Source organism: Urtica dioica, chromosome 4 (genome assembly GCF_054948205.1).
Source record: "Urtica dioica subsp. dioica isolate 48M chromosome 4, U.dioica_male_clone48M_v1_H2, whole genome shotgun sequence".
Lineage (NCBI taxonomy): Eukaryota > Viridiplantae > Streptophyta > Magnoliopsida > Rosales > Urticaceae > Urtica > Urtica dioica.
In genome coordinates this window covers 48,207,819-48,279,907 of record NC_142759.1, presented here as the reverse complement: position 1 = coordinate 48,279,907, position 72,089 = coordinate 48,207,819, and the positions used below count along the sequence as shown (strand labels likewise).

General features: G+C 37.6%; 2 protein-coding genes across 2 annotated transcripts; one reads left to right on the top strand and one right to left on the bottom strand.

The window, feature by feature from the left end:
* The first annotated feature begins 41,744 nt into the window (after window positions 1-41,744).
* Window positions 41,745-46,065, top strand: SK32 (shaggy-like protein kinase 32). Its single transcript, XM_089613659.1, has 13 exons — window positions 41,745-42,262; window positions 42,924-43,196; window positions 43,289-43,381; window positions 43,464-43,523; window positions 43,620-43,892; window positions 43,983-44,057; window positions 44,204-44,260; window positions 44,351-44,491; window positions 44,604-44,654; window positions 44,759-44,854; window positions 44,949-45,032; window positions 45,243-45,345; window positions 45,440-46,065. The coding sequence occupies exons 1-13, from the start codon at window positions 42,200-42,202 to the stop codon at window positions 45,520-45,522; spliced, it is 1,452 nt and encodes a 483-aa protein (XP_089469785.1). The 5' UTR covers window positions 41,745-42,199; the 3' UTR covers window positions 45,523-46,065.
* A 2,575-nt stretch (window positions 46,066-48,640) lies between these two features.
* Window positions 48,641-51,624, bottom strand: LOC149401752 (Tetratricopeptide repeat (TPR)-like superfamily protein). Its single transcript, XM_089610611.1, has 2 exons — window positions 49,446-51,624; window positions 48,641-49,308 (listed from the first exon to the last, which is right to left on the bottom strand). The coding sequence occupies exons 1-2, from the start codon at window positions 51,416-51,418 to the stop codon at window positions 48,843-48,845; spliced, it is 2,439 nt and encodes an 812-aa protein (XP_089466737.1). The 5' UTR covers window positions 51,419-51,624; the 3' UTR covers window positions 48,641-48,842.
* Window positions 51,625-72,089: the final 20,465 nt, after the last annotated feature.

Sequence of the window (72,089 nt, the reverse complement as noted above, 5' to 3'; positions counted from 1 at the left end):
AAAAAAAAAAAAAAAAACTACAGTAATATCTATACATACATGTATGTGTATCAATACACGTACATGTGTACACATTTAAAATTTATATATAAGGAAATAACCTCATATATAACAATATAAAATATAATTACACAATATATCATATATACGTATCACAAGCACATACTATATATATATATATATATGTATATGTATATATTTTTATCACAAGCACACTATCCTTATTTATATATATAAATAAAAGACATATATATTAAATCTACTAAAATACTAAAAAGAAGATTTCAACAATATCTATAAAAAAAATCTGGGGTTTCACAATACCGTATCTTCTCTTCAAGAAGTTAGGATACTCCTTCTGAATATGTCTAAAGCGTTCACATTCATGACATTGAATGCAATTGCCCCTGTTAATATTGTTGGTATTGTATTTGTCTCCCAACTTGCCATTCTTTTGATTAATTGCAGAGGAAAGTTTTCTTTGACATCTTGTGAGACATTCTTCCCAGCTATCTGGTTTAATCTCTTCATGACCTTGTTGTAGTTCTTTGCAAGCATAGCAATGGTTTCATCTATATCATCATCAGATTCAGAATATATCTGCTCTCTTTGATCAAATATGGAGCTTTTAAGAGCCATTCCTTATTCATTTTCTCAGTCTTGGGAAGAGATAGCTCATAGGTCATGAGAGATCACATCAGTTCATCAACCTTCAATTTGGGCAAATCATGAACTTCTTCAATAGGTGTAATCTTCATCTTGAATTTAGGAGTGAGAGCTCTCAGAATCTTTTTGACAAGCTTCTCATCACTCATGGGAGCTCCAAGAAAAAAAAAAGATTCATTGGCAAGATCACGGATGCGAACATTGAATTCAGCGATGGACTCATCTTCTCATCTTCATACATAGTTAACGCTTCAAAATTCGTAATAATAAACTGCAGCTTTTGCGCGAACTTTGGCCGTCCCTTCATGAGCAACATCAAGAATCTCACATGCTTATTTGGCACTCGTACAGGTGTTTATTATCCTGAAATATTTTTGTCAACACCATTGAAAATAGCATTAAGAGCACGAGAGTTACCCAGAGCAGTTTCATCCTCAATGGTATCTCAGGCTTTCTTTGGTTTGATGCCAGTCCAACACTTTTATCATCCTTGATCATGGGTGGTGATCATCCATTTATAACAGCCTTCCAAGTCTTGCCATTCAGAGAATTCAAGAAAGCACACATCCGAGCTTTCCAATATCCATAATTTTTTCCATCAAGCACTAGAGGACGATTGATGGATCCTCCTTCGCTGGAACTATCCATCTCAAACAGAATTAATTAAAAACAGGAAAAATCACCCTTAGATATCAGTGACCGCTCTTATACCAATTCAAATTCTATTTAGACGGAAGAAAGATGTCACACATAATGTAGAACCAGTGAGTTCGACAACTTGTTCTGAAGCAAGCGATAGATAAGAAATAACAGTGCGTAAAAGAAATGACACAAAGAATGGTAACCCAGTTTGGTGCAACGTCACCTACTATGAGGGGCTCTCAGCCCAGTGGAAATGAATTCACTATATAATAAGTAGTCAATAGTACAACCAAGGACTTATATGAACAACACCGGAATCAAACACACAATTTAGAGATTTACACCACACGAATCATACACTCGCTATTCTTGCACATCTAAGAACTCAAAAATTTGATGTGTGCTTCAAAATTACTATGAGAGAGGCGCACAGCTTTTATAGTAGTCAAACAAGGTAGGAGGCCAATCTAGGGTTTCCTTACCCATACACGCGTGAAGATCCATCAAGTAAAGACTCCCGCAAAACATTCTGGAAAACAAGAAACTTTTCAGAAATACAGTCTGCGCTCAGAGGGCAAGATGTCTCAACATATCCTGGAGCATGTTGATCGACATCTTTTCAAAATAACTTGCAGTAAAAAATAAGCCTACACAAACGTAACAACAGATTGTGGTGTATTTGGAATTTGACGTTGATAGTAGATTGAACATTTTGATTGTGTTTGTCATCTCGTGTTCACTCTTTGGATTGAGTATTTTGGATAGAGTAGTGATTTTGAATTAATGCTTATGTGGAATTCCTTGCACTCGAATATGTGGTTTCGAAAGTTGATTGATTTTGATGCTGAGATTAATTGTTGGATTGTTGTTATGCCTTACCTTCATTTGGTCCAGATGTAAGGATTCTTCGTTTAGATTGAGTTTAGAACTTGGTTGATCAGTTATGATCTACTCGATTACGTTTTGGCCAAAATTATATATTATTTTCGAAATGAAAATATTTTTAAAAATGCCACGACACCTATATATTATTTTCTACAGATATACTTACACGTGTATGGTGATTTACACGTATAGGAATATTACTATTGTAAAGTATAGTATTGTTTTTTTTTTAACTTTTTTTTACTCAAGACAATACTATAATATTTACTATGCCTCAGGCTCACCCCTATTTTCTTTAAAAAAAATTATAACCAGGGAACATGAATAAGGGTTATGACGACTTTGGAGTTTTCATGCCGCCAAGTATTTTGTAGACTTGTTTTAGTTTCTCTGGAAGGTATACATAAGTAAGATTTTGCTTGTAAAGTTTGTTTATACTTTGAAATCTGTTTCGTTTATCTTTGGACTTGTAAAATAAATAACTGAGTATGCATTGTGAGATGTTTGTAGTTTTATTAGTGTTTAATTAAGTTTATTAGTGTTTAATTATCGTAAAATTCTCACCCCTTTTTCAATTTTTCGAGGGACCTTGTACTTGAGTCGTCAGTGTCATTCTTTGAGTATGAGAACAAATAAAGCTATAACAATATTTGTACACGGTTATAGACCAAATCATTAATGTGTGTGTGTGTGTGTGTGTGTGAAGTTTATCAATTTTTGTATATGCTATTATTAATTTGTGTAAACTTTCTATGTACATGAACTAAAATTGAAATTTAAGTTATATGTGTATATATAATATAATTGAAAAATAAATGTTATGTATGTATTATGAGATATATAATAGCATAATAAGGTGTGGATATCTAATTATTAAAATGCACATTTAATTTATGACTATTACCCTGAAAATGGCTAATAAATTATAAGTTAAACATATCAGCCATTTTACTTATAACATTCTTTGTTATAGTTTTCTTGTGCTAACATGTTTTATAACTCATTCACTAGAATTTTTCTATATTCATTTCACTTTTTCGATTGAAAGATTTTAGTAAATATATAATTACAATTACTAATAGATAATATTATGTGGAGCATGACACAAAATTAGTATGTTGAAAATCGCGCTTGTTTCATTTTTGTCCATTGATCGCTATCTCTGATTTTATACATCAATTATAAACCACTCCGGGTAGAAATAAGGCTTATTATTATTATTATTATTATTATTATTATTATTATTATTATTATTATTATTATTATCATTTAATAACAAGTTTATCACGAATAGTGCTTCCAATCCTTAGTTATGGGTTATTTTCAAAAGTTAGTGACAAAATAGAAAGAGTAATTTGAACTATAAATGAAATGTTGCATTTCTAATTGAAAATAATCAAATACGACAACAGTAATTAATTGATAATTAACTTAAAAAAATACTAATGCTCTTGCTAAATACTTAGTTTAAAACGACGGGTTCTTATAATTTCTCTTTTTCTATTTATAAACGAAGGAAAATAATGGCATTGAACAAATGCACCGGTGCTTCTAGTAAAAGGAAAAAGACGACCATATATTTTTATAAAGACGTGACATTTAATGCGTTGTTTCCTACAAGTCGATACAAGCAGACTTTTCTTAAACCAATTCTTCTTCCTCAGCTTTCAATGTGAGAAAGAAAAAGAATAAAGTTTTTGTTCCACATTATTTTGCCTTGTTGAAATTCTATGTGGCATTTAATGCCTTGAATGGAATAAGATCATACAAGAAGACACTTTAAACCATTAATTTTTTTCCTCTTATATTTTAGTATCTTACCTTTAGCTTTCATCAATTAGAAAAGAGAGAGGTTGGAAGTTGGAACATTAAATGCGATAGAAGAAGAAATGATATTAGTGCATTTAATGAGAGTGGGGCTAACTCATTGGCAAGCAACTACCTTACCACACTTTGAAAATAAGAATAATAAGGCTGCTTTATATCCCAATATATAAACTACATTTATAGGCATCTAGTTTGTGACTATGTGATTATGGTACATAGTAGTCTATTTTTACATAATAAATATTATAAAAACAAAGCCATAGTTAAAACTAAAAACTGTAAACACTAACAAGCGAAATAAGAGATTTAGAGGGAGAGAGAAATGTGAAGAGTGAATTATAGAATCATGATAATGATTTCATGAAGAGGTGAATTTTCCTTCATGCATCCACGTCTATTTATATTGAAAATTAGGGTACATTAGTCAACAAAGAGATAAGACTAATTAATTATTTATCTCTCTTTTATTGACTTTGATAAGCATACCAATTATATACATCAATTATTTACAACACTCCCCATGTGGGATGCTCATTAAGACATTTACGTGTTCATGCTTACTCGTTAAAAACTTTATTAGGAAAAATCCAATGGGATAAAAACCATAGTAAGAGAAAAAAATAGTACAACCACACAAACTCCCACTCATCCTGACATGGGTGTGTTCTTTTACAAATCTTGTCATTTACGCATTTCAATGTCATGAACATGTTTTCTGAAAGTTGAAGTGGAGAGTGCATCTGTGAGGAGATCGGATGAGTTCTCATAAGAACGAATATATTGATTGTTGATAACATTGCTCTTTTCCAGCTCCTGGGTGAATAAAAATGACTTTGATGGGATATGCTTTGTTATGTCACTCATGATAAATTATTCCTTCATTTGAGCAACGCATGCGGAATTGTCTTCATAAAGTGTGATTGGATCCTCGATTGTTGGAATACCACTGGTAGCTCTAATATGTTACATCATGGATCTCAGCCATACACATTCACGACTTGCTTCATATAGTGCTATAATCTCTATATGATTTGATGGTGTGGCGACGAGCGTTTGTTTTTAAGAACACCAAGAAATCGCAGTTCCTCCGCACGTAAACACATATCCAGTTTGGGATTTTCCTTTGTCTGGATCTGATAAGTAACCTACATCTGCATAGCTAATCAAAAGTGCTTTCGTATAGTTAGGATAAAATAACACTAAATCAATCGTTCCTTGAAGGTAAGAATCACATGTTTGACCCCATTCCAATATCTCTTCGTAGGAGTTGAGATGAATCTTGCTAACAGATTCACTGTAAAAGCTATATCAGGCTGAGTGCAATTAGAAAGGTACATAAGAACTCCAATCGCACTGAAATATGGTACTTCAAGACCAAGAATCTGTTCAGATTTCTCACACGGACAAAATGGGTCTCTTACCACATCTAGGGATCTGACGACAATTGGGGTACTTAAAGGATTTGATTTATCCGCATGGATATGTTTTATCACATTTTTGTGTAATTTGATTGATGCACAAATATTCCGTTTTGCACGTGCTCAATCTGTAAGTCGAGACAATATTTTGTTTTTCCAAGGTCTTTCATTTCAAATTCTTTCTTTAGATAAGAGATTACTTCTTGGATCTCTTCGTCAGTCCTAATGATGTTCAAATCATCAACATAAACAAGAATGATCAACACCCAGATGTTGTTTTCTTAATGAATACGCAAAGACAAACAGAGTATTGACATAGCTATTGCGATATTTTCGTACAGAAGTGCACGTAGTCGTTCAAGAAGTAATTCGTAAGTACGAGTCGATCCCACGATGGCTATGTTTAACCAAGAAAATTTTAGCTAGTAACGAATTGAACTCAAACGAATGACAATGGTGATTATTAACTAAAACAACAGACTAAACTAAATCACAAAAATAAATGCGAGTGAACGGATACATAAAAGGCAAGGGCAACGACTTTGCTAACTTTCCTATGGTCGAGATTTCTAGAATTACGCATAATTTTTTGGTTCTCTCTCTTTACTAATCATGGTCACGTAATAATATCGCTAAATCTCTCTCGAATATCTAACAACCTATGTTAATATCCGAAAAATTATCTCTCGATCTCAATTCCTAAAAATACGACAAGCATTACGTTCGGGAGCGTACGCATGATTTCGTAGCAGCCTAGCTATCTCTAGTCTTAAGAATTTACTACGGTTATCTAATTCTTATGCACGATCAACCTAATCTTTCTCAAGCATCAAGTCAATTCTAGAAAAGATGTATAAGGTCTCAAATCCCAAGCAAGCATTAAGCACATAATTAAATAAAGTAAAAGAGAAGGTGAACACGAAAAATACTTCAATAAAATAAAGATGAATCCATAAACATAATCAAGCAAGCTAAGCCATCACTCTTAAGGGAATTAGTTCACGGCGACGAGAATTATAACAGAAAAATAAAATAATTAAAAAAACTTCATGAAAATCGAACTAAAATACTAAAACGTAAACGGAAGTTCCAAGGAAAAAATAAGAAGGAAAATCGTTGAATTGTGGTGGTGAACAGCGATGAACGTTGGTCTTCATCTCCGATTCATCTTTTCTCCCAACGAGCCAAACAGAAAATCAAAAACTAAAATACAACCTAACTTGTGTTTTTGGGGACTCTAATTCATACCTTGGAGCTATATGGGCCCTTTGATGGGATCCGACGGCTCAAAACAGGCTAAAATCGCGAAATTTAATTTTGATGATCGAGGCATGTTCGCAGCGCGTGAAACTATGCGCAGCGCGCAGTCGTGTTTGAAATGGTCATAACTCCTTGCTCTGAAACTCGATTTTAGAAAATAAATATGCGTTGAAAAGCTAAAAGAAAGCTCTATCCAATGGTGGAAATAATTTATCCATAATCATCAATAGAGAATCTCAAAATCGTTTAAAACTGGATCCCGTGTTTCTTGTTTCGTTCGAAGTTACCCAAAAGTATCTTAAGCGTCTTGAATTTTCCTTGAAGCGTCGCACCATGAATCAATAACATCCTTAACACCATATACTCTCGCAAACCTTTAATTCACTCAAAAATACGCTAAAAGAAATCAAAGGCACTTGAGTACATGTGAAATCCCTGCCCGTGACTAGGTATTTAACACGTATAAATCGTGCTTATTTATAACCCTTTTGTATTAAATATTCAGTTAGGCGATTGAACAACATGCGCCTGGATTGCTTTAGCCCATACAAAGATCTTTCCAATTTGATGGAATATCTTTCTCTAGGCTTTGAACTAGATACTTCAGGCATTTTGAATCCTTCAGAGATTCTCATGAATATTTGAGTATCAAATTATTCGTATAAATGCGTCGTGACAATATCCATGAAATGCATATCTAGTTTCTCATGCACCGCTAGGCTGATCAAGTATTTTAATGCAATCTCTTCCAGTACATGAGAATATGTTTCTTCAAAATCAATCTCGGGCCTTTGAGAAAAACTTTGGGCAGCAAGTTGAATTTTTAATATAGTAATCTTATTTATCTCATTTATCTTTCTAACAAATACTCATTTGTATCCAACAAGTCTCACATCTACATGTGCGAGTAATATAGGCCTAAAACCTTGTGCATGTAAAGCGAGTCAAGTTTGGCTTAAATTGAAATTTTTCATTCATTCCTATCGTGTCTATTTTTACATTCGGTAATAGACCTTGGTTCGAGATTCAATCATTTTCGTCCATTACATTGCATGCCATACTATAAGTTACGTTCAATGCGTGGTAAATGTTGAACGTCTTTTCTAGCATGCTAGTATCTGTCACTTTGTCTCCACAAAACCTCAGATAAGATACTATTTTGAACATTAGAGAAGTATTACATCTCTTTGGTGATCATACTTATCCATCAGCTCTCTCTTTAATACATTTGGATCTCTAATGGTGAGATATACACTTTTGAGCCCTTCTTCAAGATGTCGACGAAGGAAAATTAACAATTTTGCCTTTTTCATTCTTGATGAGGTATTATCCTCCAAAGGTCTATCGAGGAGATTCAAAGATTCTAAATACATTTCTACATCCACTACTCAAGGCATGTAGTTGTGTCCTGTGATATTTAGTGAGTTGAATTCAAGCTTCACAAGGTTCGCCATGATAATAACTATTATTGTTGTCGCTGATTTTTGGACAACTATTTAGGAGCCCAGAATGGTTAGACCCAAGGCCGGACCAAGTGGTCTCACTCCGGCTCGAGCGTGTCGGACTTGGTATCCCAAGTCGTTCCTTAGCTGTGGGTGAAGCTCACCTCGTCTCGATACCTGAAAAGCAAACAAGAGATTGTGAACTACAAAGGGGAAACAGGGGGGGTGCCCCTGTTTGCCTCTCCGACGCTCAACATTAGTGGGATTGAGGTGGAGTATAGAGGTTTTAGGGGTGTTTAGAGGCCGAGACTTGAGAGAAACGAGCGAGGTACGAGTTCGACAGCGTTTCAGTACTCAAGAATGGATTACCTGGACTAGGGGAGCGGCCCCTGTATTTATAGGCAGCCAAGGGGTGGTTTGAAGACCCCTTGGCCGAGTGAGCAAGGTTGGGTCGGCCATTGGCCGGCTGAAGGGTTGGGTCGGCCAATGGCCGAGTGAAGAGTCTTGGTCGGATGAAGGTTCACTCGGCCATTGGCCGAGTGAACTGCTGGAAGGTTCACTCGGCCAATGGCCGAGTGAACTGCCTGGGCGGCTGGAGGGTTCACTCGGCCATTGGCCGAGTGAACTGCTGGAAGGTTCACTCGGCCAATGGCCGAGTGAACTGCATGGGCAGCTGGAAGGTTCACTCGGCCGTTGGCCGAGTGAACTGCTGGAAGGTTCACTCGGCCAATGGCCGAGTGAACTGCCTGGGCGGCTGGAGGGTTCACTCGGCCATTGGCCGAGTGAACTGCTGGAAGGTTCACTCGGCCAATGGCCGAGTGAACTGCATGGCCGGCTGAAGGGTTCACTCGGCCATTGGCCGAGTGAACTGCTGGAAGGTTCACTCGGCCAATGGCCGAGTGAACTGCCTTGGTGGCTGGAGGGTTCACTCGGCCATTGACCGAGTGAACTGCTGGAAGGTTCACTCGGCCAATGGCCGAGTGAACTGCATGGCCGGCTGGAGGGTTCACTCGGCCATTGGCCGAGTGAACTGCTGGAAGGTTCACTCGGCCAATGGCCGAGTGAACTGCCTTGGTGGCTGGAGGGTTCACTCGGCCATTGGCCGAGTGAACTGCCCAATGGCCGAGTGAGCCATTGACCCGGCCAATGGCCGAGTGAGCCATTGACCCGGCCAATGGCCGAGTGAGCCATTTACTCGGCCCATGGCTTGGCCATTGGTTTGGGCCGGCCCCCGGTTGAGTCAGGGTCTCGCCGCTCAAGACCTCGCACCAGCCACGTGGGTCGAAGAGATGTCTTTGTTCTCGTTGGCCCTAGACTGGCCAACAACATTAGCCCCCCGAGTTTCCGGTCGAGCGTAGGTCGAGTGGAAACTCAAAATCTACATTTTCATGCGGACGCGGGATGAATGCTCTCAGGTTTGCGTCATGGGGAACGGCCTTTGCGCGTCGCGAGGGACGGCCTTTGTGCGTCACGAGGGACGACTTATGTGCGTCACGAGGGACGACTTTTGTGCGTCACGAGGGACGGCTTATGTGCATCGCGAGGGAGGGCTCTTGTTGCGCGTGGCTTATTTTCTCGACTTACCAATGAAGGCGTGATCGATTAGCACGACTTTATTGCGCGCGTCTTATTTTCTCGACTTACCATTGAAGGCGTGATCGATCAGCACGACTTTATTGTGCGCGTCTTATTTTCTCGACTTACCATTGAAGGCGTGATCGATTAGCACGACTTTATTGTGCGTGTCTTATTTTCTCGACTTACCATTGAAGGCGTGATCGATTAGCACGACTTTATTGCGCGTGTCTTATTTTCTCGACTTACCATTGAAGGCGTGATCGATTAGCACGATTTCATTGCGCGTGTCTTATTTTCTCGACTTACCATTGAAGGCGTGATCGATTAGCACGACTTTATTGCGCGCGTCTTATTTTCTCGACCCGCCAACGAAGGCGTGATCGATTAGCACGACTTTATTGTGCGCGTCTTATTTTCTCGACTTACCATTGAAGGCGTGATCGATTAGCACGACTTTATTGTGCGTGTCTTATTTTCTCGACTTACCATTGAAGGCGTGATCGATTAGCACGACTTTATTGCGCGTGTCTTATTTTCTCGACTTACCATTGAAGGCGTGATCGATTAGCACGATTTCATTGCGCGTGTCTTATTTTCTCGACTTACCATTGAAGGCGTGATCGATTAGCACGACTTTATTGCGCGCGTCTTATTTTCTCGACCCGCCAACGAAGGCGTGATCGATTAGCACGACTTTATTATGCGTGTCTTATTTTCTCGACCCACCCATGAAGGCGTGATCGATTAGCACGACTTTGTTGTGCGTGTCTTATTTTCTCGACCCACCAATGAAGGCGTGATCGATTAGCACGACTTTATTGTGCGTGTCTTATTTTCTCGACCCGCCAACGAAGGCGTGATCGATTAGCACGACTTTATTGTGCGTGTCTTATTTTCTCGACCCACCAATGAAGGCGTGATTGATTAGCACGACTTTGTTGTGCGTGTCTTATTTTCTCGACCCACCAACGAAGGCGTGATCGATTAGCACGACTTTATTGTGCGTGTCTTATTTTCTCGACCCACCAATGAAGGCGTGATCGATTAGCACGACTTTATTGTGCGTGTCTTATTTTCTCGACCCACCAATGAAGGCGTGATCGATTAGCATGACTTTATTGTACTTTTGTTTTTGTTTTTGAGTTGTTTTTTTTTTGTTGAGCGAGCGAGCTCTAGTTTCGTTGAGCAGCGAGCTCTAGTTTCGTTGAGCATTGTTTCCCATTAGCCCCCCGAGTTTCTCGTGTACTCGTAGAGGAGACTAGAAATTATAATGCAACAAGATAAAGACTTCGAGGTGAAATGTAATATAATTACCATGCAGAAATAGTCAAAAATTACATCCCTGGGCCATTGGCCTTATTGAAATTCGAGATTGTCTTAAAACCGGAAATAAAATGACATAATGAGAAATGGGGACGGGCTTCCGCTGCAGTGCCAGCTTCTGTAGCTTGACCGAGCTAGAGGATGGCGCTCACCATCTTTTCCTTCCATTTCCCGTCCACGCCTTGGATGTAGCACATCCTCGCCATCGACTGGTCTCCCAACATGATGGCAATCCCCTTTTCAGTCGGGAACTTCATCATCAGGTGATAGGTGGACGTTATAGCCTTCAATCGGTTGAGAGTCGGGCGGCCGATGATGATATTGTACGCTGAGGGCTGGTTCACCACTAGGAAGGACACGATGCGGGTGACCTCGAGCCCCCCCGGCGTCCCGAAGGTGACCGGGAGGTCGATAGTGCCCTCCGTCATGACCCTCTCCCCGGAGAAGCCGAAGAGTGAGGTCGAGATTGGGGTCGGTTTCAGTCCGGTCAGCTTCATCATGTCCAACGCTGATTTGAAGATGATGTCGGCCGAGCTGCCGTTATCAATCAGGATTCTTCGGACGAGATTGTTAGCGACCGGGGCCGAGACGACTATTGCGTCATTGTGCGGGTGGAGAACTCGTGTCGCCTCTTGGCCGGTGAAGAACATGGACTCGAACGGGGCCGGAGGGGGAGCCTCGTATGTATGGTTGATGTAGTGCGCAATTTTTCCTCGAGAAACCTCGCGCACGTACTTCTTACTTTGCGTGGACGAGTCCCCAAACTCCGGGCCACCCATGATCGAGCCCACGACATGCAGCTGTGAGCTCTCCGGTTCTTCAATCGCTGCCTGGTCCGTGACAGTCACCGTCGTCGGACCCTTCCTTCCTTGCCGTGGACGGCCTTCGTGCACCGCGGCCGTCCCGACTGTTCTCAGGACATACTCTTTTAATTTCTCGTCTTGAATCAGGGCCTCGATCTGACGCTTGAGATGATAGCACTCGGACGTCAGATGCCCGTGATCCTGGTGGTACTCACATAACTTGTTTCGATCCCTCTTCGCGGGATCCTTCGCAAGAGGAGCCGGACTTCCTAGCTTGTCGCGGTGCAGAGCTAGGATCCGCTCTTGCGGAGTGTTCAGCGGGGTGTACGTTGATAACGCTCGGAAGCTATCAACGTGCGACAATCTTGGACCGAAGAGGGGGCGACCGTTAGGGGCCCGGCCTCCCTTGCTCCTCTTCCTCTGAGGGTCGGGACGATCTTCGTCCTGTTCGTCGCGGTGGCGACTACCTTGTCCTCCTGACTTTCGGCCATCTCGGCCATCGAGATAGTCCTCGATTCCCATATGTGTGCGGGCTCTCGTCATCAGCTCCGCCATGTCTCGCGGGACTTTCCCAACGATGGACTTGAGGAAGTCGCTCGTGCGAACTCCCTCGGTGATCGCCGTGATGGCGTCCTTATCGTCGAACCCTTCGACTTTGTGAGACTCCTCGGTGAAGCGGGCGAGGTATTGTCTCAGTGTCTCGTCTCTCCCTTGCCGGATGGAGAGGAGGTGGGTCTTTGACTTCTTTTGCGCCACGAGGGTGGCGAATCGGGCAAGGAACACCTCTCGTAAGGTCTGGAAAGACGGGATGCTTCCCGGCCTCAAACTTCGGAACCACTCAAACCCCGACCCTGTGAGGGTCAGGCTGAAGGCTTGGCAAAGGGTGGCGTCCGTCTGCCCTTGCATCGTCATCCACGTCTCATAATGTTGGACGTGGAAGTGAGGATCCGTACGCCCATCGTAGGGAGGGATGGACGGCAATTTGAAGTTCTCCACGCACAGCTGCGCGAGGATTTGTGCGGCGAAGGGAGAGTATGATTCCTCGATCCCTCCATATGATCTTTGCCTCCCCGATTCCCTCATCTCGATGATTTGGTTTTGGAGGCTCTGAATCATCGTGACCATATCAAGCCCGTTGGCAGGGCCGATTGTCGGGGCCACGGGGGTCACCGGTTGGCGTTCGTTGGACGCTTGGTCCACGACATTGGCCTGAGGTCGGCCGAGAGTAGCGGCGGGCAGCGCGTCCCGCCGAGAATTGAGCCTTTGGCGGAGATCCTCCCCTCGAGAGTTTCTTTGCGCCGTCAAGTGTTCTCTAAGGTCCGCGCTAGGTGCGTGGCGAGGCGAGGTTGCCCTTGGTCGGGCCGTCCGGCGAGCGCTTCGGCTATCGGCTCCATCGTCAACCAGAGTCGCTCTCTCCTCGGCGAGGGGCCGTGTCCGGCCACCTCTTGAAACCGAGGGAGCGAGTCCCCAGGACTGTGACCGTGCATGTCGTCGCGCCGGGTGCAAAGGATCGGCCAACGCACCATTGGCCCTCTCGGGTCGTGCTTGAGCGAGGCTAGGGGTGGCCTCGTTGGTCCTTGACTCCCCCACGTATTCGGGGTCGGAGTCATCCTGAGCGGATCTATCCTCGACGTCGTAGCCGAGGAGATCGGCGATGAGGGAGCCGTCAACGCCGGGACGGTCAAGGAGCTCCGCGAGCCGCCGGGCCGTGTCCTCTCGGAGCTCGGCCTCGGGGTCGTTCACCGGGTCTTGGGGCTGGCTCTCTCTATCGCGAGGTTGCCCTTCAACACGGTGTGCGAGGAGTCGGAGACCGTACCTCGAGCTCGTCGCTCGTGTACCCGCGGAGGTAGTGGGTAGGTGACTCATCTCTCGAGAGTCGTGAGAACAAGAAGAGAAAACTGGTAGAGGGAATGCGTCGTCAAGGCCGAGGCTCCCCCTCCTTCTAGCGCCAAAATGTTGTCGCTGATTTTTGGACAACTATTTAGGAGCCCAGAATGGTTAGACTCAAGGCCGGACCAAGTGGTCTCACTCCGGCTCGAGCGTGTCGGACTTGGTATCCCAAGTCGTCCCTTAGCTGTGGGTGAAGCTCACCTCGTCTCGATACCTGAAAAGCAAACAAGAGATTGTGAACTACAAAGGGGAAACAGGGGGGGTGCCCCTGTTTACCTCTCCGACGCTCAACATTAGTGGGATTGAGGTGGAGTATAGAGGTTTTAGGGGTGTTTAGAGGCCGAGACTTGAGAGACACGAGCGAGGTACGAGTTCGACAGCGTTTCAATACTCAAGAATGGATTACCTGGACTAGGGGAGCGGCCCCTGTATTTATAGGCAGCCAAGGGGTGGTTTGAAGACCCCTTGGCCGAGTGAGCAAGGTTGGGTCGGCCATTGGCCGGCTGAAGGGTTGGGTCGGCCAATGGCCGAGTGAAGAGTCTTGGTCGGATGAAGGTTCACTCGGCCATTGGCCGAGTGAACTGCTGGAAGGTTCACTCGGCCAATGGCCGAGTGAACTGCATGGGCAGCTGGAAGGTTCACTCGGCCATTGGCCGAGTGAACTGCTGGAAGGTTCACTCGGCCAATGGCCGAGTGAACTGCCTGGGCAGCTGGAGGGTTCACTCGGCCATTGGCCGAGTGAACTGCTGGAAGGTTCACTCGGCCAATGGCCGAGTGAACTGCATGGCCGGCTGAAGGGTTCACTCGGCCATTGGCCGAGTGAACTGCTGGAAGGTTCACTCGGCCAATGGCCGAGTGAACTGCCTTGGTGGCTGGAGGGTTCACTCGGCCATTGGCCGAGTGAACTGCTGGAAGGTTCACTCGGCCAATGGCCGAGTGAACTGCCTTGGTGGCTGGATGGTTCACTCGGCCATTGGTCGAGTGAACTGCCCAATGGCCGAGTGAGCCATTGACCCGGCCAATGGCCGAGTGAGCCATTGACTCGGCCCATGGCTTGGCCATTGGTTTGGGCCGGCCCCCGGTTGAGTCAGGGTCTCGCCGCTCAAGACCTCGCACCAGCCACGTGGGTCGAAGAGATGCCTTTGTTCTCGTTGGCCCTAGACGGGCCAACAACAATTATCAAATATAAAAATTTCTTAGATTAATGATAAATGACATACAAGTCTACAAAGAATATAAGGAATGAAAAGTAGTACATGAATCCAAACATTACTATAACGAAGTAAAATTCTTCTGGTGAAATTTCTCGATAACATAAACATTAAGTGTGAAATCCCAAATTTTAAGATTAATTAAAAAGTTAGAATATTTGTGTTCGAGTGACGTTAGTATTTTTTTTTTTAAGTAGTAGTGAATGATTTATTTATATTTTAGTATTTGAAGTTTTAATAGTTATGTGTGTTTTAGTGTGTCTTAATTTGAATTTAATATATTCTATAGATTACAAAATATATGGATATAATATATGTAAGTGATATATTATAAATAAGTTATGTGTATATATATATATATATATACATGCTTGATATATATTATTATTATTATTATTATATATATATATATATTATAGTTATAAATTAAAGTTAATGTATATGTACGTGTGATATAAGTAATACATATATATATATATATATGACATTATTTTATATAATATGATATAATATTATGTAATACATATATTACTTATATATGGTCAGCGTGTGTATGTGTTCGTATAAATATAATAATAATAATAATTAATATATTAGAAGTAGGAATATGATTAGGTATGGTCTATTAGGGTTTAATCAATCTCTATATATAAATATACAATCCTTTTATTTCCATGCATCATTTATGCTCTCCCTCTCCCTTTTCTCTTATTTTTTGGAAATTCATAGTTCTAGTTAGGCAACTCAATCCTTAAAAAAAAAATAGGTATGTATTTTTTCTATCTGGTTCGGATTCAATAAAAAAAATATTTCTTAAAATGCTTACCGTGGTTTCAAAAATCGTTATTTTGCATCGATTCTTTTTTAAAAAGCTAGATTTAAATGTGTTCTACCTAAATCCTTAATCGGATAATTGTTTTATGAAATACATAATATTTTCCAATTATTCTAAAAATAGTATGCAGATATGTAAAAACAGTTTCTCGTCAATTTTAAAAAGCGTTTTAAAACACTTAGTATGGATTGTTCATTAATCTTTTTAACCTGATTTTTTTAAAGGTTTTTTTTAATATGTCTCCTGTTCAAATCAATTATTTTTATGATTTTAGAATGAATAATTATTTTTAAACAGTCATTTCAAAATTTGGGTGCAGATCTGATTGTTTAGTAAACCCTAAATTTTTATGATTTGTTAATTTGCCTTTGTCTCTCAAATTTTCAAATGGGTTCTGACTTCGTCGATTCAGAACTTTGTGTTCAAAATAAATTTTCCTATTTACTGGAATTTTTGTAGATTTTTCAACACCGATTTATTTTCTGTCTTTTACACGAGGGTTAGGGGTATTATTGTACTTTTTATGCTAGGACCGTTTCTGAAATTTTCCAGCGATCCTTTTCAGTTCTGATAATAATTTCCAGTGGGTATTGAACCAATTCTTTTTTTGTCCGGTTAGGTCCCGAGTCGTCTAGTATTCCCGACCCATCCACGATCAACGATCGTATTCACCAAAACAAAGGTGAGAATAATCTCACTGCAACACGGATTCGTTCGAAAATAAATTGATTATATGATCTGAATTAGATAGAGTGTGTGTTTTATCTATGTGATTGTTTGGATATGTTTGTTTAGATATGTCTAATTGCTTGGACATGTCTGTTAGTCTGGTTACGTGATATGTTATGATATGATACAATATGCGAGTTTAGTATGTGATATGTTGTGTTTGGAATATTTTTAGCATGTTCGTATTTGCAGGTATGTTATTATTACATGTCTTTCATACTTTTAATATAACGAACACGAGTAATAAGATAAGTAAGTAAGGAAGTCGTACTGCCTCGAACTATGAAGGTATTTGGAGGAATTTTTCGAGCCGAATTACGGGATCATATAAGAGTTCCTCATATGTTATGTTATATGAAGGGACGTTCTATGGGAGGTTGCAGCCCCATAGTTCATTTCCACAGTTTACACTGAAATCGGTACGATTATCCAAGGGGACCCCGAATTAAAATGTAGCAGACTTATAATAGGATTTTTTTTATGTCACGGTTAGTAAAACACTAATAATCGGTTCACGCATCTCTTTGCTTATGTTTTGTGAGTTATAGTTATTCTCGCTGAGCGTTAGCTCATTCTATGTATATCCATCCATGTTGTAGGTAAACAACATTTGAACAAATGAGGAGCGTGGATCAGCGGCGACGATAGCGAGAGGGTTGGGTTATGGTTGCCATTCAAAAAGAAAAAAAGACTTCCGATTTACGTTCAGTTTTAAATAAACAAACCCAAAGTTTTACTTTTATGGTTTTAAGTTACGCATTTTAAGATCATTTCCATTTCGTTAAAGGTTGCGATTTTAATTATGATGTTATCTACAATCTTATTTTCGGGTTGTTGTATTTTATCGAATAATGAAATAAATGTTTTATTATTAAGTAAAGAGTTTTCAAATTTGCATTTCAAGTTATGTTTAAAAAAAAAATTATCTCAATTTTTCTAAAGAAAGTTTAAAAGTAAGATAAGTAAGATGGTCCGGAAAGCCGGGTCGTCACATTAAGCGTAACAATAAGTACAAAAATAAAGTATAGTATCAAATGAGATATAGTATCAAATGAGACATTTTGTGTATAAACTAAAAAAAAAGTAATTAGAGAGGAGAAGAATATACGAGGGAGAAGAAAATTTGGAATTTTTTGTATGGTTAAAATGAGTTGAATAGATATGTACTTATAAGGTAAAATATAACCGTTTTATGGCGGTTATAGTACCGTGGGTATTTATTAATTTTGTGGTAAAATTAATTATACTAACTATAACAATGTGTAATAAAAAAATGCAAATGTACAAATATTAAACCGACATACTTAATCAAAGTAAAATATTAATAAAGCAGTTTTAATAAATTTACATTAAATAGCATTTTTCTATAAGGTGGTAGAGTCTCTTATGTGTAAAAAAAAATTGACATTAATTACAAATAAGATTAGATGTAGTTCATATCACTTTACTACAAGGTGGCAGAGCCTTCCTGTACATAGCATTATGATGTTATACGCTAATAAATTTAAAATATTATAAATCACATCATATTACCATAAGGTGGCTGAGCCTTCTGTGTATAGTAATATGGTATTATACGATAACAAATAATAGATGTAAAGGTTTTAGTCTTTAGAGTATTATACATCCGAGTTGATCTTACGGATGAGAGTGATTGTCCTGATAACGTATTTTAAAACCAAAACAGTAATTAAAACTAAGAACTTTAAAGACTAACAATTGAAATAAGAGATTTAGAGAGAGAGAGAGAGAGAGAGAGAGAGAGAGAGAGAGAGAGAGAGAGAGAGAGAGAGAGAGAGATGTGGAGAGTGAATTGTAGACTAATGAAAATGATTTGATGAAAAGGGATGAATTTTCCTTCATGCATCCACACATCTATTTATAGTGAAAATTAGGGTGCATAATTCAACAAAGAGAAAATAATAATTAGTTATTTACCCCTCTTTTTTTACTTTGATGAACATACTAATTATATACACCAATTATTTTACAACAATATATACATTTATCTATATCTTTTATATCATAACATAATCATTTTATAACATTATTGATAAAGTGTTAAATTTTTTTAGCATCAAATCATATAGTGTTGTATGATCAGTATTGGATAATATTTGTCTTAATTGTTAACAAAAAATATATTCTTTTGTATTTTTTGTAACTTTTGTAAGGTACCTAAGTACCCATACATCTACAATAGAAGACACTTAAAAAGTTTAGAATATTTTTACTGATGTTGGTCTCACCTCCTCCTAAGTATCAAACGCATCCCTTGGCCGAACAGGAGTGCAGCTCCAACCTGAGGGGAGTCTTATTGTCCTTATTTTATTTCTCTTTGTCCTCTTTTCTTCCACATCTCATTTCCTAGCCAAATCCATAGTTTTCGTCTTCTATTTTTCGATTGTTTTCATCTCTGAATGCTATCCTTCATGATCATGCTTAATAATAGCTATCGTGGATGTAATTTTTTAAGCCACAAGAGATGCAGAACAACGATGCCCTGTTCTGATGGTCGTCATCGATGTTGTGTGGTCGTCAATGGTGGGGTTTGTACTCACCGATGGGAGGCTCGGTTAGTTTGTTGATCTCGTCGATTTTGGTTTCATGTTCCTCCCCGATAAGGCTGGTATTATGCGGCACCAACTTTGTTGTCCTTCGGGGGTGGGCCATGGGGTAGTGGAGTTATCGGGGTCCATTTGAAGTTAAGATTAGTGTTTGAATAACGAAATATTGACATGTGCGAGAGGTAGATAAGATGCCTCTTCAAGAATTTTGGGAGGTTAATTTATGCGTTTTTTTAACGTTTTTGTATGCTTGTTTTTTATGTTGCTCTGTTTGGATATTTTTTTTGCTACTTTCATATTTCAATTGTTGTGTCATGTTGAACTTTTTTATTTTGAATTGGAGGCGGGTAAGTCGCCTTCCACTATCTCGGTTTGTGTTTCTTGTTAGAATTTTGTCTATGCAAGCGTAAGAATCATCTTATTCATGGTCATCAGACCGTGGTTGTTTGGATCTCTACATCCATCATTATGGATATTTCGAAAGAGTCAAATGAGTGCTCTATTTTTAATATGCTATATATCTTTTTTCCGTGCATGAAGTGTGCACAAGATGAGCAAACAAATATACTTAGTATCAGATCTATTTTAAATTAAGTATGTGTTGTGTCTAATACTAACTATAGTTAAGTATGTGATAGCATTTAATTGTATTGATGGGTATTTTTTAACTTTCTGGAAATGTCATTAGCCCTACGAGTAACATCTACGGAAAAAAAAAAAAAAAAAAAACTTCCATATCCCTAACACGAAAGAAAATAAAAGGCTTACTTAGTTTATATTTTAAATTGAATTTTTTTTTTACGATTCTAGAGAGGCATTTTCCTAAATCTTCTAATAAATTTTTAATACGCTTTTAATTAATTATTAAATGAAGATGTTACACAAATACAAATACCAGTGTATGAAAATGTTAATCTAAATATCTTACAAATACCTCTTTATTTTTAGTTTTCATATAAATTCTTCATTATTTTAAATAAACAAAGAAAGAGTCAAATAAAAAGAATATAAAAAAGTCATATTAAACAATAAAGGACAAAGCAAATTGTTGAAAGAAATATTTATGGAATGAAAACAAAATGGGCTATTTAAGGGACTACGTTTGAGAAGAACAGATTAAGATATGTGAAATCTGCATAGTGATTTTTTTTTAACTACAAACTAAGACACTTGAAACGTTTGAGTTTCATTTTAATCAATGTCTGAACTAAAAAAAACGACATTCATGTTGATGTGGCAACTGAAATCAACTAGATTATACATAGTTTACCTCAATTAATTAAGTACTTATATTAATTTTCAAAGTAAATAAAAATTCAATTCCCTAATTAGTAGGAATTAGTAACTGATTGATATTTTGATTTTCTTTTCTTCTCATCATCTCTCTCTCTCTCTCTCTCTCTCTCTCTCTCTCTCTGATGAAATACTGGAACACAACGTCGGAATTTCACGAATCAACACAGATTTTTGAGTGAAAACGCGCCAACAAAGCAACCATGGGACTATAATGATTTTTAACCAAGTTACGTCGTTCAAGCTCTAAAACGGTGTTTTTTTTTCGTTTCGGCATTTTTTTTTTGTTATTTGCTTTCTATTTCCATATTTTTGTAAGAAAATTTATGAGTATTTATTTTCTCTTTTGGTTGTTCTTCGTCTTTGTTAACACCTAGCATACTACATCACTCTATCTTGGTTGGGTTTATATGACTTTTTTATTTTTTTAAAATGCGGAGTTAATGATATAATAATTGTTAATAATTTACTGGATTTTCCAGGTTTTTGGGTTTATGCACAATTAAAAATCGTAAATTATATTTAATATGCGGTCGTCTTCAGGATTTTTTTTCCTAGGTTTTTAAACAGTTAATAATTGTTAATAAGTGTCTGCTTTTATCATCTTCGACCAAATTTTTTTTATGTATTTTCTCGTTAATAAATTTATGCTTCTAGTGTTATTTCAAAATGAAGTGTTATGATTTTTTATTTATTTTGAGAAATAACTAATCCCGTGTATAGTGAAAGTAGTTACTTAAGTTGTGGGATTCTAATCACTTGGATAAATCGCCAATATGTCATGGCTAACTAAGTAAAACCTTTAAAATGTTGGCCGTATTAAAATTACAACAAAATTGTAGTTCGCTAGAGTGCCTAAATTTAATCATGTGTAGTCATTCTTCTTATTGTTTAAATCTAACAAAAATTCATGTTACTATTTTGAGATTTATTTAACTTTGTTTATCGTATTTTATTTCGTTTGTAAGGAAAATGATTGTTTAACGTTTAAAAAAAAATACTGTATTAGAAAAGATTTAAAATAGCTAATAATGTCTTACATTTAAAACATAATTTTTCCAAAAAGGGAAATTACATATATATACTAGAAATTTGTACCTTATTAGACCATTCTAAAAATCACGTTTGAGATATAGCCAACATTTGAAAATTTATTAAAAAAATAGCCAAACAGATAAAGTGGCACTTAAATAAGCCATTAGAATTTTTTATTTTGTCCTTTGTTTAAAGCTTTTTTTTTTTGCTACAGTGATTCGTCACTCTTTCTTTCTCATATAGTTTTTTTTTTTCATCAAAACTTCAGAAATCCATATCTTCCTCATACGAACTCGAAATTGAGTGATTCCAAATCCTATGGATTCATGGCGAGGAGAGCTTCAAAAATGGACTGGATGAAAAGTCATGTCTACTACTATAGAATTCCACTGGAGTCCACCATTGGTACATTTTCCGTTCACCGGCCGGCGAGAGGTGGTTTTTGATCCGCATTTTCAAGACCAAGGCATAATAAAACTTCAGAGTTGTCATTATCATCGTCCTTTCTTCTCAGTGATACTCCAAGCTTTTTCTATGAAAAACTAGAAATTTATGTAATTTTTCTATGGAAATAACAGGAAATTTTTGTAAATAAATGGAAATTTGGTGAAGATTAGTCTGAGTTTTTGGGTTTAAAGAGAAAAGCTAAGAAACGAATTTTGTTAAAAAATTATTTTTAATCAAGAAAGAAAGTTGAAATTTTTCTAGAAATTCGGAGCCCATAACACTTGTCATTAATTGTCGAATTTTTTAAATTATTTACATTTTTTGTTAATTAGGACATGTTTAATAGGAGAATATTTAAGTCAAATATAATTATAATTAGCTATTTCCCTAAACGTTTGCAAACGTTGGCTACACCCCAATTTCATAGTTTAGTTTTGGCTACAAATTCATAACGCCCTATATACTATGTGTTTAAGTGCTATGTTAAGTTTAACTTTAAGTTTTAAAAAATGTCAAATTTGTACCATTTGTTTAATTATAATGACGAAATTATACCCTAAAATACATGTAAACCCCATTTTATCCTTATTTATTTATCTAAAATATAATATATATATATATATATATATATATATATATATATAATAACCAGAAATCATTAAACGTATACTCTTTGAACCAAAACAACAAAGAAAACTTAACAACCCTCTTTGTGGTTCAAGAATAAGAGAGACTCTTCGTATTCAACAAAAATTTTGACGCCTTCCCCCCTGATTATGAGTTTCAGAAAGAGATTACGCGCTAAAGGTAAGGTTTTAGTTAATCAGTTCATGTTTTGTTTGTGTACTTTTCTCTATATTCACTTTTAGTGTGAACGCAGATATATATATATATATATATATATATATATATATATATATATATATATATATATATATATATGAGAAAGTGCCACATTTATCACCAATTTCATAACATTTTCCCACTTTCCACAAAAAGACTAATTTTTCCCAAAAATGCCACCATCTATGTCAACAATGTCGACATCTATTTTTGCCATTCACTATGAGATGTCAACATTGTTGACATAGATGTCAACAATGTTGACATCTCGGTGGCATTTTGGGCCAAATTAGTCTTTTGGTGGAAAGTGGAAAATGTTATAAAATTGGTGGCAAATGGGGCAATTTCTCTATATATATTTGTGAATGAAAAATAAAAGTAAAATGAGTTTACGTATAAATATCAGAGTTAACATAAATGAAAAGTCAATAAAATAAATATTTGTGGGACAATTATCTATTTTAGCGTATAATTTTGTCATTTTAATTAAACATAAGGTACAAACTTTACATTTTCATAAACCAAAAATTAAACTCGACATTTCACTTAAGCACACAATATATATGTCTCATTTTCCTTTTTACCAAAGGATTTGAATCAACTAGGGATTTGGACACATCTATTAGTGGTTTCAAAGTTTTGGACCAAAATCAACCAAACTATAATCTAGTTAGGACACTTCTATGAGTATGCCCAATGTGAAATGGCCATCTTACCACTTAAATTTATTTTCTTCTCATTTTTTTTTCCTTTTTCTTTCTTTCCCTCTTTTTTTGTTTTTTTTTTCCTGTTCTCTTTCTCTCTCTTCTCACATCTTCGATACCACCTCTGTGAAATCTCAATTTTTTAAGCTTAATTAAAAAGCTAAAATATTTGTGTTCGAGTGACGTTAGTATTTGTTTTTAGTAAAATAATAGTGAATGATTTATTTATGTGGTAGTTTTTGAAGTTTTATTTTTTATGTGTGCTTTGGAGTGTTTTTGAATTTTAATATACTCTTTAGATTACAAAATATGGATATAATATGCAAATTATATATTATAAATAAGTTATGTGTATATATATACATACTTTACATATATTATTATATAAATATATATACATATAATAGTTACAACTTAAAATTAATGTATATGTACGCGTGATATGAGTAATATATATACATATATACACATTACATTATTTTTATATAATATTATCTAATATAATATTACGTAATACTTATATTACATAATATATGGTCTGTATTTATTTATATATAATAAAAATAATAATTAATATATTAAAAGTAGGAGTAGGATTAGTTTTGAGTTTTTAGGGTTTGGACATTTAAGGTTTAATCAAGCTTTATATATAGAATCATTTTCTTTTAACGCTTCTTATCTGCTCTCTCTCCCCCGTTCATCTTTTTCTCTGAAAATTCGTAGCTCTAGTTAGGCAACTCAATCCTTGAAAAAAAATAGGTATGTATTTTTCTATCAGGTTCGGATTCAATGAAAATAGTTTTTTAAAACGTTTACCGTAGTTTCAAAAATCGTTATTTTGAATCGATTCTTTCTGGAAAAGCTAGGCTTAAATGTCGTCTATCTAAATCCTTAATCGAATAATTTTTCTATGAAATAAAAAATATTTTGCAGACTTGATTCGTTGGTCAGGCAAAATTTCGACATTCAGACTTTATAACATTTATTGTGGATTCAAAAATTATTATTTTGCATTGATTCTTTTTGGAAACGCTATTTTTACATGTCTTATTTGTGAAACTGTAATCGAAAAATATTTTCATCTATACATAATATTTTATGATAATATTACGATCTATGCGCAGACCCGTTTTGGCACAAGTTTTTAAATTCGGATTTTTATACTTTTTTATTTTTAAGAAATAGTTAAATGATGTTTTTGGCCGTGATGCCTTTTACAAAAAGTGCTTAAAATTATGTTTTTTAGTTACTCGAATTTTTACAGAAGTTTTTACAAAGTTTTAATTTTCCCCCGGAACCCTAGTAACCAAGGGTATTTTAGTAATTTCACGTTGAATGTCGTTTCTGAAAATTTCCAGAATCTAAAGTATGTCGTCAATCCATTTCTAAGCTGATCCCCGAAAATCTTTCCGTCGATTAGGTTCCGAGCCGCTTAGCTTTCCCGAGTCGTCTATTTTTCCCGAGCCGTCCACGACCAACGGTCGTACTTTCCTAAACAAATGTGAGAATAATCTCACTGCAACACAGTTAGTTCAAAAATATATTAAATATTATGTGATCTAAAGTATTTGTGTGTTATGTGAATTTTTGTGTGTGTGATTGTTCGGAATGTGTTTGATATGATATGATATGACGATATCTGAGTTTATGTTATCATATGCTGTGTATTAGAATATCTACAGCATGTCTTATTTTTCTAGCTATGTTATCATGTATGTTTATATCTTATGTCGCTCATGCATTTAACGTAATAAACACGAGTAATAAGTTAAGTAAGCAAAAGAGTTGTACCGCCTCGAACTACAGAGGTAACTAGAAGAATTTATCGAGCTGAATTACGGGCTTACATAGAGAGTTCCTCATATGTTTATGTTATGTGACAGGGCGTTCTATGGGAGGTCGCAGCCCCATGGTTCGTTTCCAAAGTGTACACTGAAAAATCGGTACGATTACTCTAGGGGACCCCCGAATTAAAACACGATAGACTTTTAATAGGGTATCTCATGTCATGGTTTATTTTAAATACTAATAACCAGTTCATGCATTTTTACTGCTTATGTTTTGTGAGTTATTGTTATTCTCGCTGAGCGTTAGCTCATCTATGTATATTCGTCCGTGTTGAGGTAAACAACATATGAACAAGTGAGGAGGGTGTGGATCAGCGGCGGCGATAGCGAGAGGGTTGGGTTATGGTTTCCGTTTTCGAAAATAAAAGACTTCCGCTTTGCTTTCAATTTTTAAATAATCCAAACCCAAGGTTTTATTTTTTCACGGTTTAAGTTACGCATTTCAATTTCGTTAAAGGTTATGAATTTATTTATGGTATTATCTACAATGGTATTTTTAGTTTTATATTTCGTTTATGCAACTTTGATTTTTGGTTGTTTTCGTTCATCAAGTTTTTAAATGAAAATTTATTTTTAGGTCAGGAGTTTTCAAACTTTATATTCCAAGTTATGTTTTTCTAAAAAAAATTACCTCAAATTTTCTTAAGTTTTAATAAGTAAGATAAGTAAGACGGTCCGAAAAGTCGGGTCGTCACAACCTCCCTAAGCGTTCTCTCCTCTGTTGCCAGCTCCGCCATATTCCACTGAAGCCCCGCAACGTGGATGCTCTCCTTCAGCACCACCATTGTATCATCCGGCCTCCGCCTCCACTTTCGTTGTCGGAATCCGCTCCAACACTAGGAGGTTTCCGGCACCGACAAGGAACGGACTCTATACGTCCAAAATTTTATTCTCATAATTATAGACATACATGTCTACAATTATTAAAATCCAGATAAAATATTTGTAGGCATATATGTCTACACTTATCAAAATTGTTGATGTACATGATATATATGTCTATAATCATCGAAATTATAGACACATGTATCTACAATTATATAAAAATTGTAGATATTCTCTTTTTGTAAGATTTTACTTACTAGAATTCCAACAACTATGAACTGATGATACTAAAAGAGACAAGCTCATAGACATCAAATCTTAAATGAGGTTATTTGAATAAATAAAGTAGCAATTAAGAAGCACGATATTAAAGATGAAACTTTTATCAAGTAACCGAAGATGATGTACAGATTTATTATTACTCTCATAAAAATAAAATAATCAATACATTTTGAATAATAACTGAATATACAAACTCTTTTTCGCTGATGAAGCTCATAAAACCTTATACATGAACACCGATATTATAAAAAGTTACACAAATACAATAAAAATAAAAATTAGAAACTACTATTTCCACTTGTTATGTTTTTGCTTTCGCTTTTGCTTCTAAGTAAGCTGCTCTTCTTTTATCCTCAACTGTAGAATTAAGAACTCGGAAAAATAAAAGAGAATTAGGTTGAGTGAAAAGCAATATTTTTATTTTATTTTTTACTCACGCAATACCTGAATATAATTCATACGATAATCAAATAATTAGCTAATGAACTCGTGTATATTGCACCTGCGGCTTCCTCCGGCGAGACCATGACGGAGCACGGTCTCTGGTGAGTAGTCGTCGGTGAGGGTGTAGCCGTATCGGGAGGTCATCAGAGCTGCGGTTGCGGCAAGAGAATGTCTGAGAAAGTTTTGGTTGGAGCTTTAAATTCAAAGGCTGAAGAGCTTGGAGTCGGAATAAGACTCTGGCCTCCATTGTGGTTAAGAGCTCGCCGGCGTAGTTGAACACGAAGCTCCCCTCGGGGACGGGGTGGGCCTCAATCCCTCTCGCCGCGTCGCATATGTGGGCCACCGTCGTGATGGATGCAGCGACTCGACAAAGGTATTTGCATAAGAGGGAGATCTTGATTTGGGGTTTTTGTTAAGGGCTTTGGTTTTTTTTTTAGGAGAGAAAGATATAAGAAACACGAAATAGAGGACGGAAAGAAAAAAAGCAAAAGAAAAAAAAAATTAAAGGATAAAAGAAATATTTCACATTGGACCAACTAATAAAATTGTCCTAATTATGAAATTTGTTGATTTCGGTCAAAAACATGAAAATTACTCATAGTTTGTCTATTTCGCAATGGTGTTTGGACATGAATAAGAGTAAATAAGTGTCTGATTCCACATGATTACTTTTTATCAAATTAGACGGATCTAAAAGTGTTTAGTTATAAACATGTAACTAATAGTGATTGACACTATTAGTTACATATTTGTAATTAAACACTCTTAAATCTCTCTATTTAAAAAAAAGTAGTAACCTGGAATAATCAACTTATTTTTTCTTATCAGTGTAAGATTCTATTTCCCAATTAACTACGAGCTAATATTAGGGATTATTCCTAAACTATGACTTACACACTAGTTTTAGACCAAAATACAATATATCTAAATTAATCCAAATCTATGACTACCCATTTGATTAAATTATGTTTTTAACCTTTTTCATTATTTTTCCTCTTTTCATTTCTTTTCACTTCTTATCCCCTCTGGTCAGTTTTTTTATTTAAAAAAAAAAATCCACATCCTCTCTCTCTCTCTCTCTCTGCGTCCAGAAAACCCCATTTCTCTCATCCATGAATGTTTTTTTAAGCATTTTGTTCATTCATTATGAACAGCTCTATCCCCAAACCTTCATCTTCTCCCATTTCCCTTGATTCGTACAAAGAACCATAGCTGAATTAATGTTGTCAAAGCCCTTTTGACCACCTTTTGGGCGGATCTCCGAGCCTGTATTTCGAGGGTGATTCTCCGGGAATCAACGACTCTTTTTCCGCCACACTCAAGTTCATCGGCGAGGTTCTTCTGGAGGAAGAAGATAAACCGGATCTAAAGAACCCATTTTATCACAATCACAAGCTCTTGGGAACGACGGTCATGGCCGCCGGAGAGCAGCCCATGGCCATCCCGGCGGCGGCGACCTCGAAGTGTCCGCCGAAACAGCCCGCCATGGATTCCGCATAGAATTTCTGTGGTTTTTAAAGTTAAAAAACAAAGAAAAAACGATTATCGGGATTCTGGATAATTTTGAAAAGTTTCTGAAAATTTCTGGGTTTTCATTGAAGATTTATTGATGTTGGTATCAATAAAAATGCATATTTATTGACATCAATGTCAATAAATCTTCAAAGGAATTTTTCAGAAACGTTGAAGATTTATTGACATTGATGTCGATAAATATGCATTTTTATTGACATCAATGTCAATAAATCTTCAACGAAAACCCAGAAATTTTCAGAAATTTTCAGAATTTTCCAAAATCGCGAGAATCGTTTTTTCTTTGTTTCTTAACTTCAAAAACCACAGAAATTCAACGACTTAAAAAAAGATGAACCCAAACAAAGATGACAAACTGAAAAACGAAAAGAGAGAGTGGAAGAGAGTTGAACCCAAACCTTATTTCCTTGAGTTGAACCCTAACCCGAAGAAGAAATCCCCCGCCAAGAAACCCAAACCCTCGCCTGAGAAATCGCCCCCGGTGGTGCGTAGAAGTCCTCGCGTTTCCCATCCCAGCGCCGATGGGTCAAAGCCGAGCGTGGTTATGTTGTTGAGATGTTAATTATGTTACTAAAAATACATCTCTAACTCTTGGTGCCCAAATGTTTTTTTATACAAAGCTGTTGTTTCCCAATTTTGATAACATGTGTTTGGTGTTGTCGGGGTCGTTGACAATAGCTAGTTTATTGATAACAATGTCAAACCTGCCGGTTTATTGACATTGATGTCAATAAACCAGACAGTTTATTGACATTGCTGTCAATAAACTTGACAGTTTATTGACATCAATGTCAATAAACCGGCAGGTTTGACATTGTTACTTCAACGTTATCATGTTCTAAGTTATTTTTTTGTCATTTAGGGATGGATCAGAGTCTTGGACGATGACCAAATTGTCGGGGTGACGTTCAACTTTTTGGGCGGTATTTAGAATGGTCATTACTGCATAAAAGAGTGTAATCGGGATGTTAATTTCATATTTTAAACGTTTAAAATTCCTTTATAAAGATTTAAAATCATAACAAAAAAAAATTAAAAAACTGTGAAGATTTATTGACATTGATGTCAATAAAAATGCGTTTTTATTGACATTGATGTCAATAAATCTTCAAAGGATTTTCCCAGAATCGTTGAAGATTTATTGACATTAATGTCAATAAAAATGCAACAATGTCAATAAATCTTCAACGATTTGCATAAATTTTCATAATTTTTTTCCAGATTTTCCATGCTTCCAAGAATCGTTCTTTCATTGTTTTTTAACTTCAAAGACCACATGAATTCAACGAGAAACTTTTTTCATGAAAATCTCTAAACCCTAAAGTGAAAATGACAAACTATAACATACTAAAAGTGAACGAAAATGAAGAAAAAAAAAAAAGAGCAAACCTTCTTTCCTTGAGTTGAAACCACTGAAAAACGAGTTGAAGACTAGAGAGAGAGAGAGAGAAACGAAAATGTTAATAAAGTTGAGGGTATTTTTGTACTTAAAGAAAATAGATAGTCATAGTTTAGAATTAAATTGAACTTATTTGATTTTGGTCCAAAATCATTGTGGAGGTCATAGAATATGAATAATCCCCTAATATTAAGCGTGGGTGCAATTTTAGGGCTTATTGCACTGGACAAATTGGGCTTAAGTCCATGGCGGTAGCTTCCATAACTAAATCTTCGGTGCGGGTCAGGCCTTAAAAACAATAGGTCCTGGTACCATCTCAATAACAATAAAAACTAACGAGAAGCTCTACAATCAACTCTTTTGAATATGTTAATCTCTGAATAACACTAGTTTTAAACATTTCATTAATATATCGTTTTTTTTTTTATTATTATTAATTCCAGACAATTTTGCGGTTATTTTAAACGAAACAGTGAACAATTAAAGAAAAGCAAGATAAAAATCCAGTAAAAAAAAATAAAACTTGAAAGCAACAATAAAAAAAATTGTAAATTATGAATTTTCAATAAAAATGAGAAGTGTTTATTCATTTTTTTCCTAGTTTGGATAATTTCGACATAAAATTATTAGAAATTAGGAGCCACTGTAACAATTTTTTCTAGAACATACTTTTTAGCTTCAATCACAAGAATATCATTAGTTAATCAATGGCTAAAACCATTACATATAGATATTAAAAAATTAAGAATAATTATACAAAGTAAAAACGTTGAAATTTCAAAATAATGAACGTTTCAGTTTCTTTTTTTTTTTAATAGCCAATTAATATAAGGTGGCAATTGATAGATTAAAATTTTGCCTATTTTGTCCTTTAAATTTCGAATTTATTTTTAATTTCGTAAATATTTACTAATAATTATTTGATTTTGCATATCTATATTATTGAAACTAAATCACTTATTGATAAAATTATTATTGAAGTTGAGAGAGAGAGAGAGTCGAATCTGGAGAGAAGATGAAGAAAGAGAGAATCGGAGAAGAGAGAGAGTGTTCCGAGACTTTGAATATTTCTTATTATTAATGTGAATTTTGTATCACCTATTTATACATATGGTGGATACAAGAGAGAGTGTAATAAATACATGTAATAACTACTTCTAGGAAATAGAGAATAATAAATATACACAGAGAACAAGTCATAGGAAATAACATGAGAAATAAATGCGACAATTTCCCATGTGGAATGACTTCCAAGGAGTGAGGACTCCCGAGGCATGCTTGTCAGGAGGAAAGCACGCTAGACAGGAGAAAAGACGAGCTGACGAGCTGGCGAGCTGACGCGGGAGGGCGAACTGGCGAACTGACGAGCTGACGCGGGAGGGCGAACTGGCGAACTGACGAGCTGACGCGGAAGGGCGAGCTGTCGAGCTGATGCGGGAGGGCGAACTGACGAGCTCGATTTCAACACTCCCCCTCAAGCTTGACTGTATATGTTGAGGAGGTCAAGCTTGCTACATAGCTCGGAGAAGGTTGCTCGAGGAAGGGCTTTGGTGAGAATGTCGGCGAGCTGATGACCTGATGGAACGTATTCCATATCGATTATTTTTTCTTCAATCTTTTCACTGATGAAGTATCGGTCGATCTCAATATGTTTTGTTCTGTCATGATGGACTGGATTTTTGGCTATGCTGAGAGCAGCTTGATTATCGCAAAAGAGCTTGATTGGACCTTCGATGATGATCTTGAGGTCGTCGAGAACTCTCTTCAGCCAGATGCCTTCACATACTCCGCTTGCTAAAGATCTGAGCTCGGCTTCTGCACTACTTCTTGAGACCACGGACTGCTTCTTGCTTCGCCAGGTAAGAAGATTTCCCCAGACGTATGTGCACATGCCTGATGTTGATCGTCTGTCTGGAACATATCCGGCCCAGTCCGCATCTGTGAACACTTCGACTCCTCGACTTCGTCTTTTCTTGAAGGAGAGACCAGTCCCTGGGGCAGCTTTGAGGTATTGGAGAATCCTCATGACTGCGTCCATGTGAGTTTCCGAGGGATTACTCATGAATCGACTTACCATACTCACTGCGAATCCAATATCTGGTCTCGTGTGAGTTAAGTAGATGAGTTTTCCTACGAGCTGCTGAAATCTTTCTTTGTCAGTGGCGACCTCGGTGGTGCGAGCTAGAAGTTTCACATTGGCATCCATCAGAGTGTCAACTGGTTTACAGCCAAGCATGCCAGTTTCTTTTAGGAGGTCCAACGTGTACTTGCACTGGGAAACAGAGATGCCCTTTTTCTGATCGAGCTACCTCCATGCCGAGGAAGTATCATAGGCTGCCGAGGTCCTTGACTTCGAACTCAGATGACAAAGTTTGCTTCAGTCTCCTGATCTCTTCTCGGTCGTCTCCGGTGATGACTATGTCGTCCACATACACACTCAGGATGGTGTGCTTGCCTTGTGTTGAGATCTTTGAGAAGAGTGTTGGATCGGCTTGACTTTGTTCATAGTTGCAACGCTTGAGTACATTAGTGAATTTACCAAACCATGCTCGTGGGGATTGTTTTAGACCGTATAGAGACTTCTTGAGTTTGCAGACTTTGTTGGTCCCTTGATCATTGTCGAATCCTGGTGGGAGTTGCATGTAGACTTCCTCTTCCAGTTCGCCATTTAAAAAGGCATTCTTGACGTCGAGCTGACTGAGAGGCCAATCTAAGTTGGCTGCTAATGAAAGGAGGATTCTAATGGTATTGAACTTCGCGATTGGAGCAAACGTCTCTTGGTAGTCGATGCCATAAGCCTGAGTGTACCATTTTGCGACAAGACGAGCTTTGTATCTCTCAACTGTGCCGTCTGGATTATGTTTGATGGTGAAGAGCCATCTACATCCAACAGTTCGCTTGCCTGGTGGTAGCTCGACGATATCCCACGTATCATTCTTTTCGAGGGCTTGGATCTCAGCATGACTTGCGTCTCGCCACTTGGGACTTTGAAGGGCTTCCTCGATGGAGTTCGGCACTTTTCCTTCATCTAACTTCGCCACATAGGCTTGGTAGCCCGTAGATAAGTTCCCATAGTACACGTAATCCTCCATCTTGTATTGACCACACGACCGAGCAGGTTTTCTCACTGCCATGGGTAAGTCTGGAGATTCGATGTTACCTTGTTCAATAGTGTCGTAGTTCAGGTTCGGAGAGACATCTTGGTTGCGAGTTTGTACCGGACTCTGGGTGATGTTCAGTTCGCATGGAGAGGGTTCAGAGGCTTGCGAACTGGGGATCCGAGTCGGACTGGGCGAGCTGGGAATTTCTTGCACAGGTGAGGTCGGACTGTGGGGCGAGCTGGGAATTTCTTGAACTGGTGAGGTTGGATTTTGGAGCGAACTAGATGGACTAAGATGCGAGGTGAATTCTGGGTTTATGATGAGCCAATTTGGGAAGTCATCTCCATCATTCTCCCCATGACGAGCTGAATTGGCGAAGTAAGGACTTAACTCATGAAATGATACATCCATGGAGACTATGAATTTACGGGACCGGGGTTCATAGCATTTGTAGCCTTTCTGAGTTGCTGAATAGCCAAGGAAGATGCACTTGAGAGATTTTGGATCAAGTTTACCTTGGTCATAAGAATGGGTGAAGACTGAACAGCCGAATACTTTCGCAGGTAGAGTTGAGATGAGTCGTGAGTGAGGGTATGACTCTAGAAGGACTTGGGATGGGATTTTATAGCCAAGGACACGAGATGGCATTCTGTTTATGAGGTAGGTGGCTGTGAAGACTGCTTCTCCCCAAAAATGAGATGAGACGTTTGAGGAGAACATGATGGCTCGGGCGACCTCGAGAATGTGTCGATTTTTCCGTTCGGCTACCCCATTTTGTTGCGGGGTATGAACGCACGAGCTGGAGTGAATTATGCCATGTGTTTTGAAGAAATCGCCGAGTTCATAATTAAAGTAATCTCGAGCGTTGTCAGTGTGGACAATTTGAATGGATGTGTCGAACTGTGTTTGGACCATTTTGTGAAAGGTTTTGAATAGATTGGATGTTTCAGATTTTTGTTTCATCATGTATATCCAACTAAGTCTAGTGTGGTCGTCAACAAAGAGAAGGAACCATCGAACTCCAGTGATATTGGGAACTTTTGAGGGCCCCCATATATCACTGTGAATCGTGGCAAAAGGTCGAGATAGTTTGTACGAGGTGGGGTGATACGAGCTTCGAGAATGTTTGGCGAACTCACACATGTCACACTAAATAGAATTGATATTTTTATTGATAAACAAAGAAGGAAACATTCTTTTGAGATACATGAAATTTGGATGTCCTAGTCTAAGGTGATTGAGCATGATCTCTTTGTAATGGGGTGAATGTTGGGCGAGCTGACACATGGCGGACTGATTTGGCTTGATGACATAGAGTCCGGTACTCAGCTCGGCATTACCAATCTGTCTCCCCGTGACCTGTTCCTGAAACACTCATGAACGTTCATCAAAAATAGTTCGGCACTTAGAGTCTTGGTTGAACTTATGCACAGATAAGAGATTGCACTGTAGTTGAGGCACAAAGAACACCGAGTCTAGCCTCATGGATTTCGTCAAGACCACGGTGCCAATACCAGTGACTTGAGTCTTGGCTCTGTTGGCGATGGTGACTGATATGCTTTTATTACAAGCGGAGTAAGTTGTGAATAGACTTCGATTACCAGTCATGTGATCAGATGCACCGGAGTCAACAATCCATGCTGTGGGATTCTCTGAGCTTACATGGAGGGCTCTAGGAGAGTTACCTAGAGGACCAATGCCGGAGGTTTCTCCACTGAGTTGGACTTGTTGGACAAGCTTTTGGAGAATAGTGATCTGGTCATTGCTGAAGGGAGAGTCCGAGGTCGAGGTCGAGGTCGAGGCAGCGGACGAAGAGGATACTAAGTTTCCGACTGAGTTCGGATCCTTAGTGTCTCGGGTTGACTTCGAGCTCGGTGGTTTCCCATGCAGCTTCCAGCAGGTTTCTCGTAGGTGTCCAGGTCATCTGCAATGATCGCAGTAGGGGCGAGGTTTGCGAGGTCTCTCTGTTGAGACGCGGGCTGCAAGTACTTCGTCTCCATGCGTGGCGAGGGCGGACGAGTCTGAGGATGAGCCCGGAATTGAGCTCGATTGGATAGCTCCCATCATGAGTTTCCTCCTGCTTTCCTCGTGTCTGACCGCGGAGAAGGCTTCAAGGAGAGATGGTAGTGGTTTTGTACTAAGTATCCGACCTCTGACCTCATCAAGGTCTTGGTTGAGACCGGATAGTAGTTTAAACACACGTTTGGTCTCCACTATCCTGCGGTAGATTTTTGAGTCTTCGGAGCTGGTCCACTGGTGTTGTTCGTAGAGGTCGATCTTCTGCCATAGATGTGTGAGCGAGCTGAAGAACTGATTAACAGACATCTCTCCTTGACGTAGGTCGTGGAGAGTGTTCTCAGTTTCAAACAGCTCGGACATATCTTCTGAGTTGGAGAAGATTTCTCTAGCTGCTTGCCAGATTTCTGCTGCCGTTCGGTAAAGGATGAAGGTTTCCCCGATTTCGGGATGCATAGAGTTTATGAGCCAGGACATTACCATGCTGTTGTCTGCCTTCCAACTCTTAAATTCTGGATCCTCAGTCTTTGGAGATGTAGCCACGCCTGTGAGGTAGTCATCTTTACCACGTCCCGATATGAACATGAGCACGGATTGAGACCACTGTAGGAAGTTGTGGCCATTGAGTTTGTGGCTCGTGATATGTTGGGAGAAGGATTCAGATTGAGACTGAGTGGGCGTGGTGGTGTTCATGGTGATTGATTTTCTCTGCTCTGATACCATGTTGAAGTTGAGAGAGAGAGAGAGAGAGAGAGAGAGAGAGTCGAATCTGGAGAGAAGATGAAGAAAGAGAGAATCGGAGAAGAGAGAGAGTGTTCCGAGACTTTGAATATTTCTTATTATTAATGTGAATTTTGTATCACCTATTTATACATATGGTGGATACAAGAGAGAGTGTAATAAATACATGTAATAACTACTTCTAGGAAATAGAGAATAATAAATATACACAGAGAACAAGTCATAGGAAATAACATGAGAAATAAATGCGACAATTTCCCATGTGGAATGAGTTCCAAGGAGTGAGGACTCCCGAGGCATGCTTGTCAGGAGGAAAGCACGCTAGACAGGAGAAAAGACGAGCTGACGAGCTGGCGAGCTGACGCGGGAGGGCGAACTGGCGAACTGACGAGCTGACGCGGGAGGGCGAACTGGCGAACTGACGAGTTGACGCGGAAGGGCGAGCTGTCGAGCTGACGCGGGAGGGCGAACTGACGAGCTCGATTTCAACAATTATAAATTTTGAATTTCTGCTCTTTAATTGGTTGTTTGTATCTATCAATTGTGGGATTGATAATCATTGTACACTTCTCCTTTCAGAAAGAAAAATTTATATCTCTCTCTCTCTCCGCGCAGATTCTTTGCCGCCGTAAGGACGGTCTCTTGCTTAGTTGCGACCTCCTGGTTGGACTCTTCATGCCCTGCATCCGACAACGACGAGGCTGGCGGCGCGAAACTTCAGGTTTCAAGGGCAACACAGCTCTTCATCATTGTGCATCGAGGACGTACGCTCGGTCAAATATGGACTCCATACGACATCGGGCACTGAGGAGATCATTGGAGGGTATCACGTCGGAGGTATATATATATATACATATATATATATATATGTATATATATACATATATATATGTATGTATATACATATATATATATATATATGTATGTGTGTATATATATATATATATATATATATATATGTATGTATGTACGGATTGTTAATTAATTTGATGCTAGTTTGTATGGTTTCATATATTTCTTTTTTTAACTTTTAATCTTATGTAAATTTCCGTCAAATAATTATATTCTTCATATTTTTTAGGTTGGTTAATTATTGTAAATTTTTGTTAATATTTGTTAATAATTATTAATTAACGTGGATATGCAGTCTTATTTATCTTCTACCCTGCTCTTCACGGAGCCATCGATGTTCTTTTTTTTTAATACACTTTTTTTTTATCTATGGGATTTTGGTTTATTTATGTTTATTTCGTTTATTCGTATTAAGTTTGATTTATTTATGTTTATTCGGTGTTAATTCAGTGTTAATTCAGTGTTAATTCTTGTTATTTATGTTTATTTCGTTTATTCGTATTAACTTCGATTTATTTATGTTTATTTGGTGTTAATTATTGTTAATTCAGTGTTAATTCTTGTTATTTATGTGTTAATTCTTGTTAATTTATTGTTAAATTTTAGTGCTAATCCTTGTTAATTTGTCAGAGGCGAAAGCGAGGGAGATTATGCATTTTCGATCGTAAAAATCGGTGGCTCGAGTAAAAAACGACGAGCGTGGCCCATTTTATGGCGTGTTGAAGGTTGGTGGTGAAGATCGACGTTGAAGATCTCGTAATATTTTTAGAGAATTTTTTAATCTTTTAATAAAACAGTTATATTATTGTAATATTTTTCATTTAGTAATTTTATTTTTGTTAATTAAATTATATTTGGTAAGGTATTTTTATCTGATCAAGTATTAATATAGTTTATTGGCTATTTTGCAAAATAAACTAAACATTGATTATTTTGATAATTATATATTTCTGATAAGTTAATTTACTCAAAATCCGAAAAATTAATCGATATTGGCTCAAAACTTGATTCGTAACTAACTTTCTTCGCAATAAATTTGGTCAATCAACTTAAACATGATATCTGATCACAGAAATACAATACTAATAATAATACTTATCTGATTCCTAACTTATTCAAAACCCTGCTTTTTTTTTTTTTTTTTTTTTTCTGCTTTTTAATTCAAATCCCTGCTTTTATTGAAAAAGCACACCGATTGAAGATTATATTATAATACTTCAACCAATCTTTATTCAACATATTTCTATCTTTATATGGATTCAAATAGGCTCAATGTAGGTGAGAAGAAAGAATATTACAAAGACTTCGTGTAACAATCTCACCAATCTACTTTGTTTTCTTAAAAGGAAAAGACTATTAAAATAGGACTATGTTTTTCTTACCAACTAAATCAGGCGTATAGGAAGAGAGCCTTGACAAATATTACAATATATATCTCTCGTGTAGACTCCTAATTTTAACTTCACCTTACGTAATTCATAAGATTTTAAGCACAACTTTTTCGTGTTGCCATTGGGGATATCTTGAAGTACTCTTAAAAAATGGGATATCTAGTAACGACGTCGTTACTATATATATACACCCGGAACCAGGGCCGGCCCGACATACACTGAGGTCTTAGGCGAAAATAAAAAAATTAGGCTTTTTTTTTTTTTTTTTTTTTTTTTTAATATCACACATAAATTATGGTATTTTAACAGGAAAAAAATAATATAATTTTTAATCATCGTTGATAAAATATTACAACTCAATTAATTAAAAAAAAACAAAAAAAATGTCCAGTTGAATGGCTGCTTCAGAACAAATGGTGGGCTTTTTTATTTTGAGTTTATGACGAAAGGTGAGCATCAATTATAATTATAGAATAGATCTTTATTTTGCTTTGTTCAACGTAAAAAATGGGGCATTTATTTCAAAATACGAGGCCTTTATACAAAAAGAATTGAGCCTTTATTTTATCCGAAAATATGAGGCCTTAGGCCATTGCCTAACTTGCCTAGGGGCCGGGCCGGGCCGGGCCTGCCCGGAACTAGTCGGATGGAATAGACAATTTTTTTGTTCTAAAATTTTAGAATTTTAATAACATTAAAAATCTTCTCCCAAACCGTGCTTGCATTTTTCATTGCACACGACTTTTCCTATGTATAGATCCAGTGACGGAGCCAGTATAGGCCCAGCAGGGGCTTAAGCCCCCCCCCCCCCCCTCAAATTTTTTTTTTGTACTTTTTGCCCATTTTAAAAAAAATTACATTTTTTTCTCTTTAATATTTATACTTTTGGCTCCATTTTTATAAATTTTTTACAATCAAACACCCCCTGAATTTTTTTTTCAATCAAATTAGCCCCCCTGATGGGCTTTTCTGGCTCCGTCAGTGTATAGATCTAAAATTCACTTCTGTTCCTAGACAAGATTTTGAAAACTCTATTGATCAACCCTTACTACATGAGCATTTCAAATATATAAATATATTTTAATTTTTTATTATCGTTATCTCACCTTCATTAAAAAAATCCACTAATCAAATGTAATGACCAGCCTCATTATTTATCCAAAAAACCCAATAAAAACAAATACTCAAAAACTGTTTACTAGTGTCGACAGTTTGATCAAAGAGAGGTCGCAATAGTCGATATAAACATATTATTACGTCTCCTCCTTAATCTCTTAGAACAACCACAAGATTCTATACTTTTATTAGAAAAAATTGTATAAAAGTGTGTGTAAGCGCAAATAAATTATAATGACTTGAAATCAATTTTCTAAGTCACTAAAACTATTTAGAATGTCTCGACCACCTTTAAATAGAAGAATGGTCTAGTCTCTTTTGAGATAAAGAGAAATACGAAGCAAATTATGCTTAAATGAAATTCGTTTAGCTAAGCGGTGTTGAAGGTTATTTATAGCATTTCAAAACCGTGTGAAAGCTTCCTTTAAATCTAGATGTGGACACAACACAAACACTTTTACATAAGCTGAATCAATCCTCTCTCACAAAATCATGCATGGCTAAGTCTCATTTCCTTGAAGCAAGAAAATGTATTTGACTGAATGTTATTGCCACAATACCTTGTACGGCCAAGACTAATCCACGTACAATTAACCCATCACAATTTTCTAATTCATTAATTCTATTTAATTAGTCTATCCTTAATAAGAAAATGACATGTGTGAAATTAAAGATTAATTTTGCCTTAAAGCGTATATAAGTGCCACACATTTTGAACCGTTTATAACTGATGATGTTTATTTTATTCAACATCATATGATAAACCTCAAAATTATATATTCACAATTTGGCAAGTTTAAGGGACACTACCACAAATGTGTCTGACCTAATTTGACCACAAAGAGCTTTATTAGGTCAACAGACAAATCTCTCGCAAATCACACAAAATCGAAAACCAAATATCCGATAATATATACCCAATATATTCTTAACTGAAAAATGAGAAGTTTCAAGTATACTTTTTTTTTGCAGTTTAGCTCGAACAACTTTAATTGTACATTGGAGGATCATAGGAATGCGGTGGAGCTTCGGTGGAATTATATTCGGTGTTTTCAAAAATTGGGAATTGAGACAAACCTAACTAATTTTGGGAGATATTGGATAGCAAAATAGACATGATCTTCTTGTTGATTTTTGGTTGGTGGAGGTGTGTGAGAACGAGTATGACATGAATAATGAGAAGAATTTAGATGAGACAAAAGCATTTTCAAACTATATTATATAAATTAAAATTATATAATATAAATTATAACTATACAATTTAAATTTGAACTATATAATAGAAATTATAAGTACATTACAGAGAGCATGAGTAATGTTATAGAGAATGTATGTTTGGGAATGGGAGAGAGTTGGAATATTTGATGTTGTGAAGAATGAAAGAAAATGGCCACATATATTTATAGAATAAATGTAAAATAAGTAAGGAAGTTTAATTTTTTTTAGTTATTCTCAAACTGCAGCAGGCAAAAAAGACAGATTTTTTTGGCCCTTAATTTATACAACGGTCATCAGATGAATGACTTAGATTTTAAAAATAAAATATAAAATAAAAGAGTACATAATTGTAACATTTCGGAAGCAGAGCTTTAGTGCACTTTCGACTCTTCGATGAAAGGAGAGCTTCTAATACTATCAGTCGCCGAACGATAATTTTTAATAGTTTAAAGTTAAGCATAAGAATCATAAAGTTTCGATGCTCAGGATTAATAATGCTAAAAAAACATTGGATCAAAATTTATAGTAATATATATAAAAGTTATGATTTGCCATAAGAAATAGCGAGATTTGACGGTCATAAATATTCAAATCAAATCATTTTCCTTCCGGGTTTGACTAATAATTATATCACCATTAAAGGACAACCTTAGTCGTCGCGCTCTCTCCCAAAAAATCATGACTTAGGCTTTCAATCTTCGGTGTCGTCGCCTCCCCTAGGATATATAGACTCCGATGATCTCGACCAATGGATGAGTCTCGACCTAGAGGAATGTATTTTTTTTTTTTATCTTTTATTTCTTCTTCATGTTTTTCTTCCGATTATGTTTCAATAATTCATAATCATTAGATCTTACTTTTGTATAGCCCAATCTTTAATCACGGTTTTGAAAATTTTATTAGATCTGAATCTCAGATCTAAAGATATGATTTTATTTGAGCGTGGATCTCAGCTAGACAAGAACACTAAAATTGCAATCTGCAATAAGTGAAGACCGGCGTTTTCGCTCGTTATTCGTGTAATAATATTTGATAATGATTGGTTACTAGTATTGACGGGTAATTCATATGTTATTTTGTTGTATATAAACTTGTTTGTGATCACTTTTTATCTTCTTTTATGTAAAAAAATTTTGAATTTTTTTTTGCGTTATTCTTATAATTTAACTTTTTGGTACATATTAAAATATTATTTTAAGGAGTCATTTAAAAAAAAATCAAATCTAATCTAAAATTATTAAGTAATTAATTGAATGCCAAATCACGCCGTCCAACCCAAAGACCAGTCAAAAAGGTGTTCGTCTCTCCGAATATTCCGTCCGCATTATCCATTTCTGTCGAAAATTGCAACCACGTAATAACCCCTACCAAACATTGGCAGTTTGGTAACTTCGAACCTCCTCAAGATCCCCAAAATTGGAACGAATACCGTCAGATCTGTCCATCATAACACACCGACGGTCCAAAATCCTTGTTTGACTGGGGCACTAAAAAAGAAATGTTTCAGGCTGGAATGATTGGCTTTTATTTGTCCTAGTTTGACCGAAGAAAAAAAAAAAAAAAGCTAAATATAAGCAAACTCGAGCAAAAAAGAAATCAATCGGCCAAAAAAAATATTAAATAAATAAAAACAATAAATCACCTGCGAAGCTTTGCTTATGAAAATACACACACGTCGAGAGAGAGAAATTTCTCTCTGATAAAAATCACAGGTCTGCCTGGAATAGGGAGAAAGAGGAGATATAGCGATTTGAGGATTTTAATTTTGATTTATCTATTTTTTAGTAGTAATTTTGCTTCCTCAAATCAGTCTATATTTTCTTCTCCCTTTCTCGGATTTTTCCTGGGTGATTGGTTGAAAATTGAAATCATTCGTGAAAGAGCGAGCGATTTTTCTTTCTTAATTTTCGTGATATTTATAAAATTCAGTTCGAAAGGGTTCCTTAGTTTGGACTGGGGATTTTGGAGAGAAAGGGAAATTAGGGTTTGGAGGGTTTGAGTTCGGTGCGTGAAAGCCCAAATCTCAGGAGAGAAAGATGAATATGATGCGCCGTCTCAAGAGCATTGCCTCTGGTCGGACCTCTATTTCCTCGGAACCGGTAAGTTTTTTTTTATTATTAATTTTTTTAAAATAATTTTTATATCTATACTCTCATATATGCTATTTATCTTTGAACCTGGAAAACTTTTTTTTTGTTCTTGGGGGGTACTCTTAATTTTTTTGGTGTTTATTTTTTATTTATTTGATGAGCTCGGCTTCTCGCCTGACGAGCTTATAAAACTGATGCTAATTTGTGGTAAAGCGTTTGTTGTTTTAATCGTAATTGGGATTTACTCGCAAGTGTGGGTTTTTTTTTTGCTTTGTTTAGTGAACTTATTACTCTATTTCCTTACGGTTACGGTTTTGGGTTTGTTCGTGGACTTGCATTGCGTATCGTGGATGCGAATGCGATTGAAATGGGATCTGAGGATCGATTCGTAATCCTTATTTTTTTTTCTTAGTTTACATAGAAAAGGGTGTTTAATAGCGGTGAAATAGTTGAAACTTGTTTGTAAGGTTAGATTGTATGATCAGGAAATGTCAAAGCGCATATAATTTTCTGGGTTTTTTGCTATGAAATTAACATTTGCTTCAGGGTGAATATTTTACTAATTTTATAAACAACTGTTGCTCAAAAGTATATTGATCGGATATATTTGGCCAAAGAAATGTAATGATATGAAAGTTTCAACCTTTGATTTATATATGTATAATTTAAGGGTGCGGATTCTAGCACGAAAAGAGCAAAGGTTGATCAAGAATGCGAGGCAATGAATATCGATTCATGTAGCGCCGAGGCAAGTTCTAGTACGACAGAGCAGTGTATTCCTTGTGCATTGCAAGAGAGTGTTGATTGCACGTCCACTGTACAATCTTCGGCGGCTCAGCAAGGGACTAAAGTGGAGGCCGAGAAAACCAGCTGTGAGCAGCTTCCCAAAGAAATGCACCACATGAGAATCAGAGACGAGAAAGGCAATAGCCACGATGAGAAGGTTAGTCTCTATCTCCTATATGTGGATTGTACATTATTGTACTTTTTGACCCGAGCAGTTTTTGAATGAGTGCTTCATTTTGTGCTGTACAGGATATGGAAGCCGCTGTTATAAATGGGCACGGGACAGAAACCGGCCACGTAATATCAACTACACTTGGTGGTCGAAATGGGCAACCAAAACAGGTTATTATCTATTTATTTTAATTTTATTTTTTGATTGGTTGGCTTGTACAAAAGCTTAAGATATTTTCTGTTTCCAATGCAGACTATCTCATATATGGCAGAGCGAGTGGTAGGAACTGGCTCTTTTGGTGTCGTCTTTCAGGTATTTGGAAAATTATTTTTCACTCATTTTTTTTCTCACAACTCGCAATTACGCACGAGTTTTTGTTCACTTTTGTTACTGTGCTGATATTCTTAGGCAAAGTGCTTGGAAACGGGCGAGCCAGTGGCGATCAAGAAGGTGCTGCAAGATAAGAGATACAAAAATAGAGAGCTTCAAGTTATGCGCTTACTTGATCATCCTAATATTACTCGACTGAACCACTGTTTCTATTCGACAACCGACAAAGACGAGCTTTATCTAAACCTTGTCCTCGAGTATATATCCGAGACTGTTTACCGAGTTTCGAAGCATTATATCAGGCTTAATCAACATATGCCCCTAATATATGTTCGGCTTTACACATATCAGGCAAGTGTTGGGCCTATCTTTTTTATTCCTTGTAATTTCTTATGTGTGCTTTAAATATTAATTTTTTTTTTATTGTTTTCCTTTTTGTAGATTTGCCGCGCATTGAATTACTTGCACGAGGTTATTGGTGTGTGCCATCGTGACATCAAACCCCAGAACTTGCTGGTAAGTTTTTTTATGCTTTAATCTGAATTATTTAAAATTATATTATTATAGTAGTTGTACCTAGTTTCACCCATTTAGATTAATTTTGTTCCTGTGTTGAATTTTAATCTTCATGACATTGACACGTTTCTCATATGTTATGCCAGGTTAATCCTCATACTCATCAGCTTAAGATATGTGATTTTGGGAGTGCAAAAATGCTGGTATGTTGGTTTGTGTTTCTATTTATTTACTTCATTATTTTAAACCTCCAATGATTTTTTAGAACAAAATGTCTGATAATTACCTTCCAGGTGCCTGGCGAACCCAACATATCATATATATGCTCGCGCTATTACCGTGCGCCAGAACTTATTTTTGGGGCAACAGAATACACTACTGCTATCGATATGTGGTCTGCTGGTTGTGTCATGGCTGAGCTTCTTCTTGGCCAGGTGACTTTTATTGCTTACAAGTTGTTGATTCAGGACTATATCTATATGCATATTTATCTAATCAAATACACATAGCATAATCTGAAATCTTCTTCGTTTTTAACTATTGTAGCCGTTGTTTCCCGGAGATAGTGGTGTTGATCAGTTGGTAGAGATCATCAAGGTAAAAAAAAAAAAATCTTAGTATTTTTCCACCGCCTCTCGCAAATTTCGATTTATTTATTTATATCAGTGGATTTACTTTCCGTTTGCAATGTATAATATCAGATTCTAGGGACACCAACAAGAGAAGAAATCAAGTGCATGAATCCAAATTACACCGAGTTCAAGTTCCCACAGATCAAAGCACATCCTTGGCACAAGGTACGTCTCTTCTACGATTTGAATCAAGTTGAAGATCGTTACTTGTTTATTATAGTGACTCAAAATCAAATCTGTTGAATCTGTTTACCCTCAGATATTTCACAAGAGAATGCCCCCAGAGGCAGCGGACCTGGTATCAAGGCTGCTCCAATACTCACCGAATCTTCGTTGCACCGCGGTAAGAACATGTTGTCAATCATTGTCCATATGAACATAACATGGCTTCCTCTATGATGCACATTGGATGGAACAAAGTAAAAAACGTGCGTAATTGTCAGTAGATTTATGTTGTGCATATGGTTTGACTCGGTCAATTTCCTGCTTCATATGTCAACATACTTTACAATATCCTAAATGCTAAACAAGTCTTTTTTTTGTTTTTTTTTAGTTGGAGGCATGTGCACATCCTTTCTTTGATGAATTGAGAGACCCAACCGCAAGCTTGCCTAACGGCCGTCCTTTACCGCCTTTGTTTAATTTCACCGCTCAAGGTTTTTATTTATTTATTTTTAAATTAAACCATCTTTTTGGTATTTTTATTATATACTATTATTGAGTGGCTAAAAGGAATCAAATACCCTGCAGAACTGGGTGGCATATCGACTGAGTTACAACACCGTCTCATTCCTGAGCACGCAAGGAAAGACTTGAACGCGAACACCTCATAGTCACGAAATATGCTTTCGGCTCCGAAATATGCTTTCGGTTCCGAAATATGCTCTGCGTCTCATACTGGCAAAAGCCACCACCTTTGACTCTTACACTGCGATGCAGCCCCGGAGAATTAACTTCTGTGGTGCGAGGCCAATTGCCCGGTTGGACTGTCGTGCCGATCAAATGGGTCTTCTTGTCGGTGAGTCATTGGCAATATAGATACCTTCATGGCGTAAATGTGCTGTCATAAATAGTGTTTTTTTCTTTTCTTTTTGTGTGGGCACTTTTAAAACACGCTATAACTTTATGAAATCCGTTTATTAGGTTTGTTCCCAAATGTATACCGTTCGTTCCTTCTCACTTTTTACTTTTACCAGAGATTCAAGATTCAACAAACTAACTTCCTTGTCCCAATTTTGTTTTTCATTTTTCTTTTATTTGTGCTCGATGTATCTTCAATTACATAATATATCAGAAGAAAACACAAAATCTGAACTGTACTCATGTCGGTTTGTCTTTGTAAATGATTAAAAAGTACATCGCCTTGTGTTTGTTGATTTGGCGTGCACGTTTTAATAGCAGTTCAGATTCTGCATCAACAGCTTGTGTATATTCTATTCAGAAATTATTTATTGAAAGAAGAAAACTTGTGTAGTAGGCTCTGACGAAGTCGCGGTTTGTATGAAAATTCAAACTGCAACTTTGAAGTTGAGAATATAGACCCACCAAACATGTTTGAAAAAATCCCTTATACATTAAAACTTATTATGAAATGTTGCTCGTCTGCTAAAGTTTTTGAGCTGATTTCCATTTAAGTTTCGTCAAATTCCCATGACTTGAGATGAAACACGAAGTAATTCAGCTTTAAGCTTTTTGCACATAGAAGAAGAGCGACAAAACATGCATTAATTGACGGTGAAAAGGAAAAATAAAGTTTGTCCTGATATGCGCATGATATAGTCACATGCAAGATGGCTCCTTTTCTTTTGTCCCTTTCGAGTTATTTAGAGCATCTTCAACCACTAACACCAAATTTCACACTAAATATACTATTAACCATTATTATATTATTAAAATTATACAATCTCTTTATTAATAAATATTTCAATAAATAATTATAATGTTAATATTTTTTAATTAAATGATTAAAATTATTACCAATATTTAACAAAAACTAAAATAAATTAAAATTGAAATAAGAATTACATAACTTAAAAATAAAACATATTACATTTAAATAATTCTATATAAAAAAACATACATTTGAAAGATAGATTACATCATATTAATTATCGGAATTAGTATATTTATTCCACAACCACTCAATTAATGCATTTAGAAATTCAATACGAGCGGTCTCTATTCTTGATTTATCGATGTCGAACTAAGAATTGTTAAGATCGAGCATCTTCATTGCCCGCCATCTCAACTTTTGCATTTGGGACTTTGGCTCGTTCTTCAATGGTTGGATTAACATCACGTTCATCTTCTATTATCATATTATGCATAATAATACACTATGTCATGATATCATGTAACACTTTGTTACTCCATAAGCGGATGGTCCAGTCATAATTACAAATCCAAGATTTTACTAAGTATTATAATTATCTTGACGGAACTGAAAATAATATTCCCGGTTATTAAATTGCGTTTTAGGTTTTGACTATTTCTTTTAAAATTATGTTATTTTTTTTTTAGTTTTTATGTTTATTTAGTGTGTTTGATTTTAATTTTAATATATGTTTAAATTTTTTATGTTTTACTTGAACTTTATTTTAATGTGTTTTTTGAAGTCAATTTATGAGTTTTCGTGTTTTATAATTATTTATAGGGTTAATATATATATATATAATTAATGTTTAATGTGTTAATTAAAGATTTAAAAAAAAAGTTTACCGTGTGATGCAATGTCACGGCAAATTGCTATTGCAAATAGAGTGGGGTTGGACCAAATCACACGACATATTTGGTGGGATGTCGTGTGATTGAAAAAGTTCTTATCACCAATTTTTTTTTCAACTTCAATCACAACACAAAATTTCACACTAAAAACACTTTTTTTTTTTAATTATTATGTTATTAAAACTAAATAACCTCTTTATTAATAAATATTAAAAAAAAAAACATTATAATTCCTATATTTTTTTAATTAACTGATTAAATTTATTTTTTACATGTTAATATTTAACAAAAATTAAAATTTACTAAGTTTTAAAATAATAAAATTAATATTAAATTACTTAAAAAAATAATACATTTAAATAATTATAAAAAAAAATTTGAAAGATAGATCGCATAATTTGAAAGATAGACCGCATATACATATACATACGTACGTATTAATAGTTAAAAAGTGTTTAATTTTTTTTTTGCCGTGTATACAATATCACGTCAAATTTGAAATTAGATCTTTTGATTCTTTTTTGTCTCTTTTGGTGTCCATCCAATCAAAATAAGGCAGCTTAATCATTTGTTTTAAAATAAACTAATAATTAGATAAAATGATGGCATGACTTTATTTTGATTAGAGTGACACCAATGATACCCGTTAACTCGTCCCTTACCCGGTCTAAACGGGTTGGGTAACCCGTTTGAAACGAGTTAACGAGTAATACCCATTAACATTTACACATGTACGGGTATGCGTACATGTATAGCTTTGCTAGATCCACTATCCCGTTAATCCGGCCCGTTATAAATTTTTTAATTTATTTTAAAAAAAAAACTAGATGCCGTTCTATTTCTAAATTGTTTGTTTTGTAACTATGAATTTTAACTTGATTTAGTGTTCTCACTTTAAATTATATTTTGATTTTAAATTGTTGTATAATTTATATTTAGATTTATTGAGTGGTTAATTTTTTGTTTTTTATTTTATTTTTTATATGTGAACTGGGTTAACGGGTAACAGGTATTGAAATTTCACACCCGCTATCCAGATTTCACACCCGCTAGCCGGCTGGATAGCGGGTTAACAAGTATTTTTTTTCTAACGAGTCGGGTACCAATTTAGGTGCACTCGTTTATACCTGTACTCGTTGCCATTCTTTTAAGGGAGACACCAAAAAAGAGATAGAGATAGAAGATCCATCATTATACGGTACAAACGCTATAATATAACGTGTGGGTTGGAGAAGTTTTTGCATACTTTGCGTTTTGGCGTTGCCAAAAACATAAGAATCATCTTTGTACTAGTCCATGACGTGAGTGGTCATGAAAAAAGAGAGCTGCAAAAAAGCTTGAACCTGATCTCCGCTAAATTCATAATATATTTTTATTCTACGTTTTAGCAGTTGAACAAATTATGAATATTTTAAAGGCCTTAAAACTACTACCAGTAATCCCCGCAAGAACAGTTCCCATGTTTAAAATGATGAAAACAGTTTGGATCTCTCAACACGATATGCCGCTGAAAAGCCCTCGAAACGTACTTGATCGCGTGATGGCAATCTCCGCAGACCCTGAGGTTCTTGAAGATCCGAATCGGAGCTCCGATCGGAACAACAAGAAGCGCAAAAGCAAGGGCCAACTTCTCGCTGTGACGGGCCAGACCGAGCTCTCTCCCCTCCTCGTCCATGTCCTGAAGCGCAAAGCTCAAGTCCGCAACATAACCCGCCTCCTTGATCGCCCTCAAAACCTCCTCAAGCTTCGAATAAATCTCCACCGTCCGATCGTGGCCCCGATCGTCGGACACGAATCGGTGGACCCGGCTCCTCGTCTCGACCCAGCTGCAACCCGGCTCCTTGCTTATCCCGACCGACTTCATCGATCTCCGCACCCTTGCAGCCTCCTCGTACCTAAATAAAGGTTACCAATCTTTTATTTTAACTGAAAATTTTCAATTAACTGGAAAACAAAAATAAACAGCTTTTAGTTAGTTTTGGCTTTCAGAATGAAAATCCGAAATCAACCCGAAATACACCTTCACTCGTACCTCCTCGCAGACGAGTACATATTCGACAGAAGGACGTAGGTCGCGGAATTCGTGGGATCTGCTTCTAGAAGATTCTCCGCTGCCCTCTCGCCAAGCTCGATGTTTCCGTGGACCCTACACGCCGAGAGGATCGCCTTCCACACAGCCGCGTCCGGTTCCACGTCCATCCGGTTCAGCAACTCCTCTGCCTCATCGAGCTTCCCCGATCGGCCCAAGAGGTCGATCATGCACGCGTAATGCTCCGGGCCCGGTTTTATCCCGTGGGCCCCGCTCATCGATTCGAAGTAGCCCCGGCCATTCTCGACCAATCCCGCGTGGCTGCACGCGAATAGTAAACCGATGAAGGTCACATAATCCGGTTTAGTCCCGGCTTCGATCATTTTGTCGTAGAATTGGAGCGAGTCTTCTCCTCTCCCGTTTTGGGCGTAGCCCACGATCAGAGCCGTCCATGTGATCACGTTTCGCTCGCGCATCGAGTCAAAGACTCTGTTGGCTTCTTCGATGCAGCCACATTTCGCGTACATTGTGACCAATGAGTTATCGATTGATAACGATGAAGATGATCCAAGGCCGAGTTTCGTGGAGTCTGCGTGGATTTCTTTACCGAATTCCAAGAGAGTCAAGTCAGCCGAAGCGCTCAGAACGCCGGCGATCGCGAACTGGTCAGGAGAAACTCGTTCTCGTCTCATTTCTTGGTAAATTTGGATCGCTCTCTCGGGAGATCCGTTGTTTGAGAAGCCCGTCACGAGAGAGGTCCATGATATGACGTCTTTCTCTCGAATAAGGTCGAAAACCCGATGAGCATAATCGAAATCTCCATGCTTTGAATACACGTCAACGAGAGCGTTTGCAACCGGGACGTAGGCCTCGAATCCGGTCTTTACGGTCAGGGAATGGACAGACTTTGCATTCCCGGTCTCTTTTAACGCGGCAAAGCAGTTCAGAATCGAAGGGTACGTGAAGTGATCGGGTTTCATGTCTCTCGATCGCATCTTCTCGAACAAGTCGAGAGCTTTTTCCGTGTAGCCCCTTCTCACGAGCCCGACGATCATCGAGTTCCACGATATCACATCGTCGAACTCCATAGTCTCGAGAGCTGTCTTTGCTTCGACAAAGTCTCCGCATTTTGCATACATATCGATTAGCGAGCTCTGGACGAAAACATTGGATCCAAACCCGGATCGGACCACGCAGCAATGGACCTGAGCCCCGAACCGGAGATCTGAAGCCGAGGCACAAGCGGTCAAAATGCTCGGGAAAGTGAACTGGTTTGACTCGACTCCTTCGATCCTCATCGCTCGGAAACACGCGATGGCTTTCGAGCTCTCGCCATTCTGAGAATACCCACTGATAATTGCACTCCACATCACATGGTTCTTGGTCTTTGGAGAGCTTCCGAACAGATACTCAGCTTCGGAGATTCTCTTGCACTTTGCGTACATGTCGACGAGTCCTGTGAGGACGAAATCGACTCGGTCGAGCTGTGTCTTCACAGTATAGCCATGAATCTGTTCGCCTCTTTGAAGAAGACCCAGCGAAGAGCAAAGTCTCAGAACGCTCCCGAGGGCGAACTGGCTCGGAGTTTCTCCTTCCATTTGCATCTGCAAGAAGAGTTCGAACGCTTCTTTTTCGAGCCCGCTCCGACAGAATCCGGTGAGCAAGGACGACCATGTGATGGGGGTTTTCGTTGGGGTCTCGATGAAGAGCTTTCTGGCTTCCGATAATCGTCCCGTGTTGGAATAAGCGTTGATCATGGTGTTCCATGTGAACTCGTCTCGAACGGGCATTTTGTCGAACAGTTGGCGGGCTTCATCGACCCTGCCTGACTTGGAAAGTGCATTCAGAAGTGTGTTCGATTCGAAAATCGAGCGAGTCGAACCAACGGCGATGTGGCGGAAAAAAGGCGTGGACTTTGATTGGTTGAGTTCATGTACTGAACTGAAGGTCAAAAATCGTGCGCCGACTTTGATCATGATCAACCGTTCATGATCTTTTTCTTCTTCTTTCAATTATGCACGTTTAAATCAAATATCTTGTACCTTAAGAAATAAAACCAGAAACATATCAATATGATCAAAGAGAATGATATAAATTGAAAAAATAAAACTTTTGTTGCTAGTTAACTAGCACGAAGATGGAAAAAAAAAATCATATTGGAATATAAAACAGAAAATTTAAAATTTAAAATGGTAAGAAAGAGAAAAAGGTCAATATGTGTGAGACTTCTGTCGAGGTCGCTTTTTATTTATATTTTATTATTTATTATTATGATTTTACGATCTGTCCGACAAATGTTCACAATGATCTGCCGCTTATGATTTTCGAATCTCTTTTTCTCTGTTATTCATAGTTTCTTAAAAAAAAAAAAAAAAAAACAGTTTCCATTTATCTGGCATATGCTACATAAATAAGTAAATAACATGAAACATTCTATATATACTAAAACAAGGTACAATATCACTATAAAACTTTAAGGATCAATCAAATTATATCAATAAAATGGATGAAGTTTTTTTAATCTGAATAAAAATGGGTAAGTTTATATATGTCTGTTTTTACGTACGCAAGCTAAATAAAAAATAAAAATAAAAATAAAATAAAAAAGATAAAGGTCATCCACGAGGTCCAATAAAAAATTATTTTGACATCCAAACTTATCACTTTTTCATAATAATTTTATTTTAATTTTAACCCACTAAAAAAAAAACCCATCAATCACCACTATATGAACTTCTGTTAAATTTATTTTCACAATATGTCTTCACTTCTTAAATTTTTTATTTGCGACGCGTGTGAGTCACATGCAAAAACACAACATTGTTGTTATTGAAATTTAGAATACGTTGCTACATTAATTTTGTTATAAAATCTCATGGTTGAAGTTAATGGGTATTTGTGTATCACTAATCTTCTCAAACCCATATTTTCTTTTTTTGTTTAATTTTGATGAATCGTCGATCTTCTTTTTCTAAATGCTTATTTATTTGACACATCTACCTATCATGCATGCAAAAATAATTTATTTGTGCATAAGAAGTGTCATCAGTTGCAAGTACACGGTCCTGGTAGCCAGTCGTGAGGAATCTTCCACCCGGCCATGATCGAGTCATTGCTCGGTCATGGCCCCAAGTTCAACAACGCTTCCACCCGACCATGATCGATAGGTGACTCGGTCATGGAAGTCACCCGAGAAAAAACACTAGCCCGACCATCACCGAGTCATCGCTTGGTCATGACCCCCAGTCTGGCAGACCCTCTACTCGGCTATGACCGACCGGTGACTCGGTCATGGCAGCCACCCGGGAGGAAGCTCCTACCCGGACATGGCCGATTCACCGGTCCATGGCCTCAAGTCTAACAACGCTTCCACCCAGCCATGACCATCCGATGACTCAGTTATGGCATCCACTCGAGAAATACTCCCGCCAAGCCATGATTGCGTCATTGCCCGATCATGGCCTCGAGTCCGATGACCCTTCCACTCAGTCATGGACGACCGGTGACTCAATCATGACCACGACCCGACAAATTTTTTTCCCTTTATCCAAAATGGTCCAAATCCATATTGGACTCCATTTTCATTCAAACAGAGTCCCATAACTCACCTAGGGCATTCAAAACACATCTTATACTCTAGAAACTTTATAAAATACCCCATTTCACATCAAACAAGAGGAGAAGACACCTACCATACCAAAATTCTACACAGATTCTCTCTCAACCATCTCTCTCATCTTTCCCATCACATCAACACTCAAAATCATCAAATTTCTCTCATTCAATCACAAAACATCATCATTTCTCTTATTCCATCACTTCAAGAGCATTCTCACTACGAAACCTAAAACAAATCACCACTTTTCATATGAATCTCAATCTTTTTCCATTTATCTTCATCATACACCTATATCACCAATAAAAAAAACTCATTTTTGCACTATAAGAGTGACATTTCCTTCTCTTCTCAGTAGGCTGGAAAGAAAAACACTCATCACACACCATTCTAATCACACACGCATTTTCACGCTAAAAGAGTCACATGTTCCTTCTCTTATCTCTAGATTTCGAGGAAAATCGCTCTCTACACCTCATATTACCATATTTTTGTCCTTTACATACCATGGCATCACAAATGCTTTATAAAATACCCTCTAGAGTTGTTTTAGGGGCTTGTTGAACCATATTCACAAGCTTCTCATCTCACAAAGATGAACATCCCATTACACTCTTTTTGTCACTTTGTTTCATTTCTTACTTTAGGAAATAGAGCAAGCAGGAGTATAGCTATCCAACCCAAGGAATGATCTCATTCTCGAGGACCCTAAGAAATCTTGGCCTATCGCATTCGTGTTGGTGATTATGCACCCATATACCCATGCGAAAAATTAATTAAACTAACTAGAGCTAATTAATATTGATTATATATAACAAGATCTATATTTACTTTAATTAATATAAGCATGAGAGCAATATCAGGCAACCGAATTAAACAGAAGAGTCATTAGGAAAAACTTATAGGTTTCTCCTTCGCTACAGAATCTTCAATGCGTTCTTCAAGCTTTCGTTCCGAGTTCCTCAAACTCCTTCTTCAAGCTTTATCTTCCACGATCAGATCTCCGGAAATGGCTTTAGTACTCTCGTCGTATGGCACTCAAAAGATGACACCGTAGTCTTCCAAAACGTAATCTCCGAGACGAATAAGAAGATAGAGTGGGCACACTCTGAATCCCACTATGACTCTGATTTATGCATGCTGCTAAACAATTTACAGCTGTGAGATAGTAATAATAATATTTATTATTACCAGAGAGTTCTTATCCTTCGTTATCAGAGCCAAATCAGAGACTATGGACCTAGTAATATGAGCTTAACAAATCCGATTAAAAAGACGAAATATTCATTTCTCTTTTTCCATCGATTCGTTTAATCTTGGTCAAATATTCCACTATGTAAGCCAAGACTGAACCCTCATTTATACTAGAATTATATTTAATCATCGTGACGAGTGTCCACTGATATAGTGAGTTCGTGATCAAGATCCTCCAGGTTCAACCCATATCGAGAGAGGTCAATTATTCCGTTATACCTTTCTTGATACTTATATTCCCTAAGCACCGTTGTTTCCACAACGAAAGATTCTTCCGAACGTTACTTACTTCGGAAGTGCGCACAATCTATCTGTTCTAGAATCAACCCTTAGGTGAGAGAACATTATGTTGTCAATGGTGCCCACAAGAAGAGTAGTAGTGTCTATTTATGTACATTTGATTTCATATAGTCTTACGAAGACTCTTGCTTGTAATTGCCTATCTATTCATTAATAAAGTTGAAACGTTCATTCATTCTTTCTTTGTTTGAAGCTTTATGATAAAACCTTAGTCTTTTAGTCCATAAACAAACTTAACAACTTACGAAGAGACAAATGTAGATTTGCATGAACAAACTCTTCGTAGTTTGCTTAAAACGATATATTCGCAATCTTAGGGTCAAAGGACTATTGACCTCAGTATGATTGTTAGAAGAATCTATGATGTCTGGTTATGAGGCATTGAGAGTTGGGGACTCTATAGTTCTTCTAGGTATCTTCCGAAGGTACTGAATTGACCAGTGCACTTCTAGAGACAATATAAGAACAAACCATTTAACCTCTTATGTCTCGAAGTCACTATGTATGAATTGTATCATGCTTACCTTAATCCTGAAATGAGACATGCCATTTCACACCTTAGTATTCTCATTTGAGAAAGTCAAAGTTCGGACTCACCATGTGATTCCGAACAAGGCCTATTGGTGAAGTACTAAGTTGTGAGTCTGTCATGAGTAACTTTGTGAAGTTCTCATAGATATGGAATTCATGTACAAGATTGTTGAAATGCAATGTATGTCACCTCATGCTTTGTTCCTTGGAGTGTGAATAAATGAACTGGCCAGTGTCCAAATTGAGTCCTGACTCTTTTGGATGAAACAATGTGACTTGTTAGCTCCTCGTCAATACATTGTTTCTAACTTATTCACAAGCGACAAAGGAGTTGAGGAAATAACAGCTAGAAGGGTAAAATGGTAATTTAGTAAATCCCGACTAGCTGATGACATTCATGAAGGGTAAACATAGATAATATTCAGTGGATCCGCTCATCATAATTAGGTCGAATTCTTGAGTAGATAATAAATTCATTTGAACCGAGAGATTTTCAGTGTCAGCTCTTTAGTGGAGTCAGTTGGCATTAAGCTAAACTTGGAAAAGGTTTGTGAACTTTTGAGTCCAAGTGTTTAGCTCAAGCTTTGTTCATTTGGGTCCATGAGGTCACTGTCACGAATCACATCGATAGGAATTGTTAAACTGGAAGCTAAGTCAAAACAAGAACGAAAATTGTCGAAAGGGTATTTTTGTCTTTTGAGACATAAGGATGAAATGGATGTCAATAAATTTTGACAAGTTCATTTGATGACTTAATGTCACTCGGCCATAATATGATTAACTGGGCCTTGTGAATTAATTTCATTTCATGAGAATTTTATTGAAAATTCTTAATGGGCCTTTCTCATGTTGTCATGAACAAATGAAGAAGCTTCTAGAAGCTCCTTCTAGAGAGACTTGGGCGCCTACCCTAATAGAGAAATAGGAGAGTTTATTTTGTGCATAAATGTATTTAGATACTTGCCAAAAGAAAAAGAGGAAACAAATTTCCTCCAAGAGGAAAGTGGGAATCGGCCAAGTGAGAGACAAGGCAAAGCCTTGAACAAAATAGGAAACAAATCAAGGCTTCTAGAAGCCTTGAGTTGGCCGAGTGTCTCAAAGGGAAAAAAGAGGAAATTGCTCATGAATATGTGATATTCTATAGAAGAGGAAACTACCTTATTGAAGGTGAGACCTCTCCTATAAATAGGAGCCTCATTTCCTCACATTTGATTCATCCAAGTTTAAGAGATTTGAGAGACTCTCTCTCTAGAACTTGGCCGAAAATCCTCTCTCTCTCTCTCTAGTTTATTTTCGATTTTTTCTTGTCTTGGCACCTAGGTCCTCACTCGACCTAGTGTTTAGCTCTGCGACTTCGAGACTTGTTCTTAAGTCGTAGTGTTTAAAAGTGCCCACTCACTGATTCCTTCTTTTCGAGTGATTTAGTGATAGAAACTTTCGTGGTTGCTCGAGGTGCCGAGGAAAGAAAGAGAGACGTGCTGCGAGGGGAGACGAGCGTTGCAAACTTTCCACAAGCTTCTTCAAAGTTCAAGCTTCAAGAAAGGTTAGTAAACTTCTAGCTCATATTGGTTTTTAATTACATGTACTTGCACTTGTCTAGGTTAGTAAAAACTGTTTTACTTGTAAAATAAAATTTTTAAAATTCCGCCGCTCAGCGAAGCGTTAATTATTTTCTCAAACCCTAGATCGATTCCAACACATTAACCTTCTTTTGGGAATGCTGGATTCCGTATATGTCAACCACTTTCTTCTCAGATCATATTTCTAGTTCCCAAGACATAAGTTTAATCAACGTCACAGTAGCCTTTAACGATATGAGTCAAAGAACCCGATGATATGACCTAGAAGTCCATGATCACTTCAGGATTTAGATCAAATTTCACTGTGACCATCATAAGCGACCCCAACTAGTGTGTCGTAACGGTACTTAAACGACACATCTACAACCAAAGTCTGTCCAGGTCGTACACTTACCACAAATGCAGAATGCTCCCACTAAGTGATCAATCTTCACTCCTGCTCCACATATATGATTTTAGATTCAGCTATCCAGGCATGAATCAATCATCGACTATGTTTTAGTTCACAGCCCGAACTCGGATGCGAGCATGCGATTCAGTTTAATACGGAGACTACGGATTGATGAATGTCTGATAAATCTTTTATAAGAAATAATAAATGTCGAACTTTATTTTATTAATAATTTCAGCGAGAATTACAAAATAAAATCTTCTCATGGGCAAGAATTCCTAATAGTTCGTCCTTGTTTGTCCTGATCTCGTTGCGACTACCTTTTCTGAAGACTCTTGGCCGCCTAGGATTGATCTCCTACAAATCCTCAGAAATCTTGACTTAACGGGTCTGTCCCCATTCGTCTCGATCTCTTTGTGGCCAAAGGAAGCCGTCTCTAATCGCAAGATCATCCCCCCAAAGAACCGTGAAAATAGAAGCCTTGTGGTTCCAAACCCTCGGTATATCTAATCCCTGGAGCTAAGGAAGAAAATCTTTCGCACATGGCGTGTGAAAACCGGAATCCTTCGTGGGACACACGTCGCAAATGTTATGTGAAAAACCACATTAACTATGGCGCTGAATTTGATTGTGTACTTAAAAGATATTTGCTTTTTTGATTGAGATGGACGTATATTTGTTGGAATTGATCTAGGGTTTAAGAAAAAGATTAAACGCTTCGGGAAGCGGCGGAATTTTAAAAAATTTCTTTACAAGTAAAAACAGTTTTTACTAACCTAGACAAAGAGCAAGTACATGTAATTAAAAACTAATATGAGCTAGAAGTTTACTAACCTTTCTTGAAGCTTGAACTTTGAAGAAGCTTTTGGAAAGTTTGCAACGCTCGTCTCCCCTCGCAGCACGTCTCTCTTCCTTTCCTCGGCACCTCGAGCAACCACGAAAGTTTCTATCACTAAATCACTCGAAATAAAGGAATCAGTGAGTGGGCACTTTTAAACACTACGACTTAAGAACGAGTCTCGAAGTCGCAGAGCTAAACACTAGGTCGAGTGAGGACCTAGGTGCCAAGACAAGAAAAAATCGAAAATAAACTAGAGAGAGAGAGAGAGAGGATTTTCGGCCACAAGTTCTAGAGAGAGAGTCTCTCAAATCTCTTAAACTTGGATGAATTAAATGTGAGGAAATGAGGCTCCTATTTATAGGAGAGGTCTCACCTTCTATAAGGTAGTTTCCTCTTCTATAGAATATCACATATTCATGAGCCAATTACCTCTTTTCCCACTTGAGATGCTCGGCCAACATAGGCTTCAATAAGCCTTGGATTTGTTTCCTATTTTGTTCCAAGCCTTGCTTTGTCTCTCTCTTGGCCGAAGTTATGCTTTCCTTCTAGAGGAAATTTGTTTCCTCTTTTTCTTTTGGCAAGTATCTTGATACATTTATGCACAAAATAAACTCTCTTTCCTTGGGTATTATGGGCGCCTATTCTCATCTAGAAGGAGCTTCTAGAAGCTTCTTCATTTGTTCATGACAACATGAGAAAAGCCCATTAAGAATTTTCAATAAAATTCTTATGAAATGAAATTAATTCACAAGGCCCAATAATCAAGTTATGGCCGAGTGACATTAAGTCATCAAATGAACTTGTCAAAAAATTTATTGACATTCATTTCATCATATGTCTCAAAAGACAAAAATACCTTTTTGACTATTTTCGTTCTTGTTTTGACTTAGCTTCCAGTTTAACTATTCCTATCGATGTGATTCGTGACAGTGACCTCATGGACCCAAATGAACAAAGCTTGAGCTAAACACTTGGACTCAAAAGTTCACAAACCTTTTCCAAGTTTAGCTTAATGCCAACTGACTCCACTAAAGAGTTGACACTGAAAATCTCTCGGTTCAAATGAATGTATTTTCTACTCAAGAATTCGACCTAATTATGATGAGCGGATCCACTGAATATTATCTATGTTTACCCTTCATGAATGTCATCAGCTAGTCGGGATTTACTAAATTACCATTTTACCCTTCTAGCTGTTATTTCCTCAACTCCTTTGTCGCTTGTGAATAAGTTAGAAACAATGTATTGACGAGGAGCTAACAAGTCACATTGTTTCATCCAAAAGAGTCAGGACTCAATTTGGACACTGGCCAGTTCATTTATTCACACTCCAAGGAACAAAGCATGAGGTGACATACATTGCATTTCAGCAATCTTGTACATGAATTCCATATCTATGAGAACTTCACAAAGTTACTCATGACAGACTCACAACTTAGTACTTCACCAATAGGCCTTGTTCGGAATCACATAGTGAGTCCGAACTTTGACTTTCTCAAATGAGAATACTAAGGTGTGAAATGGCATGTCTCATTTCAGGATTAAGGTAAGCATGATGCAATTCATACATAGTGACTTCGAGACATAAGAGGTTAAATGGTTTGTTCTTATATTGTCTCTAGAAGTGCACTGGTCAATTCAGTACCTTCGGAAGATACCTAGAAGAACTATAGAGTCCCCAACTCTCAATGCCTCATAACCAGACATCATAGATTCTTCTAACAATCATACTGAGGTCAATAGTCCTTTGACCCTAAGATTGCGAATATATCGTTTTAAGCAAACTACGAAGAGTTTGTTCATGCAAATCTACATTTGTCTCTTCGTAAGTTGTTAAGTTTGTTTATGGACTAAAAGACTAAGGTTTTATCATAAAGCTTCAAACAAAGAAAGAATGAATGAACGTTTCAACTTTATTAATGAATGAATAGGAAATTACAAGCAAGAGTCTTCGTAAGACTATATGACATCAAATGTTCATGAATAGACACTACTACTCTTCTTGTGGGCACCATTGACAACAAACTCCCACTTGACTCAAAGAAGATGTGAGTAGTCCTACATGCCTAATCCCTCTTGAAGTTGGTCGAAGACCATGTTCGCTAGGGCCTTGGTGAATGGATCTGCCAGAGATCTACTTCACCTCCACGTCTCCGCGTTGCGCGATCTCTCGAATCAAATGGTATTTCCTCTCAATATGCTTAGAGCGCTTATGGCTTCTAGGTTCCTTTGAGTTAGCGACAGCCCCACTATTATCATAATAAAGGGTCATGGGCTCGTCGACGTTTGGAACAACTTCCAAATACTTAAGGAATTTTCTAAGCCATACAGCCTCTTTGGATGCTTCACAAGCAACCACATATTCTGCTTCTATTGTGGAGTCAGCAATGCAAGATTGCTTAATACTTCTCCACACAACAGCTCCACCATTAAGGATGAACACAGATCCCGAAGTGGATTTCCTGGAATCCTTATCCGCTTGAAAATCGGAGTCGGTATATCCCGTCACAGTCAGGTCAGTACCTGAGTATGTAAGCATCAAGTTCCTAGTTCTTCGAAGATACTTAAGAACATGCTTAACAGCAATCCAGTGCTCGGGTCCAGGGTTGGATTGGAAATGACTAACTACGCCAACGGCGAAACAGATGTCAGGTCTAGTGCAAAGCATAGCATACATGAGGCTTCCTACGGCAGAGGCGTAAGGAATCTTCCTCATGTCTTCAATCTCTTGTGCAGTCTTAGGAGACTGGTCCTTAGAGAGTGAAACTCCATGCCTAAAGGGTGTTTGACCCCTCTTGCAGTCTTGCATCGAGAAGCGATCCATCACCTTATCAATATAAGATGCTTGAGAAAGCGACAGGGTCCGATTTTTCCTATCTCGAAAGATTTGGATTCCCAGAATGTATGCGGCTTCTCCTAGATCCTTCATATCGAATTGCTTTGCCAGCCAGACCTTAACCTCAGATAACTTACCCACGTCATTACCAATGAGTAGTATATCATCGACATATAGTACCAGAAACACAACTTTGCCTTCGTGTATTAACTTGTAAACACAAGGCTCATCTATTGACTGTTCAAAGCCAAAGCTCTTTACAGTTTCATCGAATCTAATATTCCATGACCTAGATGCTTGCTTTAGTCCATAAATGGATTTAAGCAACTCACAAACCTTGGTCTCTTGACCTTTATCCACGAAACCGTCTGGTTGAGCCATGTAAATGCGCTCGTCAAGATTGCCATTCAGAAAGGCTGTCTTGACATCCATTTGCCAGATCTCATAGTCGAGAGCTGCAGCTATGGATAGGAGTATGCGGATGGATTTAAGCATCGCGACTGGCGAGAAGGTTTCTTCATAGTCAATCCCTTCTTGTTGGGTATAACCCTTCGCCACAAGTCGTGCTTTGAACGTCTCGACGTTCCCATCAGGACCCCTTTTCTTCTTGTATATCCACTTACACCCTACAGGTTTAATCCCTTCAGGAAGGTCTACAAGTTTCCAGACTTTGTTGACATACATCGAGTGCATTTCAACTTTCATGGCGTCAAGCCAAAGGTTTGATTCAGAACAAGCCATCGCTTGGCTATAGGAAACAGGGTCATCCATGTCGGAGACAGCTACGAGAGAGTCTCTATAAGACATGTACCTGTCAGGCTGTTGAACAGCCCTCCCACTACGTCGAAGTACTACTTGACGAGATTCTGATGAGTTAGGTTGTGTTTCAGTTGGGGTAAGAACAGTTCTTACAGATGAGGTAGAAGCTTCATCACCCAACTTTTCTTCAAGCACAATTTTGCTTCTGGGTTTCGCATCCTTCATAAAGTCCTCCTCGAGGAAACGAGCATTCGTGCTAACGAAAGTCTTATCGTCCTCGGGACTATAGAAAATGAAACCTTTGGTTTCCTTTGGATATCCCACAAACAGGCACAATTCTGACCTACTAGCCAACTTGCTAGTCTTTTGCCTTAGCACATGTGCAGGGCAACCCCAAATTCGGATGTGGCCCAAACTTACTTTACGGCCAGTCCATCTTTCATAAGGAGTACCAGGAACCGTTTTAGACGGAACTTGGTTCAGAATGTAAGCGGCTGTTTCGAGGGCATATCCCCAAAAGGAAAGCGGGAGTGATGAGTAACTCATCATCGATCTAACCATCTCCATAAGAGTTCTGTTTCATCTCTCTGACACTCCGTTTTGTTGAGGTGTGCCAGGTGCGGTAAGCTGAGAAGCGATACCTTCTTCTTTAAGAAAGTCATCGAACTCTCCAGACATATACTCACCACCTCGATCAGATCGAAGGGTTTTGATCACTTTGCCAGTTTGCTTTTCCACTAAAGCCCTAAAGACCTTAAATACGTTAAAGGTCTCGGATTTGTGTTTGAGCAAATAGACAAACCCATATCGTGAGTAATCATCAGTGAAGGTAACGAAGTATTCGTATCCTCCACGTGCCTGTTGGCTGAGCGGACCATATACATCAGAATGTATTAGTTCCAGCAACTCAGTGGCTCTTCGACCTTTATCAGAGAAAGGTCGCTTAGTCATTTTTCCTTCTATGCAGGATTCACAAGTAGGTAGTGAACCTATTGCAGAGGCTTGGAGTGGACCATCCCTCACAAGTCTCTTAATCCTTTCTAGACTGATATGACCAAGTCTTAAGTGCCATAAGTGTGTTGATTTTGTTAGATCAGAGGATTCAGAAAGTTTGATCCTCTTTGACTCCCTAATTAGATCATTATCTATTTCGGTGTCTAAAAGAGAAGGTTTAGTGGGATGGATGTAGAAAAAAGCATTCTTCATACATGCATCAGTGACAAAAGAATTATCAGGAAACGAAATACGAATTCCATTCTTAATGAACTTTAAAAAATAATCTTGCTCACGAAGACGAGCAACGGATATTAAGTTCTTTCCAAAGGTAGGAACAAAATAAACATTATTCAAGTTTAAAGTGCGGTCTTCAAAAGACAGCGTCACGGATCCCACAGCCTTTGCAGACACTAGACTCCCATCACCCCATTTGAAACAGAACTCGCTTTCCTCTAAGCTTTTGGTTTTCTTGAAACCATTCAAGGAACAGCAAATATGGTTAGTAGCAGCGGAGTCAAGAATCCACGTTGATACATTATCAGCTACTAAGCATGCTTCGGTAACTAGTACAATACTATGTTCCTTTGCTTTGAGATAGGCAGGACAGTTCTTTTTATCGGCCTTGTAAGGTCCCTTCTCAGTTCTAGAGGCGGAGGCTTTGTGCTCAGTAGCATGTGCCTCTCCTTGATTCCTCTTTCTCTTAGTGAGACCTACAGCAGTGTGAAGTTCCATCATAAGCTTGGTAACAGTGTACTCTAGCTTGTTTATGGAGTAGTTCATCTTGGAGGTATCAAGAGATGCGGGGAGAGTATCTAAGATCATATCTATGATATTCTTCCCATCAATCTTAGATCCTAGGATTTCCATTTTACTCAGATGACTAATGATCAATATCATAAAGTCTCCAACAGGAGTCCTAGCCTTCATGTGACAGTTCATAAACTGTCGGACTGCTTGTTGCCTTGTTTGACGCCCTTGCCCTCCAAACATCTCAAGGAGATTGTAGAGCATTTCGGCGGCAGTCTCGATGTTACGATGTTGCTCTTTCAGCATATTGTTCATAGATGCCAAGATATAGCACCTCACAATCTCATCGGATCGAAGCCAGGCCGCTACGGCGTCATTATCCTCTTGAGTTGAATCATCATTCGTCAGAGGAGGACACGGGGTGGTGAGTACCCATTTGTGCTTGTTAATGGTATGTATTATGTCGAGGTTACGTTTCGAATCTACATAGTTTTCGTTTTCGAGTTTGTTCGAGGAAAGAATGAAAGAGAGAGAGTTGGGAGACATATTGCCTATAAAAGTTGAAACAAGTTTATGATTAGTCTTTGGTTTAGGATTTAAGTTTTATTTAAGACTTTATAAAATCCAAAGGTGTTATGAACGAAATGACACTTTACTCCTTCGAGGGAAAGCCGCAACGAGTCTCCTTTCATAAGTAAATGACTCATCATTAATGCATAGCCAAGATGTCAATACATCAATTTTGACTAGCCACCTTGTAAATTGGTTTGATCACTCACATCCTTTCGCAGGGCCTCGAGGGAGGATTACTAGGGATTGAGTCTAAGTGTGTAACCAACTACTTAGTCCAAAAGATTGACTTTGAAAAACAATCCGCCGAGGGGAGGCCTTGTCATCATCGTCTCACTCTCGGACGTAGCTCATTGAGCAATGATCAGAGCAAAGCGCCCTTGAGTACTCTCATTTAAGAGAGGGCCACGAGGGTGACTCTTAGTCCGGCGACACTTGCACTTTTCATTAGTGTTGGGGATCGTGGGTTACAAACAACAAGTATAACCCTCCCACTTAGTTTTTGGAGTTGGTTCATCGACTCTTATAAGTTCGGAAACAAATTTCCTAGTTAGAGAGCGACAGAGCGGACAACTAGAAGAGAATCCTAGATCGACATGTTCAGAGTAGTATTAGTGCATAAAGGCACAAGGTACATACTCGATCTTTTCCTATTTTCTATTTCGGGAAAGTGCGTGAAGGAAGTGTGAACTTCAACTCACTCGAACACTTGAAAGTTTGAGATTACACATCTTTTTATTTTTCGGCTTGTCTACAAGGAGACCTCCCACTCAAATTTTCAAGAGCATATAGATTTTGAACATATGTATATAGATATAGTTTTGAAAACATTTTGAAAACTTATTTGATTTGGATGACAAAATATTTTCAAGTTTGAAAGTGAAAACGGTTTTTCAAAATTCAAACTAGTTTTGTAAAAACTCAATTTCAATTAATCTTTCAAAAATCAAAACTTTTAATCTTACACATCATGTTTATAATCATATGAAAAACATTTTTGCTCAAGAAAATTTTCTCATTAGAGTTCTATAACTCATGGTAGTGGGGTTTGAAAATCCGGATTTCTAAAAAACTGGAGTTTCGGAACAGCCGCGCACCTCGGAGTAAAATCGCCATATCTGGAGGCTCCGATGTCCTTTTGAGCCGAAACCGGTGGCATTGGACAGAGGACATACAGAGCTTTAATTTGATTTAAGAATCATTAAATTTAGATTTCTGAGCAGAGAGTTATGCCACTTTTAATGCGGGTTTACTCCAGCTCGAAGAAAAAGAAATAAATTAAAGCTTGGTCCTTTTTAGGTGCGAAAAAGAATCGAGTGTAACGGAACGTTTTATGAAGGTTGTTAAAGCTTTTATTTGTGTTTTATTATCAGGGTAATAACATAGAATAAAAGAAATAACAACAAGCATAAAACGATTCAAGTAAAAATAAGAAACTAGCAAGACAATATAACTAGTCACAAAAAATTACTCGAAATTTCTCAAACCTTTAAAACACGTTTTTCAATATAAAAAATTAAAAACTTTTAGAACTGATTCTAATGTGTTTTAAAAACATCCCAAACTCATAGAAAATCAACATGCTTTTTAATTTAAAGACAAGAGAGCATTAAATTAAAAAAAAATCTAAGATTACAATTCTAACTTGTCACAAAAAATAGTAAACTTTCGAAAACGATTTTCAAGCTCATAATTTTAAAAACATGTACATGCATATCTTTGACCATAGCTCTGATACCATTTGTTGGAATCGATCTAGGGTTTAAGAAAATAATTAACTCTTCGGTAAGCGGCGGAATTTTAAAAAAATTTCTTTTACACGTAAAAACGGTTTTTACTAACCTAGACAAGTGCAAGTACATGTAATTAAAAACCAATATGAGCTAAGAGTTTACTAACCTTTCTTGAAGCTTGAACTTTAAAGAAGCTTTTGGAAAGTTTGCAATGCTCGTCTCCCCTCCCAGCACGTCTCTCTTCCTTTCCTCGGCACCTCGAGCAACCACGAAAGTTTCTATCACTAAATCACTCGAAAAGAAGGAATCAGTGAGTGGACACTTTTAAACACTACGACTTAAGAACGAGTCTCGAAGTCGCAGAGCTAAACACTAGGTCGAGTGAGGACCTAGGTGCCAAAACAAGAAAAATCGAAAATAAACTAGAAAGAGAGAGAGAGAGGATTTCGGCCAAGTTCTAGAGAGAGAGTCTCTCAATCTCTTAAACTTAGGATGAATCAAATGTGAGGAATGAGACTCCTATTTATAGGAGAGGTTTAACCTTCAATAAGGTACTTTCCTCTTCTATAGAATATCACATATTCATGAGCAAAAATCCCTTATTTCCCATTCCATGTTGGGCGCCCAAGGCTGCCTCCTAGAGGCTTGGATTTGTTTCCTTTTTTGTTCCTTGGCTTGCCCATTACTCTCTTGGCCGAAATTCCTTGTGCATCTACATGCAAATTTGTTTCCTCTTTTTCTTTTGGCAAGTATCTAAATAGATTTATGCACAAAATAAACTCTCTTTCCTTGGGTATTATGGGCGCCTATTCTCATCTAGAAGGAGCTTCTAGAAGCTTCTTCATTTGTTCATGACAACATGAGAAAAACCCATTAAGAATTTTCAATAAAATTCTTATGAAACGAAATTAATTCACAAGGCCCAATAATCAAGTTATGGCCGAGTGACATTAAGTCATCAAATGAACTTGTCAAAAAATTTATTGACATTCATTTCATCATATGTCTCAAAAGACAAAAATACCCTTTTGACTATTTTCGTTCTTGTTTTGACTTAGCTTCCAGTTTAACTATTCCTATCGATGTGATTCGTGACAGTGACCTCATGGACCCAAATGAACAAAGCTTGAGCTAAACACTTGGACTCAAAAGTTCACAAACCTTTTCCAAGTTTAGCTTAATGCCAACTGACTCCACTAAAGAGTTGACACTGAAAATCTCTCGGTTCAAATGAATGTATTTTCTACTCAAGAATTCGACCTAATTATGATGAGCGGATCCACTGAATATTATCTATGTTTACCCTTCATGAATGTCATCAGCTAGTCGGGATTTACTAAATTACCATTTTACCCTTCTAGCTGTTATTTCCTCAACTCCTTTGTCGCTTGTGAATAAGTTAGAAACAATGTATTGACGAGGAGCTAACAAGTCACATTGTTTCATCCAAAAGAGTCAGGACTCAATTTGGACACTGGCCAGTTCATTTATTCACACTCCAAGGAACAAAGCATGAGGTGACATACATTGCATTTCAGCAATCTTGTACATGAATTCCATATCTATGAGAACTTCACAAAGTTACTCATGACAGACTCACAAATTAGTACTTCACCAATAGGCCTTGTTCGGAATCACATGGTGAGTCCGAACTTTGACTTTCTCAAATGAGAATACTAAGGTGTGAAATGGCATGTCTCATTTCAGGATTAAGGTAAGCATGATTCAATTCATACATAGTGACTTCGAGACATAAGAGGTTAACTGGTTTGTTCTTATATTGTCTCTAGAAGTGCACTGGTCAATTCAGTACCTTCGGAAGATACCTAGAAGAACTATAGAGTCCCCAACTCTCAATGCCTCATAACCAGACATCATAGATTCTTCTAACAATCATACTGAGGTCAATAGTCCTTTGACCCTAAGATTGCGAATATATCGTTTTAAGCAAACTACGAAGAGTTTGTTCATGCAAATCTACATTTGTCTCTTCGTAAGTTGTTAAGTTTGTTTATGGACTAAAAGACTAAGGTTTTATCATAAAGCTTCAAACAAAGAAAGAATGAATGAACGTTTCAACTTTATTACTGAATGAATAGGCAATTACAAGCAAGAGTCTTCGTAAGACTATATGACATCAAATGTTCATGAATAGACACTACTACTCTTCTTGTGGGCACCATTGACAACAAGTACTACTTGACGAGATTCTGATGAGTTAGGTTGTGTTTCAGTTGGGGTAAGAACAATTCTTACAGATGAGGTAGAAGCTTCCTCACCCAACTTTTCTTCAAGCACAATTTTGCTTCTAGGTTTCGCATCCTTCACGAAGTCCTCCTCAAGAAAACGAGCATTCGTGCTAACGAAAGTCTTATCGTCCTCGGGACTATATAAAATGAAACCTTTGGTTTCCTTTGGATATCCCACAAACAGGCACAATTCTGACCTACTAGCCAACTTGCTAGTCTTTTGCCTTAGCACATGTGCAGGGCAACCCCAAATTCGGATGTGGCCCAAACTTACTTTACGGCCAGTCCATCTTTCATAAGGAGTACCAGGAACCGTTTTAGACGGAACTTGGTTCAGAATGTAAGCGGCTGTTTCGAGGGCATATCCCCAAAAGGAAAGCGGGAGTGATGAGTAACTCATCATCGATCTAACCATCTCCATAAGAGTTCTGTTTCATCTCTCTGACACTCCGTTTTGTTGAGTTGTGCCAGGTGCGGTAAGCTGAGAAGCGATACCTTCTTCTTTAAGAAAGTCATCGAACTCTCCAGACATATACTCACCACCTCGATCAGATCGAAGGGTTTTGATCACTTTGCCAGTTTGCTTTTCCACTAAAACCCTAAAGACCTTTAAATACGTTAAAGGTCTCGGATTTGTGTTTGAGCAAATAGACAAACCCATATCGTGAGTAATCATCAGTGAAGGTGACGAAGTATTCGTATCCTCCACGTGCCTGTTGGCTGAGTGGACCACATACATCAGAATGTATTAGTTCCAGCAACTCAGTGGCTCTTCGACCCTTATCAGAGAAAGGTCGCTTAGTCATTTTTCCTTCTATGCAGGATTCACAAGTAGGTAGTGAACCTATTGCAGAAGCTTGGAGTGGACCATCCCTCACAAGTCTCCTTATCCTTTCTAGACTGATATGACCAAGTCTTAAGTGCCATAGGTGTGTTGATTTTGTTAGATCGGAGGATTCAGAAAGTTTGATCCTCTTTGGCTCCCTAATTAGATCATTATCTATTTCGGTGTCTAAAAGAGAAGGTTGAGTGGGATAGATGTAGAAAAGAGCATTCTTCATACATGCATCAGTGACAAAAGAATTAGAAAAAGAAATACGAATTCCATTCTTTATAAACTTTAAATAATAATCTTGCTCGAAAAGTGGAGCAACAGATACTAGGTTTTTCCCAAAGGAAGGAACATAATAAACATTATTCAAATTTAAAGTTCGATCTTCAAAAGATAGCGTCACGGATCCCACAGCCTTCGCAGACACCACGCTCTCATCACCCCACTTGAAGCAGAAGTCGCCATCCTCTAAGCTTTTGCTTTTCCTAAAACCAGTCAAGGAGTAGCAAATATGGTTAGTAGCAGCGGAGTCAATAATCCACGACGATACATTATCAGCTACTAAACAGGCTTCAGTAACAAGTACAATACCTTTTGCTTTGGTTTTGAGGTAGGCGGGACAGTTCCTACGCTAGTGACCAGGCTCGTTGCAGTGGTGGCACTTGTCTTTAGACTTGTCCACCTTCGGAGCCTTTGGCGCCTTCTTCTTCGTTTGAACCTTAGGTTGGTTCCTCTTCTCGGCATTGCGAGGTCTCTTCTTAGATCCAGAGGTGGAGGCAATAGCATGTACTTCTCCTTGAGCCCTCTTTTTCTTAGTGAGTGCCTCAGCGGTTTGAAGTTCCTTCATGAGCTCGGTAACATTGTACTCCAACTTGTTCATGGAATAATTCAACTTGAAGGTATCAAAGGTTTCGGGGAGAGTTTCCAAGATCATATCTATTTTAGTCTCCCCATCAATCTCAGATCCAAGAATCTCCATTTCGTTTAGATAGCTAATGATCAGCATCATATGATCTCTAACGGGAGTTCCAGCCTTCATACGACAATTCATGAATTGTCGGACCGTTTGTTGCCTAGCTTGATGTCCTTGCCCTCCAAACATCTCATGGAGATTGTAGAGCATATCGGTGGCAGTTTCATAATCACGATGTTGTTGTTGCAACACATTGTTCATCGATGCCAAAATATAGCATCTCGCAATCTCATCGGATCGAAGCCAGGCCGCCAGGGCGTCTTTCTCCTCTTGCGTCGAATCTTCATTCGTTTGAGGACAGGGGGTGGTGAGAACCCATTTGTGCTTGTCGACAGTAAGGACTATGTCGAGGTTACGTTTCCAGTCAACGTAATTGTCGCCTTCGAGTTTATTCGAGAAAAGAATTGTAGAGAGAGGGTTGAGAGACATATTGCCTATAAAAGTTGAAACAAGTTTATGATTAGTCTTTGGTTTAGGATTTAAGTTTTATTAAGACTTTTTATAAAATCCAAAGGTGTTATAAACCAAACGATAATATACTCCCTCAAGAGAAGGCCGTAAAAAATCTCCTTTTATAAGTAAATGACACATCATTAATGCTTAGCCAAGATGTCAATACATCAGCTTTGACTAGCCACCTTGTAAATTGGTTTGATCACTCATATCCTTTCGCAGAGCCTCAAGGGAGGATTACTAGGGATTGAGCCTAAGTGTGTAACCAACCACTTAGTCCAAAAGATCAGCTTTGAAAAACAATCCCCCAAGGGGAGGCCTTGTCATCATTGCATCACTCTCGGACGTAGCTCATTGAGCAATGATCGAGGCAATAACGCCTTGGAGTACTCACATTTAAGTGAGGGTCGCAAGAGCGGCTCTTAGTCCCACGTTATTGCGTCTTTCATTAGTGTTGGGGATCGTGGGTTACAAACAACGAATATAACCCTCCCACTTAGTTTTTGGAGTTGGTTCATCGACTCTTATAATTTCGGAAACAGATTTCCTAGTTAGAGAGCGACAGAGCGGACAACTAGAAGAGAATCCTAGATCGACATGTTCAGAGCAGTATTAGTGCATAAAGGCACAATGTACATACTCGATCTTTTCCTATTTTCTATTTCGGGAAAGTGCGTGAGGGAAGTGTGAACTTCAACTCACTCGAACACTTGAAAGTTTGAGATTACACATCTTTTTATTTTTCGGCTTGTCTACAAGGAGACCTCCCACTCAAATTTTCAAGAGCATATAGATTTTGAACATATGTGATATAGATATAGTTTTGAAAACATTTTGAAAATTTATTTGATTTGGATGACAAAATATTTTCAAGTTTGAAAGTGAAAACGGTTTTTCAAAATTCAAACTAGTTTTGTAAAAATTCAATTTCAATTAAACTTTCAAAAATCAAAACATTTTAATCTTACACATCATGTTTATAATCATATGAAAAACATTTTTGCTCAAGAAAATTTTCTCATTAGAGTTCTATAACTCATGGTAGTGGGGTTTGAAAATCCGGATTTCTAAAAAACTGGAGTTTCGGAACAGCCGCGCACCTCAGAGTAAAATCGCCATATCTGGCGGCTCCGATGTCCTTTTGAGCCGAAACCGGTGGCATTGGACAGAGGACAGACAGAGCTTTAATTTGATTCAAGAATCATTAAATTTCGATTTCTGAGCAGAGAGTTATGCCACTTTTAATACGGGTTTACTCCAGCTCGAAGAAAAAGAAATAAATTAAGGGAAAATAACACATTTATACCATGTGTTTTAGTGAAATGTCGAGTTTAACCCTCGGTTTTCAAAAATGTCGAGTTCATACCCTCTGTTTAACTAAAATGACGAAATTATACCCTCTGTTTAACTAAAATGACGAAATTATACACTGAAATAGACAACAGTGTCACGAATATTCTTTTTATTGATTTTTCATTGACGTTGACTATAATATTTATATATAAACACCAATTATCTTTATTCATTCGCGCCATATATGTAATTTATTTAAAAACTAAAAAATAAACAACAGTCTCTTAATCGTGAAGAACACAGAAAGAGGCAAATGGGTAAACATCGATAGTTGATAGTCATCAAAATAACATATTCGAACAGAGAATCCAGGATTTAGAGTTACAATTCGAACACGGAATGAAGTCATTTCTTAGAAAGTATGAGTTTTATTATTTAATTTCAATTTAAGGCTATTTTTATTTCAAAATTGAGAATTTGAAAGTTAGGGTGCTGATTTAGATTTGATTCGATTTTTCTTATATAAGAGTTAATATCAATGAAAGGGAGATTTGTGACGCTGTTATACATTTCATGGTATAATTTCGTCATTTTAGTTAAACAGATGGTATAATTTCGTCATTTTAGTTAAACAGAGGGTATGATCTCGACATTTTTGAAAACCGAGGGTTAAACTTGACATTTCACTAAAAC

Bases quoted from the DNA above. Each gene is read 5' to 3' on its own strand.
- SK32 (XM_089613659.1), top strand. From the start codon at position 42,200: ATGAATATGATGCGCCGTCTCAAGAGCATTGCCTCTGGTCGGACCTCT. The intron at 42,263-42,923 runs GTAAGTTTTTTT...GTATAATTTAAG, and splicing joins CCTCTATTTCCTCGGAACCG to GGTGCGGATTCTAGCACGAA. The intron at 45,033-45,242 runs GTAAGAACATGT...GTTTTTTTTTAG, and splicing joins CGAATCTTCGTTGCACCGCG to TTGGAGGCATGTGCACATCC.
- LOC149401752 (XM_089610611.1), bottom strand. From the start codon at position 51,418: ATGATCAAAGTCGGCGCACGATTTTTGACCTTCAGTTCAGTACATGAA. The intron at 49,309-49,445 runs GTACGAGTGAAG...ACCTTTATTTAG, and splicing joins ATGTACTCGTCTGCGAGGAG to GTACGAGGAGGCTGCAAGGG.